This window comes from Microcaecilia unicolor, chromosome 3 (genome assembly GCF_901765095.1).
Source record: "Microcaecilia unicolor chromosome 3, aMicUni1.1, whole genome shotgun sequence".
Lineage (NCBI taxonomy): Eukaryota > Metazoa > Chordata > Amphibia > Gymnophiona > Siphonopidae > Microcaecilia > Microcaecilia unicolor.
The window spans coordinates 248,518,517-248,581,878 of record NC_044033.1 but is presented as its reverse complement, the minus strand read 5'-3'; the positions used below and the strand labels follow the sequence as shown (position 1 = coordinate 248,581,878).

General features: G+C 46.5%; 1 protein-coding gene across 1 annotated transcript; it reads right to left on the bottom strand.

Annotated features, from left to right (window-relative positions):
* Positions 1 to 9,781: 9,781 nt before the first annotated feature.
* Positions 9,782 to 34,898, bottom strand: LOC115464576 (vomeronasal type-2 receptor 26-like). Its single transcript, XM_030194940.1, has 7 exons — positions 34,881 to 34,898; positions 30,859 to 31,086; positions 27,636 to 27,762; positions 24,766 to 24,768; positions 20,816 to 21,711; positions 10,462 to 10,624; positions 9,782 to 9,981 (listed from the first exon to the last, which is right to left on the bottom strand). The coding sequence occupies exons 1-7, from the start codon at positions 34,896 to 34,898 to the stop codon at positions 9,782 to 9,784; spliced, it is 1,635 nt and encodes a 544-aa protein (XP_030050800.1).
* Between the last annotated feature and the right edge of the window lie 28,464 nt (positions 34,899 to 63,362).

Here is a 63,362-nt window from a genome sequence, read left to right as displayed (position 1 = left end):
AACCCGGTCTGTCCTATTCGTCCCATTCTGCCATCTCGGCTATCCCGATGATGTCAGATTCAGGAGGCTCATATCTTCCCTCTCGAACTCGGCCTCGGCTTCCTCGATCTCCTGGTCCCCTTCTCAGTCCCTGGCGCCTCTGGGGGCATTCATCTTTCCAGTGCCCTCTTTCCTTGCAGTAGGCACACTGGTCCCTCTCCAATCTTGGTCTGGGATTCTCCCCCCTTGGCCGGGATTGATTGAAGGAATCTCGGGGCCTGGCTGGTGGTCCGGGGTCCCATTTTGGCTTCCCATTAACTAGAGGTCGACCTCGGTTAAGGGTGGAGTTAGTAATGGCTGCTGCTAAAAGGTCGGCCTTCTTCTGCATCTTCCGGTCAGCCTCTCGGCGCACCTCCTGATCCCTATTAATGAAAACCTTGGTTGCGATCTCAATTAGCTGGGTGGTATTCATCCCTGCGAATCCCTCCTGACGCTGCAACTTCTTCCGGATATCTGGCATACTCTGGGCCACCAATGCGCTATTCACCATTCTCTGGTTTTCTAGTGCCTCAGGGTCAAATGGGGTGTATGTTCTGTAGGCTTCAATTAGTCGCTCTAAAAAGGCCCCAGGGGATTCAGTTGCCCCTTGGAGAATTTCAGAGACCTTTGCCAAATTAATGGGCCTCTTTATGCCTTTCCTCATACCTTCCAGCAAGTCCCGGCAATAGCCAGACAACAGTTCATATTGCTGCTCATTATTTGGATCCCAAGCTGGAGCTGCGCGAGGGAACCGAGCTCTAACCCATTCCTCTAAGTTCTGTGTCCCCTCGGGGGCACGCGCTCGCGTGATGGCCTCAGCATTTTGCAAAATCTTCCGCCTCTCCTCAGTTGTGAAGAGGGTCAGGAGAAGTTGTTGACAATCAGTCCAGGTTGGGTTATGGGTGGCCATAATGCTAGCCACTAGGTCCACCACTGCCTGAGGCTTTTCAGTATAAGAGGGGTAATGCGTCTTCCAATTCAGGAGATCGGTGGTTGTGAAGGGTACATACTGGTAGGCCTGTGCCTGTATAACCTGACCCTCATTATTAGGATCCGGTCGAGTGATGGTTACCTGTCGGAGTGGCAGAACTCTCGAGGAAGTGGGAATGGAACCTGAGGTAGAGCTAGGAGCTACCCTCCTATCATGCTCAAAAGTGATTGCAGCAGGTCTAACCCATTCAGTGGAGGTGTGTTGAACCCCTGAGGGATGGGGAGGGGTACTCATAGACTGAGAGGTGGTCACAGGTGATTCAGTCCATTGAAAGGGATGCCGGGCCCCTAATGAGTGGGGAGGGGTATTAGAAGGAGAGGCTGGGCTGTCGGGAGTTGAGGAGTCAGGGAGTGGAGCCCAAAGCGGGTCTACAGAGGTTAGCAGGGAAGGATGTGGCACAGAAGGGTAGAGGCCGGATGAAAAGTCCAACCTAGGATGTGGCGTGGTTTGCACAGAAGAGGAGCTATCCGGAGAAGCCTGTGCTGGAGAGGCTTGGGCTGGGTGGCGTGGATCTCTGGGGGTGGCACGGAACCCCAACAATGGGCCATAAGGTGGTGGCTCAAGATCTGAGGGGTCATCAGAGAGTATGGGTTTCTCAGACAGGGTAGGGGCGGAAGCCACCGATTGGGTGGTAGGCTTCCTGGGGCTCTTTCCCTCTTCCAGTTTAGATTTTCTAATCTTTCTTTGAGCACGGCCTAACATGAATTTTACTGGGGAACCCATATAAATTTTCAACCAAGAGGGAGGGTCAGTCACAAGGCTGTCCCAGGAATCTATATAGGGGAGTTGTTCAGAATATTCTGGTTCTCCTACAATTATGCTGTAGACCTTCCGGATTACTTCAATATCTAAGCTGCCACTAGAGGGCCACCCCACTCCCATAGATGGCCACTCAACTTCACACAAGGTTCTTAGAGTACTTGAGCTTAAAGTCTGTCCATAATCATTAATTAAAAATCCTTTTTTGAAATTCTTAAGCATACAATCTAGGGGAGTATCAATTTGTCTAGACGATTTCCCTCCCATAATGCTTACAGTTACAACACACAAAAGGGAAGGAATTTTTGAGAGTGCAGTAAGGGGTCCGCACTCTCGAGACACTAGGTAGACAGACAACAATCGCTTCCTTCGGTCACTGGCCAATTGAACTCGCGTTAATTGGAAACGCAGTTATAAGAAGTCCGCACTCATTTAACATTCACGCATCACACATTCTGCACAAAAAATCCCACCCAACAATTTCAGATTTCTCAGATACAGATAAGCTCAAGCGGTTTCGCTTCTAATCTCCACTAGACTAAAAGCTACTAAGGCCTTCGCTGAGAGTTGATCAGACTCCCCTTCCCTCAATTTTTGAGGGGCTGGTTTACAGTTTCCTAGCTAGGATTACAATACAGAATACAGAATACATACCCGGCGAATGTTCTCCAGTCAGTTGGGTGCTGGGATTAATGCAGGATTCAGGATCCCACCGCTGCCACCAAGAATTGTTGCAGGAATGGATGCATGAATTACCCCTATTGTTAGCAGAATCTGTGGTACTTCAAGAGTCAGACAGCACACATCAAAATGAGAGAGAAATCTTCTTTATTTGCCAGCAAACAAAGTAGAACATCAGCATTAAGTCTCTTCTTCTCTTTCTCAGCTCTCTGTGTCTTTGTGGCTTCTGTCTCAGCTGCTTCTCTCCTTCTGCTGTCTCTCCCTCTGTCTGTTCCTTCTGCTCTCTTTCTTTTGTCTGTTCCTTCTGACGTAAGCTGCTTCTACTCCCACTTAAATACAGTGCTATCCCCCTCCTAGCCTAGCCCCCCTTACTCTCCAGATGGTAAAGAATAGATTGGTTACCTTGCCTCAGCCAATCAGCTCTATAAAAATATCAGTTACATAGGTTCCAGACATCCTAAACTGACCTGTGACCTGGGCCCCTCACACCAGACATTTGGGCTCCAGAACTCCTGCATGTTATTATGATTAATTTCTCATATTCCTAGTACTAACTGCTAACTGAACTCTGGCATTCATTAAAGGGTCAAGGGCCAGTCTTACTTAATAGCATACAGCTATAGTTTGTTATTTCTTTCAAGATCCATTCCTACATTTACCTATAATTAATCAAGGAGAAGAGAGTTGACTAGTCCTGACCTCTTTCACCCACCAGCTCCATACATTAAACCAGCCAGAACTGCAGATAAGTCAAAACACATGTTTGACCTCTTCACTGCAGTCCTTGCTTGAAACGTCAGACAAAGAGTAATACAGAATTTAACAGACATTCTACACAGAAACAAAACTTATTAATTTACACAGAAAAACATATTCTAAAATAAGCAGAATCAGTATTCCTTATAAGCCATATCTACATATTAAGAACTTCTAAAATCTAACTCATTTATATCTAGAATTATTTAGAATCTAACTAAACAGCATTTCAGCCTAATCCTTTTAAATTGCCTGCAATATACCTTGTTCATAATAGGATACATATGTGTTTGCATTAGCAATCCATCAATCACAAGGGACAGAGTTTCATTTCTCACTGACCTTTCTAACCTTTAGTCTGGCAACGCTGGATTTCTAAATAATCTAAACCATCTGGCATTCCTTCACTGTACTTGCAGAACTGAACCAAACTTTTAAACCCCAATTAATATGGCTTCTTATATATGTATAATTATGCCCATGCTGTCTCAAAAGAGCATAAGTACATATGAATCTATGCTCCACCCATAATCCACTCATGCGAACTTCCGTAGAGATATCACAACCAGAACGCCGGCGCCTACCTAACAGTAGCATCGCCGGATCACTACCAGCGCTCCTGCACACGATGTGCAGCGTGAAGAGCAGTGAGTGGCTGGTCATCCGCGGCTGCAGGACGAGGTGAGCGAGAAAGCGCCACTCACGAGGAAGAGCAGCTGAAAGATCAAAAGCAACGAACAGCCTTGAAAGAGTACCATTACCTCCTGGAGAAAGGACAACTATATGAAAGGGAATTAATCAGACTCAGATTTAAACCCTTTCCCGTGGCACTTGTCAGACGGTACTTGCCACTTAATGCACGCGGCTGCAGGGACTATAGGTACTCGCTTTTTACTTGTTTATAATTGCTAGATGGGACATGCCTTTACCTGCACATTATCCCTTGATTGTTAATACACGTGGCTGCAGGTACTACAGGTACTCGCTTTTCACTTGTTTATAAATGCTAGATGGTTGTTATCTGTCCGCTGTACTCCAACCCCGCTCGTGAGCCCTTGAGCCCAGACCCCCCTCCCCTCCCCCAACAGTAAGGAAGTCAAGGAGAGCCCAGGGTAGACTGAACCACAGTAGCAAGAGCCCGCCTTCAGTGTACTCACCAAGGACACCAGCTTCGAGGAGAGGAACAGGCTTCCTCACAGGTAGAGGACACAGGAACCAGCCGGCGGCAACCGGTACTCCCCACGGAACAGCAGGCACAGTGAAACTGGGGCAGCTAACCAGTGGTGTGCTGGTAAATTTTTAACAACAGGTTCTCTCTCCCCGGTCCACCTCGGCGTCCCCCCGTCCACCACTGCGCCCCCCCCCCCCCCCGGTCCACCTCTGCGCCCCCCCAAAATTGCAAAGCTGGCTATAGCCGGGGGGGGGGGGGGGGCAATGCATTACTCTCTCCAGGAAAAAAATTTAAATGATCCCTGGTTCCAATCTAATTCATGTTTAATGTGGGATAAAATGCCATAAATAAGTAAATAAATATAAACTTTTAATGTTGAGCACCTGATTCTCAAAGTGAACATATTCCAAACACTATAATGAAAATAAAATGATTTTTTTCTACCTTTGTTGTCTGGTGACTGTTTTTCTGATCATGCAGCTGGCCCAGTATCCGATTCTGCTGCTATCTGTCCTCTTAACTCCGTTTCCAGGATTTCCTTTCCATTTATTTCTTTCCTCCTTTCTTCTTCATTTCTGGTCCTCAGCTTCTGCCTATTTTCTTCATCCATGTGCAATTTTTCTCCGCTCTTCCTTTTCCCTCATCTCATCTCCTTCCTCACTCTTCTCTCCCCTCCATCCATGTCCAGCATTTCTTCTCTCTCCCCTCCATGCCCTGCATGTACCCATGTCCAGCAGTGACCCTCCTCTCCCCTGCCCTGCATGCACCCATACCCAGCGACCCTCCTCTGCCCTGCTCTGCATGCACCCAGATGTCCAGCAGTGACCCTTCTCTCCCCTGCATGCACCCATGTCCAGCAGTGTACCCTCCTTTCCCCTACCCTGCATGCACCCATGTCCAGCAGTGACCCTCCTTTCCCCTGCCCTGCATGCACCCATGTCCAGCAGTGTACCCTCCTCTCCCCTGTCCTGCATGCACCCATACCCAGTGACCCTCCTCTGCCCTGCCCTGCATGCACCCAGATGTCCAGCAGTGACCCTCCTCTCCCCTGCATGCACCCATGTCCAGCAGTGACCCTCCTTTCCCCTGTCCTGCATGCACCCATGTCCAGCAGTGTACCCTCCTCTCCCCTGCCTTGCATGCACCCATACCCAGCGACTCCCTCCATCCACCCATGCCCAGCAGCGACTCCCTTTTCCCCCCTGCCACCCCCTCCCGAGTTGTTTCACGAATTCTCCTCCCTCCCGATCCGGTCCCTCACCGTCCGCTTGTTTTTTGAATTCTTCGGGGCAGGCAGCCAGTCTTGCCTGCCCGCTTCCAGCGCCGACTGTCCTCCCTTGCCGATTCACGCTTCAAAATGGCCGCCAAGACTTCAGCCGAAGTCTCGCGAGGCCACCTCTGGAAGTCTCGGCGGCCATTTTTAAAGCGCGAATCGGCAAGGGAGGACAGTCAGTGCTGGAACGAAGCGGGCAGGCAAGACTGCCTGCCCCGAAGAATTCAAAAAACAAGCGGGTGGTGAGGCGGATCCGGAGGGAGGGAGGAGGGAGGGAGGAGAGCCAGAGCTGGCTTGCTATTTTCAACAACCAGCTCGCAAGCCGGAAGAAAATTTAACAACCGGCTCTTGTGAGCTGGTGCGAGCCGGCTCCAGCACACCACTGCAGCTAACTGTCTACACCTGCACTTAGCTAACATTCAGTAAGAGTTGAGCCCTTACCTGCAGTCAGCCAGCAGGGCTTAGGGACTCCCGAACCAGCAGCAGCACTAGGAGAAGCTGAACCCCACTGAGGATCAGATCTGGGCAAGCAGTACCCAGAACTAAACCAAGAAATACAAGCTAGAGGCAAGCCACTGGCTACAGCACACAAACACACTCAGAACCAGAGACCAAAGGGTTAACACATACCAGCTACAGGAAAGGGGAGGGGCCATAGCAGGGAAGCAAAGAGAAAATACCCAGGAAGACAAACACTGCTCTGAAACCAAAAACTACACTCAGCTGCTCCCTCCTGGGGAAAACAACCAGAGAAGGGAAATGAAGAGGAACTAAACCCAACACAGACACACAGCAAGGGAACACAGAACAGAGAGAGAAAGGGCAACACAGAATACCCCTCCTTCACAGTACAAGCTCTCAAACACAGATATCTAACAGGCTAAAGGCAAGCACATAGCTCAAATGCCAAAGCACCGTACCCTGGGCTAGCAGGTAACAAATAGTCGACCCTGGATACTGACATCAGCACTGCAAACGTCAGCTACACCTCGAGCTGACCAATGGCAGGTAAGTCCCTCCCAGCTACTCTAGCAGCAGTGGCGTAGCCAGAAGTCAATTTTTGGGTGGGCCAACAGGTTGGATGGGTGGGCACTAGACAGTGGTGTGCTTGTAAATGTTTAACAACAGGCTGTCTCCCCGGTCCACCTCTGCACCCCCCCCCCCCCCCTGTCCATCTGTGCACCTCCCCTCAAAATTGCAGAGTTGGCTATAGCTGGGGAGAGAGCCGGGGGGGGGGGGGGGGGGGAGGGGAGGAGTGGCCTAGTGGCTAGGGTGGTGGACCTTGGTCCTGGGGAACTGAGGAACTGAGTTCAATTCCCAGCACAGGCAGCTCCCTGTGACTCTGGGCAAGTCACTTAACCCTCCATTGCCCCATGTAAGCCGCATTGAGCCTGCCATGAGTGGGAAAGCACAGGGTACAAATGTAACAACAACAAAAAAAATGCATTACTCTCTCCAGGAAAAAAAAAATTAAATGATCCCAGGTTCCAATCTAATTCATGTTTATTGTGGGATAAAATGCCATAAATAAGTAAATAAATATAAACTTTTAATGTTGAGCACCTGATTCTCAAAGTGGACATATTCCAAACACTAAAATGAAAATAAAGTGTTTTTTTTCTACCTTTGTTGTCTGGTGACTGTTTTTCTGATCATGCTGGCCCAGTATCCGATTCTGCTGCTATCTGTCCTCTTAACTCCGTTTCCAGGGCTTCCTTTCCATTTATTTCTTTACTTTCCGCCTTTCTTCTTCATTTCTTGCCCTACATCCGTAAGTAAAAGCTAGGTCCTCTGCAGACGACTGTCCAGTGGATCCAGCTTCTGCCTATTTTCTTCATCTATGTGCAGTTTTTCTCCTCTCTTCCTTTTCCCTCATCTCATCTATTCACCTTCCTCACTTTTCCATCTCCTCCATCCATGTCCAGCATTTCTTCTCTCTCCCTTCCCTCTCCTCCATCCATGTCCAGCAACCCTCCTCTCCCCTGCCCTTCCCTCCATCCATCCATGCCAGCAACCCTCCTCTCCCTTGCCCTTCCGTCCATCCATCCATCCATGTCCAGCAACCCTCCTCTCCCCTGCCCTCCATCCACCCATGTCCAGCAACCCTCCTCTCCCCTCCATCCATCCATACGCAACAATTCTCATCTCTGCCCTGCCCCTATCCATTCATACCCAGCATTTCTGTTCTTGCCCCTGCCCCCTTCTATCTATCCATACCCAGCAATTCTGTTCTTGCCCCTGCCCCCCTCTATCCATCCATACCCAGCAATTCTATTTTCTCTCCTGTCCCCTCCCTCCAGCCATCAGCGATTCTCCTCTCACCCCTGCAATTCCCTCCGGGCTCCATCCTTCCCTCCCATTCAATTCCACTTGCCCGCCCTCTTCTCCCCCCAAAAATTTACAGTGGGAGCAGGCTGAGCTCCTGCATCTGCCTCCCTCTCCCAGACGCTGCCTACCGCCGCCACGATCGCAGGTCTACCTCCCTCCATCTCAGCACTCATCAGCGGCAGCGCCGGTAGCGAATCATACACGCTGCCTTCTTCTAACCCGGAAGCGTCTTCTCTGCCGCGTTCTGCCCCCATTATCAGAACTTCCTGTTTCTGCTGGGGCTGGACGCGGCAGAGAAGACGCTTCCGGGTTAGAAGAAGGCAGCATGTATGATTCACTACCGGCGCTGCTGCTGATGAGTGCTGAGACAGAGGGAGGTAGATCCTGCGATCATGGCGGCGGTAGGCAGTGTCTGGGAGAGGGAGGCAGATGCAGGAACGGAGCTCAGCCTGCTCCCTCCACTCCGCTGCCTCCACTGCTGGGTGGGCCTGAACCCAAACTGGGTGGGCCTAGGCCCACCCGTGGCTACGCCCCTGTCTAGCAGAGACATTCCCACTCCTCCCCAGCCTGCTAGCAGAAACATAACAATGGTACTTGCTTTTCACTTGTTTATAAATGCTAGATGGTACACACCTCTACCTGCACATTATCCCTTGATTGTTAATACATCTTTTAATCTGCAACAAGAACTACTGCCTTAATGACAAACTCGAACCTCTCATACACACGAGAGCGTTAGACCAAAATGTAGCAGTACTCACTGTCCTGTTGATAACTCAGAATTTCTGATGTATATGAGAGCATATATCTGATAAGATTTTTTAATGGCTTTAATTGCTTTAAGAATCACTGTCTAAGCTATTTACTATAGCTTCTCTTGCATTTGATACTAAGTCATATTATTGAAAACAAGTCATTGTATAACAAGATACTGAACTGCAACGGGACTTTAATACAAATGAGGACATTGCAAATATTGCTATACGGTAGTATCACCTGTTTAATGTCTTAAACCCTGAATGCTTTCAATTGATCTCTATACATCACTTAGCATTATACTGAAACATCTTTAACTCCCCAGACCTACTCTGAATCACATCAAACAATTCTACGGACTACACACACACACACACACCGAATTATTAGATTGATAGATAATTTAATTAACCACCTCTATTCTATGTGACGGAACACCAAATATACTAACGTCAACATGAACACTAACAAAATACTCCTAATCATCTACTGGCTCTACCTAATTCACCACGCACTGACGACCCCCCTCGCAGACAGCAATTTACCCACAGCACACAGCTCAAATACAATGCACCTGACCAAAAGACTAAAAAATGGAATGGACAAACCATTACCTATGGAATCAACCAACAGAAAGGAAAAAAGGGACACAACAAACTCAAAGACCAAGATGACAGACAACTAATAAGAATCAACACATTCCACAACCCAGTTGAGCCTTACCGAACAATACAAATAGGTTATGTAAATGCCAGATCTGCAGTCAACAAAACCACAACAATAACTGACTGGATCACAACAGATAATCTCGATGTTCTACTTATAAGTGAAACATGGATCCATGACCTCAAAGATCCCATAATCCTAAAACTATGCCCACCAGGATACAAGATTGCCCACTGGACAAGGAACGGAAAAAGAGGAGGAGGCATAGCTATAATTTACAAAACCCAATTCATCGTCACAACAACAGCTGAGTCCATACTTCCCTCACTCAAAATTGCCTCAGTCAGAATTAACCACCCAACCTTACAAGACTACCTAAACCTTATCCTGTTCTACAGACCACCAGGCAACTGGCAAGATTGCAAACACACTTCACAGATTTCATATCTGCCACCATGTACTTGCCCTTGGTGCTCAGGTACGTTCGGATGAAGGAGATCCAGACACTACAGAACACCAGCATGCTGAAGGTGATGTACTTGGCTTCATTGAACCTGTCGGGGAGATTTCTTGCTAGGAAAGCTACAATGAAGCTGATACCAGCCAAAAATCCCATGTAACCCAGAACACAGTAAAATGCAACTACTGACCCTTCATTACATTCAATTATTATCATCCCAATTTCTGATATCATATTGAGATATGGGAATGGAGGAGCAGTGAACAACCAGGCAAGACACAGAACACTTTGAATAAGGGAACAGGAAAGGACTATAGAAACTGAGACCCTGGAACCCATGCATTTTCGGAGCTTGCTTCAGGTTTGGTGGCATGAAAGGCCGTAACCACAGTGATGGTTTTTCAAAGGATGGAAGAGAGAGAGAGAGATGGTGAAAGTGATCCCAAAGACTGTCTGTCGGAGAATGCAGGTCACCTTGTTTGGTTGGCCGATGAATATTAAAGAGCAGAAAAAGCAGAGCATGAGGGAGATGAGGAGAATGTAACTGAGGTCCTGGTTGTTGGCTCTCACTATGGGAGTGTCTTGGTAATTAATAAAGATACCCAGGATGACAGCAGTGACCAGAAAGAAGAAACTGCTGATGGAAGTCAACAGTATCCCCAAAGGTTCTTCATAGGACAGGAAGGTTATCACTTTTGGGATGCAGGCATCTCTTTTTTTGATTGGGCCATTGGTCTTCTGGGCACTTCCAGCAGGTGTCACCATCTAAGAATGAAGAATATTGTCTAAGTATCTCATAAATATGTCCTCTGAGAGATATGGCATTGTCGTTCACTGATACTGGTGCACACTGTTTTTAAGTCCAAAAAACAGGGGCAAACCAGTACTTCCATGCACAACATAAGAAGAACCTCAAGAGTGGAAGGAATAAAGCACCAAGATGGTCCAAATGGTGAAAAACTATTCCGTTATTAGTCGTTGTATATACTGTCCCAATATGATTCACAGACAGCGACTACTAAAGGAATAGTTTTTCTCCACTTTGGACCAGTTCGGTGCTTTATTCCTTCCACTTTTGAGGTTTTGCTTGCACAGTATTTTTAAAGAATGTGCTGTGTGTGCAAAGAAGTAGCAGAATTTCTGATAGACACAACTCGAGTAATCCCATTAATTTGGCTGCATGCCGCCAGTCTGAGGTCTCTCTTCCCCCCTTCCTTTATTTTTTCCATTGTCATGCATTTTGTTTGACTCTACCCGCTAGGGCCGTGCCAAGGGTCTCTGGTGCCCCCCTGCAGACTATCAGTTGGCGCCCCCCCCCCCCCCCCCCGTCTCCGTCTCGCTTCTTCATTAGATGTTTCTCTGTTGCTACCTGTCTTTCCTTTAGACTGAAAACTACAGGCCTAGCCAGACCTGACAAAAGAGTCTACCACACCCTTCAATGCCAATCATATACTAGAAAACTGTAAATTAGCTTACACAGGAAAGCAGTTTAAAAAAATAAACACAATTCCTGCTGTTTCTTAACACTGCTCTCCAGAGAAAGCACTGCCTTTATAAAGAGGCTTTTCAGTGGGAATTAGCCTGTTAAAAACTATTAGCATAATTAGGAATGGCCAGCCCTTGTAACTGCAGAGACCTAAGCTTTGATTATGCATGTTCCTGTCTTTGTTACGGGGGGGGGGGGGGGGGGGGGGGGGGGGGGGGGGGGTTCTCTTCATCTCATTTACACAGTCTGACCTCCCTGGCTCACTGCTATACATTGTAAAATAAGATAGCAGATGTAAATTCTCAAAGTGGACATATTCCAAACATTAAAATGAAAATAAAATGATTTTTTTCTACCTTTGTTGGCTGCACGGTTGCCAGATGGGCGGTTTTCCTGCCCAATTGGGCGGTTTTCCGCAACCCGCCGCAGGAAACTTTTGCCCGCGACAGTTTGCGGTTTTTTGGGCTCGTTTTGTGTTTTTTGTGCGGATTTTGGGGCGGTTTTTCGGCCGGCGGGGGGTGGGGCTAAGGGTGACAGAGACGGGGTTTGTGACGTTTTGGGCGGGGTTTGGTGACGTATTGGGCGGGGCGATGATGGTGGGGCGGGGCTGATGACGGCGGGGGCGGGGGTGATGACGGAAGGGGTGGGGCTGATGATGGCGGGGGTGATGACGGAAGGGGCGGGGTTGATGACGGCGGGGGTGGGGGTGATGACGGAAGGGGCGGGGTTGATGACGGCGGGGGTGGGGTGTGTGCGGTTTTTGGGCGGGTTTTGGGCTGTTTTGTGTGGGAATTTTTTTTTTATTTGGCAACCCTGGTTGGCTGGTGACTTTCTTTTTCTGATCATGCTGGCCCAGTATCTGATTCTGTTGCTGGTATCTGTCCTCTTAACTCCATTTCCAGGGCTTCCTTTCCACTGTATGTATCCCTCATTGATAAGTCTCCGACTCTAAAGTTTAGCAATTTCATTAAAGTAAAATGTATTTTCACATATCACAAACTCTTCCTGTCCAAGCAGAATGTTTTATATAAAAACAAACACACAAAAAAAGCAATCAGATTTTTACTTACCAGCTATTCTATACTATACGTCAGCTAAACTTCCTCTTTGAACCTCAGCCAATTAAGTGAAGAAAAAATTTCTCTGATTCATTTTAAGTTTACTACTTTGTAGCTTCATCGAATACCCCTAGTGTTAGTATTTTTGGAAAGAGTAAACAGATGCTTCACGTCTACCCTTTCCACTCCACTGGTCTTACTGTACTGTCCACTGGGTCTCTGAAGTAGTGTAGAAAATACAAATACTTCATGAACATATCAGAGAGTGTATTTTTTCAGTACAAGGCCCGCTTTTGTGGAATTCCCTCCCATCTCACTTGCGTCTTCAGCCGTCCTTATCTCAATTTAAAATAGACCCTGAAAACTTATTTATTTCAAGATGCATATACTGTTCTGTCCTCTGACAGCCTTACCCTGATTTATAATGTGGCCCTGGGATGAGTTTGATACCTTTGCTGTCATTCTCACTGCAGAGTCACATGAACGATGCATTGTGGGTGGTGTGGTTCTCAGGGAATGTAGCTACACTGGCCTGACTGCGTAGAACTGTTATTATTGGTTGTGCTATTGCTAGATGGCAGGCTCTGTTTTTTTTTTATTATTTGACGTTTCTAAAGCGCTACTAGGGTTACGCAGTGCTGTACAATTTAACATAGAAGAACAGTCCCTGCTCAAAGAGCTTACAATCTAATGGACAAATGTACAAACAGTCAAGTAGGGGTTACTACTATTATTTGACATTTCTAAAGCATGGGTCTCCCCCTGCTCCCTGGGCCAGTGTGTGTCCTTCTCTATCCCTCTCACATGGAGGCAGACTCCATCTTGTTAAGACAGCACCCTTTCCTGCCATACCCCCTGTTAATGTACTTGTTTTTTTTACCTTGTGTGTATCTTACTGAAGAGATATTGCACTCCAGTCACCCAGCTGTGAGCTACTGTCTTCTCAGAATTATGGAGTCTCTATGCCATGGGGCAGTGCTTCTGAATTACATCTGACTGTGAGTAATCTTTGTGTTATTCAATAAAGAAACTTCAGAAATATAGAGTCTTTAGGTGTGAATTGGGGTGCCAAGGTTAAATGTCTGGATATCTAAACTTAGAGGACAGTTTATGAGAGGCCTGAATATATATGTAGGGCATTGAACTATGCAGGGCCTGCAGGACACTGGAGTTTCCTTGTGTGTATTCCTTCCCTTGCTTTTCTATCAACATTGTAGTTCTGCCCTTTCTTCCCTTCACTGTGTTGTGTTTTTCAGGCACTTTCCCTAGTTTTGTTTTTCTTTTTAGATTGTAAACTGCCTAGATGGCATTGCTGTAGAGGGGGGTAAAAAAAAGTGTGAAATAAACTTGAAACAAGCAGACTAAGTTGGCACGTCACATTTTTCACGTTTATTTAAAGGTATAACAAACATTTTGAGATGTTACAGGTATATTTAACAGGGACTTAAGTGTTTTGCAGAAAATAAATTAAATCATGACATAAGCATAACCTAAAGGACAGACTGGTTGCATCTATACTTCATCCAATCTCAAATTGACAAGATTCTTCAACCATTGGATGCCACAGAGGTGGTTCCTGTTCTATTTGCCTTTTACAAGATAAACTATATTTTAAAAAATGCCAAAAAGGCTGTCACACACACACACACATATATATATAATGAATGTGAATGGGAACAGCAACATCACTCAATCCCACCACCCCAACTACGAATGGTTCCCCCACCAGACACCAAGGGGCCTTTTACTAAGGCACGTAGGCAAATATGAACGTCAATTTGGAACCACCGCCTGGCTACCGAGTGCACCGGGTGGTAATTCCATTTTTTATGCGCGTCCAATATTTTTTATTTTCTACCACGTGGTGCTAACTGGGCGGTAATCAGCAGTGTACGTGCGCTGGCGATTACCTCCCGATTAATGCATGAGACCTTACCGCTAAGTCAATGGGTGGCGGTAAGGTCTCAGGCCCAAAATAGACCCGCGCCAATTTTTATTTTGTCGCACGTCCATTTTCGGCCAAACAAAAAGACTTTTTGCAGGCGCGCTGAAAAATGGACCTGCGCATGTCCAAAACATGTGCCTACACCAGCGCAGGCCATTTTTCGGTACGCCCTGTAAGCAGGACCTGTGAACCCTACTATGAGAACTGCTCCCTGGTGGTTCAAGGGGTAGCCCAGGCAGCAGTGATGCCCACTGGTTCCTGTCCCTAGTGGCTACATCTATAAAATAGCTGCCATGACCTCTATTGTTAGTCTCACAGTACTATTGCTATAGGTCAGTTTTCCGTATATATATATATATAATTAACTTACACGAGTTTCGGCTGAGTATCGGCCAGGACTCACATACATTTGGGCATCTCGCACATATCCAGCGAGAGTTGGATATTCAATGCTGGTGCCCGAATGGGGCTTGGCATTGAATACCTGGGGTTCATGTAGCTGTTTTTCTGCTCTGGCGGTTTTCTTCTGACAGTGTTTTTCGCCGGCGTAAGACTAAGGCATTTACTCTTGTTACAAATTTTCAGCATGCATAATCTGATACTAAAAAGTAGGATTGCACTACTTATGTTCAGTGGCAAATCTGCATTGGTTTTACAAAGAATTCTGCAACACTCTCGTGACCCCCTGATGCAGGCGATTAGTCGCCAAAACACGGCCCATGTCAAGTCTTTTTAATAAAGATTTTCCGTTGTCCTGCTCCTGAAGGCCTATTTGTGCCTTTTGCTTTGCTCTGTTAATTTAGCTATTCAAGGTGAGCACTTAAAAAACCGCTGACTGTTACAGGCAGAATATTGACTGGCCAGATTATATTCCAAAATCTTTCATTGCATCGCCATTATCTGGAGAGAAGACGGGCATTTGAAGATTTAACGCTCTTTGCTATACAAAGGTCTTTATTTTAAGAGCATCTTCACACTAAAGAACAGCATTTGTACAAGTAGGTTGCTTTGGTGTGTAAATAGAGATTTCAGAAAGACTCTTTTTACACATGGAGTACACTGGGATGTAGAGATTTCAGAGGGGCCTAGTTTGCTTGGGCCCGATCTTGATTTGGGTAGGTCAAAATTTACACTTGTATTATCCATCTTGCCTAGAGAATATACAGAGGTAAACTAGACAGTTGTAGCGTGAAGTGAGTGGATACACCATGGACCATGACGAAGTCACCGAAACTTTGACCATTGTCAGCCGTGGAGAGTGGGAAGAGTCTGCGCATAGTCATGAGATACGTTTTTGAAGTTTTTGATATTTTGTTTTGACTTTGAAATTAAAACAACTGGGGAGGATTTTCAGCCTATGATGACAGCACAAGTACTCTTAAGAGTTGAGTTAACAGTTCTTGTGCCCAAAAGGAGTCCAACCAAGAATGAGGTCTGTTGAGGCTTTTCCTCTCTATTTTTAAATATAAAATTCTTAAAATTAAGAAATTGATGATACTTTTATTGAGAGTCTCGTCTCAGTAATATTCATGGGAAGAGGATGATTTTCTAGCTAGTATTGACATTAAGTATCCTTGAAAGCTCTTGATTTGTTTTCTAGAGAATATACATCCATGTTGAAAGCTTTCCCCATTGCGTATGGCACTAGCTAAGAGACATGCATAGATTTTATAAAGTGTTCATTTTGCCCTGGGCTTGACACAAGGGATTAAGGTAGCTAAGAGGGGCATAATCAAACGTCGATCTATTTTGGCGGCGGCGCTACAGCTGGCCGGAACCGTATTTTCGAAAAAGATGGCCGGCCATCTTTTTTTCGATAATACGGTTTAGCCCGGCCAAATGCCAGAGTTCACCGGGTTTGAGATGGCCGGTTTTGTTTTTCAGCGATAATGGAAAAAAATGCCGGCGATCTCAAACCCAGCGAAATCCAAGGCATTTGTTCGTGGGAGGAGCCAGCATTTGTAGTGCACTGGTCTCCCTGACATGCCAGGACAGCAACCAGGTACCCTAGGGGGCACTTCTAAAAATGTTTAAAAAATATACAAATACCTCCCAGGTGCATAGCTCCCTTCCCTTGGGTGCTGAGCCCCCCCAAATCCCCCCCAAAACCCACTCCCCACAACTCTACACCATTACCATAGCCCTTATGGGTGAAGGGGGGCACCTACATGTGGGTACAGTGGGTTTTGGGGTGGTTTGGAGGGCTCAATACTTAGCACCACAAGTGTAACAGGTAGGGAGGGATGGACCTGGGTGTGCCTGCCTGAAGTGCACTGCACCCATTAAAAACTGCTCCAGGGACTTGCATACTGCTTTCAGGGAGCTGGGTATGACATTTGAGGCTGGCATACAGGCTGGTAAAAAAAAGGTTTTTATTTTAATTTTTTTAGTGTGGTAGGGGGTTGGTGACCACTGGGGGAGTACGGGGAGGTCATCCCCCATTCCCTCTAGTGGTCATCTGGTCAATTGGGGCACCTTTTTGAGGCTTGGTCGTGAAAATAAAAGGACCAAGTAAACCCGGCGAAATACTGATTAACGCCGCTTATTATTTTTCCATTATCCATTAAAGCCGGCCATCTGGTAGCCTCGCCCATGCCCACCCAAGTCCCGCCTTCGCTGCGCCGCCGACACGCCCCTTTGAACTTTCTCCGGCACGGCAATGGGAAAGCAGCGACGGTGTCAAAAAAGCTGCTTTCGATTATACCGATTTCGCTGCTTTTGAGAGATCGCCGGCCAGCTCCCGATTTATGTCGGAAGATCACCGGCGATCACTTTCGAAAATAAGCCTGTAATTGTCCTTAATCCTCTGTTGCATATTTTTGACCCTAATTTTCTTTTTAAATGTAGCCTCTACTTTACTGGCAGCATCTACTCAATTTGGTGTTCTGGATAACCACAATGAGTTAGATAGATTTTATATAGATTTGAATACAGTGTATCCAAATTCTATTACTACTACTACTTATTATTTATTTATTTATGGTTCATTTATATCCCACATCTTCCCACACATGCAGGCACAATGTGGCTTACAGAAAAATAGGAGGAAGTACAAATTATGAAGATACAGATAAGCGAAAAAAGATTGAACAAGGGGGCATTGACTAACAGTGGAAAACTAAGCAGGGAGGGGAATGTAAGGGAATATTAATCAGTAAGGGAACTAGTGGAGTAAGTTGCAGCAAAGAAGTAGGTCTTCAGTAATTTCTTGAAGAGGGTGTGGTCTGTTTGCATTTTGAGGTGCCTCGGCAGAGCATTCCACAGTTTTGGGCAGCAATAGCGGAAAGACGAGGAAAAAAATCTTCTTGTATTTGATGCCCCTGCAGCTTGGAAAGTGGAGTTGAAGATAGGACCGGGCAGCAGGCACAGAATTCCTGGGTGGAAGATCAGTCAAGCACAGCATGTAGTCTGGGGCAAGCCCATAGATTATTTTATGGGTCAAAGCACAAACTTTAAAGGTGATACGTTCCTGTACAGGTAGCCAGTGAAGGTTGTAACGCAGAGGCTGCGCATGTGCGAATCGATTCTCACCCAAAATCAGTCTCGCGGCTGTGTTCTGGACAGTCTGGAACTTTTTTACGAAAGAGAGTTTGCAGCCCGCATAAATACCACTGCAGTAATCAAGGTGGGACAGTACTAGCTAGTGCACAAGGGTGCGAAACAGCTCTCTTGGAAGGAAATGTCTAATGCGCCGGAGCCTCCACATAGCATTAAACATTCTTTTGCAGACCAGTTGCACGTGGTTGTCGAACTGTAAGTGCACATCCAGATTCACACCTAAAAGCCGCAAAGTGTTGGAAATTGGTAGAACTGAGCCTTGAACTTAAAGAGTAGTTTCAGTGAGTGGACTATGGGGGGACGAGAGTATGATACATTGGGTTTTGTCCTTGTTGAGTTTGAAATGAAACACCTGAGCCCAATGTTCGATTGTGGAGAAGCTAGCTTCAATGAGACCAGCTATTTCAGATATGGAGGTATGAAAGGGGATGTAGATGGTTATGTCGTCGGCGTAGATGAACGGATTGAGGCCAAGTTCCACTAAAGCCGTGGCTAATGGTACCAGCATGATGTTAAATAATGTTGGAGAAAGGGGCGAACCCTGGGGTACCCCGCTAGAGGCAGACCATGGTGCAGAGATGGTTGAATTCACGGCGACCTGGTAGGATCTGGAGGTCAAGAAGCCCTGAAACCAGCGCAGACCCATGCCGAAAGAGTCAAGAAGATGAAGTAGTATGTCGTGGTCTACCATATCGAAGGCGCTGGACATGTCTAATTGAAGCAAAAGTATTTTCCGTCCAATGGATAGCTCTTATTTGAAGTTTGATAAGCTGGTGACTAGCACTGTCTCAGTGCTGTAATGGGTATGGAAACCTGACTGTTAATATCCTGAAAACCTGATTTACTGGGTTTGTCCTGAGGACTGCCTTGAGAATCATTGATCGAAAAGGACCTCACAAATGATAATTATAAGCCCAAATATGCAAATTATTCATTTAAGCTGAGGACTGCATGTTCAGTGGTCATACCTAAAGAGATTTCCACTGAATATCAAAATAAAGACAAACTGATAACATATCTGTCACAAAGCACCTAGCCACCCAGTTTGGGCTAACCCCGCGGCCACTTAAAGGGTCAATCCAGCATAGCTCAGGTCCGCCTGCACCTGGCCATGTGCTGTACAGTAGCACCCTTCTCCCACCAACTGGGTCCCAACTGCCTATGGGTGAGTCTCCTGCTCTCAAGGTATTCCCCAGTGATTTCTAGGTTACTGGGGCCACACTCCCAGTGGTCCCACAGTTCCTAGAAAGCACTCACAGACCCAACACACAAACCACCAGGATTCTTAGTCCAGATAAGCAGAGGCAATAAACTAAAAATGTTTATTGCCATTAAAAACTAGAACAATCAATAGAAAATGTGCAACCAGCAAACAATAACAGGTAACTGAAATAAATATGGATCAATTATAACACTATCTAAACATTTGTTTACTATGTAAATGGTACCTGGGAAATTCAGGACATGTGGAGGGGCATAATCGAACGTGAACGCCCATCTCCATGGGCGTCTATCTCTGAGAACGGGTACGTGAAAGGGCGGGACAAACCGTATTTTCGAAAAAAAATGGGCGTCCATCTTTTTTCCGATAATACGGTTTGTGCCAGCCAAATGCATCGGATTTGTGCGGATCCGAGCTGGGCGGTTTTGTTTTTCAGTGATAATGGAAACCGAAGGCGCCCAGCTCAAAATTGAACAAATCCAAGGCATTGGGTCGTGGGAGGGGCCAGGTTTCATAGTGCACTGGTCCCCCTCACATGCCAGGACACCAACCGGGCACCCTAGGGGGCACTTGTAACAATTAAAAAAAAAAGTTAACTACCTTTGAAGTCCATAGCTCCTTTCCCTTGGGTGCTGAGCCCCCCAAATCCCCCCAAAACCCACTCCCCACAACTCTATACCATTACCATAGCACTTAGGGATGAAGGGGGCACCTAGATGTGGGTACAGTGGGTTTGGGGGGCGGTCTGGAGCGCTCCCATTTACCACCACAAGTGTAACAGGTAGGGGGGGATGGGCCTGGGTCCACCTGCCTGAAGTCCACTGCACCCAGTAACAACTGCTCCAGGGACCTGCATACTGCTGTGATGGAGATGGGTATGACATTTGATGCTGGCATACAGGCTGGAAAAAAACGTTTTTAAAGTTTTTTTTTTTTGGGTGGGAGGGGGTTAGTGACTACTGGGGGAGTCAGGGGTGGTCATCCCCGATTCTCTCCGGTGGTCATCTGATCATTTAGGGTACTTTTTTGGGACTTGTTCATGAAAAAAAAGGGTCCAAAAAAGTGACCCAAATTCGCACTAAAAACACCTTTCTTTTTTCGATTATCGGCCGAGGGCGCCCATCTCTCCTCGGCCGATAACCACACCCCAGTCCCACCTTCACCACGCCTCCGACACGCCCCTGTCAATTTTGGCCGTTTTCGCGTCAGATTGCAGTTGAAGACGCCCAAAATCGGCTTTCGATTATACTGATTTGGCCACCCACAGGAGAAAGACGCCCATCTCCCGATTTGGGTCAAACTATGGGCTTCTTTCTCTTTCGAAAATAGGCTGGATAGCTGCTCACAGGTTATCTAATATAACTGTTCACAGGACCTCAGCAAAGAGATCTTTCTCTCTCTTCTCCCTAGCTAAGACCAGAGAAAAAGCCAGTACATCCTAGCTGAACTTGAACTCCTGGGCCAATCAGGGCCCAGAACAACATTTTTTTAAAAGTAGTTGGCCATATCACTGCAGGTTAACTTCTTCTCTATAACAGCCGTAAGCAAAAACATGCACCACCTGCTGGCCAAACTAGAGAAATACACTTCATGAAATATTCTTGTAATTCATATGCTGGAAAATTCACCATTTTGCCACAATATGAATTTATCTTTATTGAGTAGCATGTATTTAAATATTTCCTACAGTAGTTTTTGTTAGATATTTCCTGCTGTTCCTATCGGGTTTTAGCAGAATAATGTAGCACTTGGGGACAAAGATACAGCCCAGGAGTCCAGCACTGGAGGCCAGGATAGCAAATACCTCCACTACTACCATGTACTTGCCCTTGGTGCTCAGGTACGTTGGGATGAAGGAGATCCAGACACTGCAGAACACCAGCATGCTGAAGGTAATGTACTTGGCCTCATTGAAAGTGTCGGGGAGATTTCTTGCTAGGAAAGCTACGATGAAGCTGATACCAGCCAGAAATCCCAGGTAACCCAGAACACAGTAAAATACAATTACAGATCCTTCATTACATTCAATTAATATCATTCCAGTTTCCGATCTCATATTAAGATATGGAAATGGGGGAGCAGTGAACAACCAGGCAAGACACAGAACAGTTTGAATAAAGGTACAAGAAAGGACTATAGATACTGAAACCCTGGAACCCATCCATTTCCGGAGCTTACTTCCAGGTTTGGTGGCATGAAAGGCCGTGACCACAGTGATGGTTTTTGCCAATACTGAGGAAAGAGAAATAGAAAAATTGATCCCAAAAGCAGTCTGTCTGAGAATGCAGGTCACCTTGTTTGGACGGCCAATGAATATTAATGAGCAGAGAAAACAGACCATGAGGGAGATGAGGAGAAAATAACTGAGATCTCGGTTGTTGGCTCTCACTAAGGGAGTGTCTCGGTAATTTATATAGATTCCCAGGATGACAGCAGTGATCAGAAAGAAGAAAATGCTGATGGAAGTCAACACAATCCCCAAAGGCTCTTCGTAAGACAGGAAGGTTATCACTTTCGGAATGCAGGCATCTCTCTTTTGATTGGGCCATTGGTCTTCTGGGCACTTCCAACAGGTATCGCCATCTAAGAATGAAGAATATTGTCTAAGTATCTCATAAATAACATCATTTTTAGGACAGTGAAAGTACTTTTTCTATATTATGAATAATTTTCTGTTGTAGCAATGGGAGCGTATTCTATACAGGAATGTAACTTCTTAGTCCTGTATAGAATACGAACCTAACTGGGTATATACATTATGTTAGGTGCGATCCCCTATGATAGTCATAGAGCTGGTGCAAATGCTCACCCCGAAATGCAGGACATATGCATGCAACTTATTGTACATGTATAAAGGCATGTATGTTAAGTGTGAGTCCACGTACTCTCCACCCAGGATCTGCCCCATGCATGCCCTTTTGACCTACACACTCATATGTATGTATTCTTTTTCTTTTTTTTTATTTCTTTATTAATTTTAGTTTATAACATTCACAAAAGAACGCAATAAAAGAAATATTTAGAAATTAAGTCATTTCAAAAATTAAGAAATACAAAGAAATATTCCAGTTTTCATAGACCACAACCTGTAGGATCCAAGAGTCAGAAATTAAATTAAACACAATATCATATTAGATAAATAGATTATCTCAGAACAGAGGTTAAACCAACTATACAATCAGACAGCAGCATTATTCTGGTTAACTGCCCCAGGGGGGTTTCTCAAACTTTCTGCAATTACAAACTCTTGAAGTTTCATGGGGTCGGTAAAAAGAAAATTATTAGTTTCATAAGAAATTAAACATTTACATGGGAACTTAATAAAGAAAGATGCCCCTAGGGCTATAACTCTTGACTTAAAAGCCAAGAGTTTTTTCCTCCTTAACTGAGTTTCCCGTGATAGATCATGGAAAATATTTTTCTGCCCCCCCAAGAAATCTTCTTTCATATGTTGAAAATATAAACGTTGAACATTAATTTTATCCAGTTCAAAAGCGAAGGAAACCAATAAGGTAGCTCTTTCTGTTTCCACGGAAGATTCTAAAAGTTCTGTTACGTTTAAGGGTTCTTTAGGTAATTGTTCAATCTCTCTTTTTCCTTTTATATAATAAACTTTTGTCACTGGTGGATAGTTATCATTTGTGAAGCCCAAAATTTGTGAGAAGTATTTCTTTAACAGCTCCATTGGGGAAATAAATGCTGAAACAGGAAAATTCAAAAATCTTAAATTGTTCTTCCTGAGTTGGTTCTCAAGAGACTCAATTTTTCTAGTAGCTACATTTCTTTCCTTAATTAGTGCTGTTGTAATTTCTTTAGAGGATTCTATTTCAGTCTCAAGTTTTTTTATACCATCTTTATTTCCCTCTACTTTACTGGATAATTGCAGAAAGTTATTTTTAAGTTCCTGAGTCTCTCCTTGAAGGGACTCCGAAATTTGTATTAAAGATGAGTTGACCCCCTGTATGGCATCCCATAGCATGTCCATTGTGACTACCGCAGGTCTTACCGGGCCACAAACTCCCCTGGAGATACCTTCTCTGGGCTGTACTGGCGTTGAGGTAGATCTCAATCCCTCGATTGATGTTTCTCCAGAGAAGGATTCAGCGAGTAAGCCTCCTCTGAGCACCCTAGGAAACAAGCCCACTTCGGACGTCCTCGAGCTTTCGCTACCTGGAACAACGCTGCTTCCGGGTTGTAGCGGGGTTAGTCCTTGCAAAGGAGGACTGAGAGACACTCCCTCACTGCTGCTGTGTGCGGATGTCTGCGCAACTGAGGTAAGCGTTGGAGTGTCCGGCGCCCGAATCCTGTATGCCTCCAGAGTAGATTGGCGTGAGGTGGGGTTCCCAACCGGTCCCGAGGAGGCAGGGGTACTGGTTTTCCCCTTTCTCTTCCCCATTTCTTTGGGGATGCGCCACACTGCCGAAAATAAAACGGAGGTGCAGGAGCTCTCACGACGCACGTCTGTTCTCAAACGCCATCTTGGATCGTATGTATGTATTCTGAACATCTACCCCTGGATTCTATAAATGGATCCCAAATTTGGGCCCCCAAAATCGTGATCAATCCTGAGATCTGCACACCAATAAATTAGATAATTGTTAAGAATTATTTTTGTCAATTGGCTCTAATTTGGGTTTACGCACGGGTCTGGCTGTGTGCAATGCTATAAAGATTTGCGTCCAATTCCTCTTGTGCAACCCAAAATGGGGCGTGCTATGAGAGGGGAATGGGCGGGCCTGGGGCATTCCAAAGAATTACGCGCAGTGTTCTAGAATTTGGAGGTTGCGCATTCAAGTTGCGGAACAGAATTTACACCAGGTTTCAGTTGGTGTAAGTCCTTATACTCAAAGCTGGGCACCAGAATATGCACTAAGCAATCTTTTATAAACACTGTCCAGCCTGGAGTGACCTGTCTAGAACAGCACTGAGCATAAATTTTTCCCGGCACCTACTTTTTGGTGGAATTCACTGAATCCGACCCCTACTCATATAACATATGTGTACAAATTAGCACCTATTTCATATAACTGCCCTTTTAGTGCATGCAAATTCATGCATGTAGAGGATGATTTTATAACGTGAGTAACATAGTAGATGATGGCAGATATAGACCTGTACAGTCCATCCAGTCTGCACAATTTATGATGTGATACTTCTTATGTGTACCTGATCGTGATTTGTCCTTGCCATTTTCAGGTCAGATTTATTTATTTATTTATTAGGATTGATTAACCGCATTTTTGAAGGAATTCACTCAAGGCGGTGTACAGTAAGAATAGATCAAACATAAGCAGGAGGCAATTAGAGCAGTAAAAATATTTGAACAACAATACAAAGTATGGCTAGTATACTACTTGCAATGACAACACAAATGTACTAGAACATTATAATTGGTAGTGAAGGATAAGTCAAGTTGTAACATATAGATGAGTAAGAAAGTAGGAAGAATTAGAAAGTAAGTTGATTGATTTGAAGAAAGTTTCACGTGAGGTCAGAGAGATGGTTAAATATTATGTCAGCTAGGGTAGGAGTGGATAAGCATGTCCCGCTGCAGGATGTGCAGCCCGAGTCAATCCTTGTGTGTGTGAGTGAGACTAGCAAGTTAGTTACAGGTAGGTTAAAGAGCCAAGCTTTCACCTGCTTCCTGAAGTAGAGGTAGTCTTGTGTTAAGCGGAGCCTTTAAGGCATAGACCGTAGAAGTCTGCCCAGCATGGTCCTTGTTCTAAATTTCTGAAGCTATCAAAGCCCCTGAAAAGCTCCACTCCAGTCCATCCAAATCTATTCAGCCACAATCAGGGCACAGACTTTAGAAGTCTGCTCAGCACTTGCTTTGCTTCCCAATTAGTAGCGTTGCTACCTAATCTCCGCTAAGCTTCTTTGGATCCGATCTTTCTAATCGGGATTCCTTTGTGTTTATCCCACACATTTTTGAATTGTATTACTGTTTTCATCTCCACCACTTCCCATGGGAGGGCATTCCAGGTTATCTAACACTCTTTCAGTAAAAAAAATACTTCCCTGACTATTCCTGAGTCAGCCCCCTTTCAACCTCAATTCATGTCCTCTACCATGTTCCCGTCTCTACAAAATGTTTGTCTGAGAATTTATACCTTTCAAATATTTGAGTGCCTGTATCATATCACCCTGATTTTCCTTTTCCTCCAGGGTATACATGTTCAGGTCAGCAAATCTGTCCTTGTACATCTTGATACGTAAACCCCATACCATTTTTGTCACTTTTCTTTGAACCACTTCAAGCCTTTTTACATCCTTAGCAAGATACGGCCTCCAAAACTGAATGCAGTACTCCAAGTGGTGCCTCACCAATGACTTGAACAGGGGCATTATAAGCGGAATCTAGGTTAATAGAGTACTGGCATACGTGCATGCAAATGCCAGTTTTCTGACTCGACCCTACCAGGTTGGGTTTTCATGATTTCTCCATTGGATATGAATGAGATGTTATTTGCATACAATGAAGGCAGGGCATGCAAATAGATCTCATACATATTCGTTGTTAACCACGTAATCACTATTGTCAGTATATATGATTTCAACCTCCTTTATTAAACAATTACTTTAAAATAATCTTTTATACTTTGTTGACATTCTATAAAATTCTATAATCCAAACCTTGCCACATTCACTCTACATTCACTTTCTTTCATACTTAACCCCGTTGTACTCCGTTGTCTAACTATTATGCTCTTCCGCAATAACTCATATAACTTCAATTTACATCACCATCATAAATAGACTAATGAGATTATAACACATTTGTTCATAGCAAGCTCTTTACATTATTATTCTTTTTCCTTTACATATAAGGAACTTGCATTTTCTTCAGTTACATGAATTTTGTTGTTCCGTTTGTCATTTGTCAATACATCTGACTATACATCATCATATCTCAGTTCTCTAACGTTGAAATGAACAATCAGTCCAATTCACAACTTTTCCAACGTAATCATAACTTTTTTTTCCTTACCTGTTATTCCTTTATCTTCTAGTTTTGCTCCTCGAGTCACCTCTCCTTGCTTTAATAAAGGAGGTTGAAATCATATATACTGACAATAGTGATTATGTGGTTAATATAGAAATAATTGTAATTAGATTGAAATTAGGGAACTCAGTAAGGATTTAAAATACATATTCATTGGGGAAATCATGAAAATCCAACTGGATTGTAGCCCTAGAGGACCGAGGTAAGATAACACTCCTCTATATAATGACACCTAAATGCAATGGAATGTAGTTTGAACATCTAGGCAAATGAATTTCAGGCTTACACTTATATGCAAAGTTTTAAGCTCCTAAATTAAGATGAATTTTCAGCTGAAAACTTTTGCTCCTAACTGTTAATGCAGTTTTTTCAGTTTTCACTTGCCAATTCTGGCAACTAGCGCAAGATGAATGCAAAACCTTAGAAAATAGCTGCCACAGTAAACAAAATATCCTATATAATAAAAAGCACCTCCAACATTCTGAAGCTGACTCCGTGGCACTGTGGCAGTGTAGGGTTCGTAAGTCTGTCATTCAGCGTTTCATTGGCTCTCACTGTCCCTGCCCTCACGTCGAGGAAACGGAATGCTGCATAGTTGCCAAGCAAACAAACGCGACGTCACAGGAACGAAGAACCAATCAGACAGAACGGAACTTGGAGGAGGGAAGTGGAGTGGTTTGAATCTCTAACAAACAATCATATACAGGGAGGTACGAACATCAGTGGAGGCAAGTGCACAGAACAGAAGGGAAGACAAACATTTAATCACTTTGTCACACACATCACACACACACACACACACATGTACAATCACTCTGTGTATCTCTCACACTGTCTGAGACACATAACAGCTAAATGGTGTGAAAGTCCCCTTTGAAGAAGCATTGCGAAACAGGCACCTGTTGGGGAATACAGGCACACCTGTGAGAACGCACTAGTCCATTAAGCTAAGTGCTGCATATGTTGACATATTATAAAGAAAAAATACAAGGATTTAGGTTGGTGGAGGATAGAGTCAATGATTATATCTTGACACATACATATAGATTCACCACGGGAGTGATGAGAATAGCAGTAGTGTCTAATGATATGAGACTCCACCTCATTTAAGCTATACAAGTGTTTTGAGAGATATCCTCCTCTTTACATTTTGATATCCTAGAAATAAGCAGTGGATTTTCTCCAAGTCCATTTTAATAATGATCCATGGACTTTAGGAAGCCATCTAAACCTTTTTTAAACCCTGCTAAGCTAACGGCTTTGTACTACATTCTCTAGCAACAAATTCCACACTTTACTTACACGTTGATAACCCCCCCTCCCACCCTCCACAATACATAGGTGTTCTGGGATTATGGTGAGCATTTAGTAGTGAAAAGATATGGAAAATGGGAACAGCATTTCCTATGTCATTTAATGCTCTCTCCTGCCTAATTTGCCAGAGATAAACCATCACAAATAATCTACAACCACCTGCAGCCCAATGTTCCATGATATCACCTACCAGTTTGGTTGGAGACCTCTCTCTCTGGACACGGAATACAGTCATAGCAGCAGACAGGCTGTCCTTCCCTGGTTAATTTCCTGTAACCAGGATGGCAACTGGAGCTACATCCAGACTGTGGAGGTGTCTGAGGATTGAGAAAACAAGCTACATAAGTTTGTTTGAGACTTAGTTGTTATTTTTTTAATGACCACTAACTCATAAATCTTATTCATACACAGTGAATGGAATAAAAGGGAACCTGCGCATTTTACTTCATAACATGTTACTGTGCATCTATTTAAGTCAAATTTTTAGCAAATGTGCCGAAATGTTACAGTTAGCCCGCGGTAATTTGCATGCACTGTCATGTGTGCTGTTAGCACAGATGGACTTAGGGCTAGATTTCATAGTAACATAGTAAATGACGGCAGATAAAGACCCGAACAGTCCATCCAGTTTACCCAACAAGATAACTCATTTTACATGGTATGCAATACTTTATACCCGAGTTTGATTTGTCCTTGCCTTTCTCAGGGCACAGACCATAGAAGTCTGCCCAGCATTGTTCTTGTACTCATTTCTGAAGCTAATGTCGAAGCCCCTTAAAATTTACACTCCAGCCCATCCCTATCTATTCAGTCACGATCAGGGCGTAGACCATAGAAGTCTGTCCAGCACTGTTCTTGTACTAAAAGTTCTGAAGATTCTGGAATCCTAAAGAGTTACAAGATTCCGGAATCCCAATTAGTAGCAACATTCCATGTAGAACCCCAAAGAGTAACATAGTAAATGACGGCAGATAAAGACCTGTATGGTCCTTCCAGTCTGCCCAACAAGATAAACTCATTTTACATGGTATGTGATACTTTATACCCGAGTTTGATTTGTCCTTGCCTTTCTCAGGGCACAGACCGTAGAAGTTTGCCCAGTACTGTTCTTGTACTAAGTTCTGAAGCTAACATTGAAGCCCCTTAAATTTACACTCCAGCCCATCCCTTATCTATTCAGTCACGATCAGGGCTTAGACCATAGAAGTCTGCCCAGCTCCCGTATTGTTTCCAATTACCTGCGTCGCCACCCAATCTCCACCTAATCTCATAACGGTGCCCAAACTGGGCACTGGAATGATCTGAACTAAGCTAGTATTTGGTAAAGGGCTGTGAAGAGTGTCATTTATAGAATACTAACGGGCTCATTTTCGAAAGAGAAGGACGCCCATTTTTCGACATAAATCGGAAGATGGAAGTCCTTCTCCCAGAGATGTCCGATAATGCACAAAAAGGTGCCCGAAATGACCAGATGACCACCACAAAGAATTGGGGATGACCTCCCGTTACTCCCCCAGTGGTTTACCAACCCCCTCCCACCCTCAAAAACATCTTTCAAAATATGCCGTACCAGCCTCTATGCCAGTCTTAGATGTCATACTCAGGTCCATGACAGCAGTATGCAGGTCCCAGGAGCAGTTTTAGTGGGTACTGCAGTGCACTTCAGACAGGCAGACCCAGGCTCATACCCCCTCACCTGTTACATTTGTGAAGGTAAGAGCAAGCTCTCCAAAACCCACCACAAACCCACTGTACCCATATATAGGGGCCCCCCTTCACCCATAAGGGCTACGGTAGTGGTGTACAGTTGTGGGAACTGGGTTTGGGGGGGGGGGGGGTTGGGGGCTCAGCACACATTGTAAGGGAGCAATGTTCCTGGGAGCATTTTATGAAGTCCACTGCAGTGCCCCCTAGGGTGCCCAGTTGGTGTCCTGGCATGTCAGGGGGACCAGTGCACTACAAATGCTGGCTCCACCCATGCCCAAATGGCTTGCATTTGGACGTTTTTGACATGGACGTCTTTGGTTTCGAAAATCGCCGAAAGTCAGAAACGTCCATATCTAGAGACGTCCAAATTTAAGGACTTGGATGTCTCTGATGGTATTTTTGAAATGAAAGATGGACGTGCATCTTGTTTCGAATATACGGGTTTCCCCGCCCCTGGATTTTGCCATTTTCAAGGACGTCCAAATCGCAACTTGGACATTTCTTTCGAAAATGCCCCTCCACGTCATCTTGGAGAAAAGACGGCTGAGGGAAGATAAGATAGAGGTCTATAAAATAATGAATGGAGTGGAACGGGTAGATGTGATTTATTTGTTTACTCTTTCCAAAAATACTAGGACTAGGGGGCACGCAATGAAGCTACAAGGTAGTAAATTTAATACGAATCGGAGAAAATGTTTCTTCACTCAACGTGTAATTAAACTCTGGAATTTGTTGCCAGAGAATGTGGTAAAGGCGGTTAGCTTAGCGGGGTTTAAAAAAGGTCTGGCTGGCTTCCTAAAGGAAAAGTCCATAGACCATTATTAAATTTACTTGGGGAAGATCCATTGCTATTTCTAGGATAAGCAGCATAAAATGTATTGAACTTTTTCGGGATCTTGCCAGGTATTTGCAACCTGGATTGGCCATTTTTGGAAACAGAATGCAGGGCTTGATGGACCTTTGGTCTGTCCCAGTGTGGCAATACTTATGTACTTATGTACCATGCATTTCTCACTTGATTTGAGCATTCGGCATGCTCTATAACATTGTACTGTTAACCCCAGTTATTAATAACTAGTTCTTATTGCATAAAATGAGACCTGTACCAAAACAGCATGAGTTAGTCATAGAATAACCCGTCTTAATGGTAGCCCATGTTGATAACTTCCCTCCCTTAGTGTGAAGAGTTTCAGAGTTGAGATTGTGACATCATAATGCCTCATTCCACCAGTAAGAGCCAACTTCATCAGTGACGTCACAATGGCTTGATTATTCTACACCTATAGCAGTGATTTCCATTTGTTTACTTAAAGGGGGAAGTTATTATCATGGGCTACAGTTAAGATGTGTTATTTTTCTGTTAACCTCAGTTATTAATAACTAGGTCTCCTTGCATAAAATGGGACATGAGCTAAAACAGCACGAGTTAGTGATATAATAACATGACATAACAGTAGCCGATGTTGATAACTATGCCTCTCAGTCTATTTGGCAATGGGTAAATTTTGCTCAGACAACATGCTGACCAAGCAAAATTTAACTGAGCAGATGATGGAGAATTTGTATATGAACTAAGCGCAGGACAAATCTGGACAAATCTTTTGAATACTGACCTCATAGTATGTCAGCCAATCACATCGTAACTCTAACTCATTGTAACATGACTCAGCACATTCCATCATGCTCTAGTGTTACTTAATTCTGACCTGGGTGAAGTCACTGTCCCACACGATCACCTTCTCATCAATGGTGAAATCCTGTCCCGGTGAAGCATAAGGGTAATAACTACCAACAATTTCATTCCTCTTTATCTCATTGGGTAGATAGACAATATTGATGATATCATATCCAATGGTGAGGTCTCCATTCTCATCAAAAGAAATCTCTTCACCAAGACCGTTCTTAAAGTGAACACTATTCAGATAACGATGAAGCTAAAGAATGAAGGGTAAACGTTCAATACTTCCAGGTTACCTGTGCCATTTTAAGCATACATAAAAGCAAAACAATTTTCTTTTTTTAATTTAATCTGGAGAATAATTTTCATACTGACTGCATAGCTGCAAAGTCCGCGGACTCTTTCTACTTGCGGACATTAGCTTTAAAATTCACTAATTTACTAATTAGTTTTCATGTGGATCTGTGATCTGGACCAAAATTTGTGCAATCAAGTTTGGGTGACCTATACAGAATCTGGCGGGTAACTTACAGTATCTATAAGTTTGATGCCTAACTGTGGGACCCGCCAAAACTCTGCCCATGATTCTTTTTATTGTTGTACTTGATATTTATTTATTTATTTATTTATTTATTTATTTATTCATTCATAACATTAGCCTGAAATAGACAAAAGTTCAATGTGGCTGACAAACAAACAATAAAGGGAATAAAACAAAACAATGTACACAATATAATACAGATTGTTTTTTTTTATTTATTTATTTATTCAATTTAATCAAATTTACAAGAAACATCTTGATTGGTAAAGCATCATAAAATAAAAATGTAAAAAAAGAAATTAACAGTCAATTAGGTAAATATTGACACTCAAGTCCATAAATTAGGGATCCAAAATTTAGGAATTCAAGGGGAGCAAAAAATAATAGGAAATTAATATGGATAACACAGTCTCTACTCAGAAGAGTTAATTATTCCATTAACGCTTATCCTTTTTTCACCGAGGCTATAAGAGCTGATACCAGGGGCGTATCTGGACTCCGGCGGTAGGGGGGGCCGGGGCCAGAGCCAGAGGGAGGGGGCACATTTTAGCCCCCCCCCCCCCCCCGCCGCCGCCGCCGCCGAGCCCCCACCGCCACCAATGACTCTCTCCACCCCTTCCTGCCGCCAACCCTCCCCCGCTGCCGTTCTTACTTTTGCTGGCGGGGGACCCCAACCCCCGCCAGCCGAGGTCTGCTTCCACCTGCCGCTGCCGTAAAAACTTCTTCTTCAGCCGGCGGGGGACCCCAAACCCCCGCCAGCCGCCCCGCGGTGTTTAAAATTCATCTTCGGCCTCCGTGGCCGTGCTGCTGTGATAGGCGCTGTTGAAATCCACTTCGGAGTCTGACGTCGTTGTACGTTGTACGTGCTGCGACGTCAGACTCCGAAGTGGATTTCAACAGCGCCTATCACAGCAGCACGGCCACGGAGGCCGAAGATGAATTTTAAACACCGCGGGGCGGCTGGCGGGGGTTTGGGGTCCCCCGCCGGCTGAAGAAGAAGTTTTTAAGGCAGCGGCAGGTGGAAGCAGACCTCGGGTGGCGGGGGTTGGGGTCCCCCGCCAGCAAAAGTAAGAACGGCAGCGGGGGAGGGTTGATGGCGGTAGGGGGGGTCCAGGGCAAAATCTGCGGGGGCCCAGGCCCCTGAGGCCCCACGCAGATACGCCCCTGGCTGATACATGTGCTGGTTCTGTAAATACATATTTCTTCTCATCAAGTCTCACTCTGCACTTGCAGGGGTATCTTAAGAAAAAGGTACCCCCCCAAGTGCAATATTTCGGGCTTAAGGAGCAAGAATTGTTTCCTCCGTCTCCGTGTCTCTTTAGAGACATCAGGAAATAATAATATTTTATAACCCAAAAAGGGGTTTTCTTTATTACGGAAAAATAGGCAGAAGATCCAATTTTTATCAGGCAGTAATGCAACGGTCGCAACCAAAGTTGCGGCTGTTGCTAATTCGGAATCAGAAGTTTCAAGCAAAAGAGATATATCCAATGGACTTTCAGGCATTTGATTCAGTTCTTTTCCTGGGATATAGTAAGCCAAAGTAAACGGTGGTAGGTTCTGCTCTGGTATATTCAAAATGTCCCGCAAATAACGTTTTAACATATCAAGAGGAGCAACAGTCTTTATCCTAGGAAAATTAACAAATCTTAGATTGTGATTTTTAGTGTAATTATCAAACATTTCCATTTTTTTTCTAAGATTTGTCAAATCATTTGTCATTAAAGGTTGAATCGTTTCCAGTTTCACAATTCTTTGATCCATTTTTCAGTTTTATCATCCATAGCTTTAATCTTTTCCTCTGTTTTTTGTAAGTCATTCTCTAGTATGTTTATTTTAGGTGCAATTTCATTAACCTGTTTCAAAAAAGATTGACCCAGGGTAGAAACTAAGTCCCATAACGTGTTCAATGTAACCTCCCTTGGTTTAACTAATAATTCCTTCGGTACTTCAAACCTTTCAGAAGTCTTCACATGTTCACTGTCCCTCGGCTCCTCTCCCCTCGGTTCGTGGCGGCATCTCTCCCTTCTCTGATGGAAGCAAGACCTCATCTCGACATTCTTCCGGGACCGTAACACCTTCACAGGGAGACCCCATCGAGTCAGCAAGAAAGGAGCTTGCGCCTACCGGCTGGGGAGGTGGAGTGCGCATAGCAGGTTTCAGAGTAACATCAAGGCCAGGGGAGCCCGATTCTCCCAAATCGCCGGAGCCTCCTACTGGCTGCATTCCACTAGTTTGAAAAACTGCCTGCGGTCTCAAAAAGCGATCAAGTGGACCAGGTAAGGAGGGGGTTAGCGGCAAGGTCCTGACCGCCAATCTCCATCGACGTTTTGGCATCATATTAGCAAAAGGATCGAGACTCGCAGCGTCTCAGTAGAGTGCGGCCATCTTGGATCACAATAATTGTATTTATTTATTTATTAGGATTTATTTATCGCCTTTTTGAAGGAATTCACTCAAGGCGGTGTACAGTAAGAATAGATCAAACATGAGCAGTAGGCAATTAGAGCAGTAAAAATATTCGAACAACAATACAAAGTATGGCATGGTATACTACTTGCAATGACAACACAATATGTACTAGAACATCTTAATTGGTAGTGCAGGGTAAGGCAAAGTTGTAACATATAGATTTATTTATTTATTTGTTGCATTTGTATCCCACATTTGCCCACCAATTTAGATGAGTAAGATAGTTCAAGAAGCAAATTAATACATGTGCAGTAAGTAACCAGGGATTTAGACTATCTTCAGGAGAAACAAATAATTAAGGGTGGATAGGTAAAAGCATAATTAGGCAGGACTAGATGGGAAACGGCCTTTGCAAACGGCAAAGGTCCAGGTTAGTGTTGGTGCAGTTAGCACTTCTGCCTTGTCTTGCTTGCCTTGAATTCTATCCTGATTCCAGTCCTGTTGGCTCCCTTTCCCTCCTGTCTGAGAACCCTGTATTCCTGGTGCCGTTAGCACTTCTGCCTTGCTCTTGTCTGAGTGCCTGGTGGCACTTCTGAATCCTGTCTGCTTTTGGCTCCCTTTCCCTCCTGTCTGAGAACCCTGTATTCCTGGTGCAGTTAGCACAGCTGCCTTGCTCTTGTCTGGGTGCCTGGTGGCACTTCTGAATCCTGTCTGCTTTTGGCTTCCTTTCCCTCCTATGTGAGTACCCTGAACCCCTGTTTGCCTTGCTTTTGTCTAGGTACCTGTGGACACTTCTGAACCCTGTCTGCCCTGCTTTTGTCTAGGTGCCTGTGGGCACTTCTGAATCCTGATTCCTGGTGTTCCAGCCTGCTAGTTCCAATACCAGTTTCCCTCCAAGTCCTGCTGGCTGCCTGCACCCAGGGGCTCAACCCCTGGGGAGCGACGGCTAAGTGTAGGTGAAGCCTGGTTCTAATCCGGTGTGTTCCTGTCCAGTGTGTTCCAGTTCAGTGCGTACCAGTCTGGTGCGTTCTAGCCCAGTGTTGGTTGGTGGGTTTTGCCTGCTGCTGCCTCTCCTCGTCAGCAGCCCAAGGGCTCACGATTACTCCAGAGTCCATGCCTGCGTGTTTTGAACCTGAGAACCTAACAGATTGCAAAGGCCATGAGCCAGGCAAGATCACCCGCCCAGCTGGGGTCCAGGTCCGTCATTGTTCTTGATCCTTCCATAACTCTTCATCGGTATCGTGGTAAACCTTTGTCTCACCCTGCTTTGAAGAAGACCCCTGAAGCGGCAGCTGAGACAAAACGTGTCCGGCTGCTCGGGATCGTTGAAAATCCAGTTTCGGACATTGACCCTTGTATCACGCTCTCTGAGTATCGCCGCAACCTTGTCTTGAATCCAGCTTTGTGGGATACTCCTGAAGCTGTTGCTGAAAGGAGACGTCTCTGGAATTCCACGCTCTGGGCTCAGCTGGAGTCCAGTCCCAGCTGCGTGTCCAGTCAAGTCTCCAATTCCAGTTCAAGTGGCACTTCCACTCAAGCCTCGGAGTCCAGTCCGAGTGACGCTTCTAACCGAGTCTCCAATCCCAGTTCAAGTGGCGCTTCCACTCAAGCCTCGGAGTCCAGTCCTAGTGACACTTTTAACCGAGCCTCCGATTCCAGTCCGAGTGGGGCTTCTAACCGAGTCTCCTATTCCAGTTCAAGTGGCGCTTCGACTCAAGCCTCAGAGTCCAGTCCGAGGGACACTTCTGACCGAGCCTCCAATTCCAGTTCGAGTGGCACTGCTAGCCAAGCCTCTGCCGAGTTGCAGTTCCAGCCAAGATGCTGAGTCCGGATCGAGTTGCAGTTCCGGCCAAGATGCTGAGTCCAGGTCAAGCTGCAGTTCCGGCCAAGATGCTGAGTTCGGATCGAGTTGCAGTTCTGGCCAAGCTGCTGAGTCCAGTCCTGATTCCAGTCCGAGTTCCAGTCCGAGTTCCAGTCCTGGTGTTAGTCCGAGTCCCAGTCTGAGCTCTAGTCCTGGTGTTAGTCCAAGTCCGAGTACCAGTCCTGATGTTAGTCCAAGTTCCAGTCCTGATTCCAGTCCGAGTTCTAGTCCTGATGTTAGTCCGAGTTCCAGTCCTGATTCCAGTCCGAGTTCCAGTCCTGATGTTAGTCCGAGTCCCAGTCCGAGTTCCAGTCCTGATTCTAGTCCGAGTTCCAGTCCGAGTTCCAGTCCTGGTGTTAGTTCGAGTCCTAGTCCGAGTTCCACTCCTGGTGTTAGTCCGAGTCCCAGTCTGAGTTCTAGTCCTGGTGTTAGTCCAAGTCCCAGTCCAAGTACCAGCCCTGATTCCAGTCTGAGTTCCAGTCCTGATTCCAGTCTGAGTTCCAGTCCTGATGTTAGTCTGAGTTCCAGTCTGAGTTCCAGTCCTGATTCCTGTTCCAGTTCCTGCCCAGCTGACCATGGTCATGTGTCGAAGCTCCTCCGTAGATTTCACCATTGTTACCTATGGAGACCTGAAGTTCCTTTGGAGACCTGGAGCTCCCGTGGGAACACGGGAGCCTTGAGGGGGAGGTACCATTACGATTGTGGTCGTGACCCCTCTCAAACTTACCTTATTTCTGGTGGTCAGCTTCTTAGCTGGCTTCTGTCTGTTCTTCCTGAGTTAGCTTTGTCTCTGTCTTTGTGTGCTGGCTGCTTCCAGCGTGGCTCTAATTACTCCACTACACTGCACCTGTGTGTGTTAAGCCTCTCTGTGCTTCAGTATGCTTCCTGCCTGTGTCCAGTAGTTGTGACATCATCAGTCAGGGCATTGATAAGGAAGTGGTGTTCTTCCATTCAGGGCCTTTGCAAACGGCAAAGGTCCAGGTTAGTGTTGGTGCAGTTAGCACTTCTGCCTTGTCTTGCTTGCCTTGAATCCTATCCTGATTTCAGTCCTGTTGGCTCCCTTTCCCTCCTGTCTGAGAACCCTGTATTCCTGGTGCAGTTAGCACTTCTGCCTTGCTCTTGTCTGGGTGCCTGGTGGCACTTCTGAATCCTATCTGTTTTTTCTCCCTTTCCCTCCTGTCTGAGAACCCCGTATTCCTGGTGCAGTTAGCACTTCTGCCTTGCTCTTGTCTGGGTGCCTGGTGGCACTTCTGAATCCTGTCTGCTTTTGGCTTCCTTTCCTTCCTCTCTGAGTACCCTGAACCCCTGTTTGCCTTGCTTTTGTTTAGGTACCTGTAGGCACTTCTGAACTCTTTCTACCCTGCTTTTGTCTAGGTGCCTGTGGGCACTTCTGAATCCTGATTCCTGGTGTTCCAGCCTGCTAGTTCCAGTACCAGTTTCCCTCCAAGTCCTGCCGGCTGCCTGCACCCAGGGGCTCAACCCCTGGGGAACCTCGGCTAAGTGTATGTGAAGCCTGGTTCTAGTCCGGTGTGTTCCTGTCCAGTGTGTTCCAGTTCAGTGCGTACCAGTCCGGTGCGTTCCAGTCCAGTGTGTTCCAGTTCAGTGCGTACCAGTCCGGTGCATTCTAGCCCAGTGTTGGTTGGTGGGTTTTGCCTGCTGCTGCCTCTCCTCATCAGCAGCCCAAGGGCTCACGATTACTCCAGAGTCCGTGCCTGCGTGTTTTGAACCTGAGAACCTAACAGTTCTTTGTATTGTCAGACGGTCCCTCATCCAAGGTCTGGCCCAGGTCAGCCCCGCTTAGCTTAGCTTCCTCAGGTGCACTGCCAGCTGGATGGGTCTGCCACACTCCTTGCTTAACTCTCTCTTCAGCTCTAGTCCTTACCGAGAGAACTACTGCTCTTTCTATCTTCACGACTATCCTTTCCACAAACGCACACCAGCTGCAAGACTTCTTATAAATGGAAGTTTATTTAGTCAATCCTTATTGGTACTGCTTACAGCTTCACAGTAGAACTTCTTTCTCACCTCAGTCCTGCACACAGCTGGAGGAAGCTTTACTGTGTCTTTCCTCTCCAGACACTGTTTCCAAAACTCTCAGCAGTTAATGTGTTTCTACACCTTTACAACATCAGTATATTTCTTCACATAGTCACAGTTCATCAAACAAACAAATCTCGTTCATTTCTTCTACTCTGGTGCTTAAACACAGCAACACCTCTTTCTACTCTCTGAGGCAAATTACCTGGCACATCTTTCCCACAGGGGTTTTCCCCATTGCCTCAACCTTCTTTCTCCAGTCTTCCACAACTGGCTTAGCGTGGACGCCAGGAAACCTCTCACTGCATTCTCTTTAGTTTGAGCCAGAGCTGCAATCTCCATACCTTCCACACCCAGCTCCTCAGCTATCTCCATTTTATCATAATCCCTAGTCCCCTCCTCCCCTGGCTCTCCCACCTGTTCCTCATCACTTTCATCAGAAATCATTTCCCAGTCCCCGCCTCCCAGCTCCTGTGTGACTTCTCTAGGAAGAGAGGATTCTTGGGACTGGTAGTTCCTCCCACTCTTCAATACTCAGGCTGGTCTTTCGGCCACTAGGGGGCGAACCCTCGGTGTACTGGGAACTTGATGCTGTAACCTTCTATTTCTGTAACCTCCTACCTGCTTGAGCCCCTGTTCCCGTGTTTTTTCAGTCCAGCCTTTTCCTGCCCCCTTACAGTATTCAGAACGGCCAGACTGAAGAATTGTGTTTTTAGAAGACTTCTAAAAGTTAGGTAATCATCTGTAAACTTGATTGATTTAGGAAGAGAATTCCAAATGTTGGTGCCTTGATAGGAGAAATTAGCAGAGTGAATTGTTTTATAGATCACATTCTTACAGATAGGGAAATGTAAGCCAAGATATTCTCTATGATGAAACAGCATTACATGGGGCTTGACCAAACAGGATTTGGTGAATGAAAACACATAATTAGAATCTCTTATTGGTAACCAATGTAGCTCATATAAAAGAGGAGTGGCTTTGGTGAAGCGAGGAGATCTACATATAAGACATATCTCAATGTTGCTAATAAAAAGTCACAGTGGTTTACAAAAGAGTAAAAATCTCAGGGAAGTCAGTCAGCACAGCTCAGTCAGGTGACTTTCCACCTGCAAACTAAGCACTGTTATAGATATGTGCACAGTTAGGTAGATTACTAGCAGTTACAAGCAGATATGTGCACATATACACGATATTCTAATCATTGATGCATATGTCTGACACATACATTTTAGCACTTAAGTTATTCAATTTACCGCTTTGTGGGAGATTCTATATATGGCACCTAAAAGATCCACGTGGAAAACATTTCCACTTAAGTGCATTCTCTAATCGGCACCTAGATTTAGGTGTGGTATACGCTTAGTTGAAATCCCAGTGCCTAAAACTACACAAATCCATTTACGCCAATGAAAACACGGTGTAAATCCCAGCATGTTGATTTAGGCGTAGTGGGCCAAATTCGATAACTCCACGCGTAAGTTTTGGAACGCCTATGAAACGCCCATTTCCCCGCCCATAACTACATCCCTTTTTGCCAGTATGCATTTAAATATAGGCGCTCTGTATTACAGAATGTGCTTAGCGATTTGTGTGTGTAAATTCTAATCTTTGTTAATTACTGCTCATTATTGCTTGTTAAGTGCTGTTAACAATGCTGATTGGCTCTTTAAGCCAATTAAGTTGCGTGTGCTGTTATAGGATCCGCTTGGATTACAGCACTGAACGCTAGACACACTGTATAGAATCTGGGGGTTAATTTATCCACAGCACTGTCTTATCTTCCACCTCCTCTCCCTCACTCTAGTAATCAGGTTCTCTAACAAAGGATCCTACCTTCCAGGGCAAATAATCCAGAACTCTCCTTTCTCCGCTCCACATGGTATCATTTCCAATACCAGACGTGACCATGTCATGCAGTGCGTGTGCCAGGGCATACACGGCATTGTACACACTGTAGCTGCTTCCCAAGTATTTGGTGTAACAATGTGTTGCACGGATTTTCGTTTTATTAGTGATGCAGGATCTTCTAATGCTCTTTTGGCACTGGCTGTCACACAGGCTCGTCCACCATGATAAGGTGTAAAAATCACTTGGAAGCAGGGTATAATTCACCTCACGGACAAATTTTGCAAAACTTGGAATATTCTTCTTTGACACTGTGAATACCAAGGTGTTGTTCTTCACATTACTGCCCAATGGATAAATCGAAGTAAACTCCCGCTCATATGTGGTAATCCAGACTTTTTTATTTATAAAATTATAATCTTTTTGTTTCATAAATAGATTCCAGACATAATCCCTACTACAATAGAGAATGATCACACTAGTTGATGACATATGAATTCTTTTATAAAGTTGGGAGAAATCAGTTGACCTGACGTCACGATTGAAGATTTCTGTGAATGCAATGCAGCCTCCGTTCTGCTCAATCCCTTCTTTCAGAATCTGGACAGCTCTAAGGCTCTTGTCTTCATAACAGGCAATGACACCAACCCAGCTCCAGCCAAAATGTTTCAGTAACTTGACTATTCCAGCGCAGAGGTGTAGTTCACTTGGGACAGTCCGGTAAAAATAAGGAAACTTAACAGTGTCACTCGTAAAAAGATTCTGAGAGGTGAAACTGATCTGTTAAGAAAAAAATCATTAATGCATCACCATCTTTGTCATTTTCCACATCTTATCCTAGGCACCCGCTTATCGTCGCCTATATACCTTTATAAACAATAGGCACCTAGTCATGGGCATTTCTACATTTTCTGACATTTATACTTGTATTTTAAACAGAAAACTAGTTGCTGACTTTTCTTTATAGAATAGGTTTAAAGTTGTGCAGGCTCTAACTCTTATCCTAGGCTCACGGTTATAGTCACCTTTATACCTTTATAAACAATGGGCACCTAATTGGTGACTTGGTATAAAATTATTTCCTAACTGACTATTCTTTGGTACCTTCAGATTTTCATTTTCTATTCTATTCTATTCCCAGCATTTATATCCTGCTCATAGTAACATGAAATCAAAGCTGGTTAGTGTTACGTTTCTGCTAGCAGGCTAGGGAGGGGTGGGAACCTCTCTGCTAGAGTAGCTGGGAGGGACTTACCTGCCATTGGTCAGCTGAGTTGTAGCTGAGGTCTGCAGTTCAGACGTCAGTATCCAGGATCTATTTTTACCTGCTACTCCAGGTAAACGGTGCTTTGGCGTTTGAGCTCTGTGCTTGCCTTTAGCCTTGTAGTCTCTGTGATTGTGAAGCTTGTGCTGTGGAGGAGGGGCAGTTCTGCTTTGCCCTCTGTTTTTGTTCCCTTGCTGTGTGTCTGTATTTGTGCTGAGTTTCGTTTCCCTTCTCTCTTGGGCCCTCATGATCAAAAGCAAACTCCAGCGCTAGAGGCTGTTAACGCCATACTAGCGCCGGAGTTTGTTTCCGACCCATGATCAGAGCCCTCGAGTGCTTGAAACAACGCACTCGAGGGCTCTTAGCACAAGTAGCATGCAAATGCATGCTAAACAGGGCTTCTAGCGCAATTAGCTTGCAAATTCATGCTAATCAGCGCTTAACGCATTCAACCCCAATGATCAGCGGCCAGCGCGCCAAAGATTGGGTCGCTGGCCGCGGCAAAATCAATGCCAGCTCTGAGCTGGCGTTAGACTTTGCGAATCATTGGGGAGGAATGGTGAGCCCTGTCCAGCATACAGTTGCATGCTGGCAGGCCCCCGTTCCCCCCCCAAAGCAAACGCAAACGGGGGAGTGGAGGTCCGGTGGACCTCCGGTCCCCCCCGATGATCCGACCCCCTCCATGCCCAGGGAGGGCTGGAGATCCGGTGGGTCTCCAGCTCCCCCCCCCCAAACCCCCATAAATCATGGTGGCCACCTCTGGCCAAACGCTGTCCCACCCTCCCACTCAGTGACGGGGGGGCTGGAGGTTCGGTGGGTCTCCAGCCCCCCAAACCCCCATAAAGCGTGGTGGCCGCCTCCGGCCAAAAGCTAACACACCCTGTTATCCATCGACGGGGGGGGGCTGGAGGTCCGGTGGACCCCAACTCCTCCCCCCCACCCAGCGTTCTGCATTGAATCCCTGGTGATCCGTGGTCACCCTCCGTCCCTCCCGGCCGCCCCCCTACCTTTTGTTGGAGGAGGGACGCAGCCTGCCTAACTCCCTCCTCTTCCTGTCGATGCCACTGAAAAATGGCAGCGCCCAGCCCCGCCCATTGCATCCTGGGATGCACTGAGCGGGGCTACAGACCATGTAAGGGAATCGTTCCCTTACATGGTCTGTAGCCCCGCCCAGCGCATCCCAGGATGCAATGGGCGGGGCTCCATTTTTTAGCGGCATTGACAGGAAGAGGAGGGAGGCAGGCAGGTTGCGTCCCTCCTCCAACAAAAGGTAGGGGGGCGGCCAGGAGGGACGGAGGGTGACCACGGATCACCAGGGATTCAATGCAGAACGCTGGGGGGGGGAGGAGTTGGGGTCTACCGTACCTCCAGCCCCCCCGGTCGATGGATAACAGGGTGTGTTAGCTTTTGGCTGTAGGCGGCCACCACGATTTATGGGGGTCCGGGGGAGGGGGGGCTGGAGACCCACCGGATCTCCAGCCCTCTCTGGGCATGGAGGGGGTCGAATCGTCTGGGGGACCTCCAGCCCCCCCGTCGCTGGGTGGGAGGGTGGGAGAGGGTTTGGCCGCCGCCGGTGGCGGCCTCAACGTTTTCTGGGGGTTGTGGGGGGGCTGGAGACAACGTTCGATCCTCCAGCCCTCGTTGTTCGGGCCTGGCAGGCTGTTTGACGGGTTTGGGCTTTTGACAGCCCAGACCTGTCAAACAAGTGTGGGAGGATTGTGCTGAGCGCATGCTCAGGCGCAATTCTCCCGCACTTCAACATGATAATCAAAGATAATAGCGCTGCTTAGATTTGCATGCATTATCTTTGATCATCAATGCAGAAAAGCCCTGCGCTGTCCCGGCGCTATTTTTGGGGCGCTGTTTGGAACAGCGCAGGGCTTTTGATCATGAGGGCCTTGGTCTCCCAGGGAGGTGGTTAATTAGTTCTCCTTGCAGCTGGGTTTAGTCCTCCAGTGCCGTGTTTTGCTGTGTACTTTCTCTTCATTTCCCTGTTGTGGCTCCTCCCCTTCCCTGTAGCTTGAGTGTGTTAACCCTTTGGTTTCTGGTTCTGAGAGTGTGTGTTCTGTAGCCAGTAGCTTTCCTCTGGCTTGTATTTCTTTGTTTTGTTCTGGGTACTGTCTACCCAGATCTGATTCTCAGTGGGGTTCAGCTTCTCCTGTTACTGCTGCTGTTTCTGGAGTCCCTAAGCCCTGTTGGCTACCTGCAGGTAGGGGCTCAACTCCTACTGAATGGCGGCTAAGTGCAGTGAAGACGATTAGCTGCCCCAGTTTCGCTGTGCCTGCTGTTCCTTGGGGAGTGCCAGTCGCTCCTAGCTGATTCCTGTGTTCTCTACCTGTGAGGAAGCCTGCACCTTTTCTCGAAGCTGGCATCCTGGGTGAGTACGCTGAAGGCGGGTTCTTGCTAAGGTGGTTCAGTCTACCCTGGGCTCCCCTTGACTTCCTTACTGTTGGGGGAGGAGGAGGGGGGTCTGGGCTCAAGGGCTCAAGAGCAGGGTTGGAGTACAGCTAACAGATAACAGAACGCCAAAGCCATGAGCTCGACTGAACCCTCTGCCATGCAGTTACTCCAGCAACTGGCCCGAGGGTCATTTACATGGCCAACTGAGAGGATGACTGAGAGGACGTATTGGGAGGAGCTCCGCTGGGAATCGGTCCGGGGATCGTTTTCCAACGCTCCCCATTGCCTCACTGTCGGAGTGTAGACCCCAGGAGAACCCTGGACACGGGACCCTTCACGTTAGGAGTCCAAATCGCCGAAAACAGGATTACAACTGACCATCTCGATTTCCTACTTATTAGCGAAACTTGGATTCATGACTCCAAAGATCCAATAATCTTAGAGCTCTGTCCTCCAGGATACAAAATTACCCACTAGACAAGAGAAGGAAAAAGAGGAGGAGGCATAGCAATAATCTATAAATCTCAATTCACAGTCACAACAGCAGAATCTATTCTTCCCCAACTTGAAATAGCCTCAGTCAGAATCAACCACCCCAACCTACGTGATCACCTAAACCTAATCCTATTTTACAGACCCCCAGGCAATTGGCAAGATGCACAAACGCACTTTCTGACTTCATATCGAATACTTGCATTTCCACCCAGAACCTTCTCAAAGCAGGAGACATCAATCTTCTCCTTGAAGATACTAACTCAAGCAACGTACGCGAATGCAAGGACTTCCTCCAACTATGGGAACTCCACTGGCCAAACATGCAACCCACCCATAACAAAGGACACACACTAGATGCAGTGGCGTACCAAGGGGGGGGCGGTGGGGGCGGTCCGCCCCGGGTGTCGGTGGGTGGGGGGGTGATCCGCTTCACTCCCGCTGCTCCCACTTTACCTTTAAAAATTTTTTTTGAAGCGTCGTTGCAGGCAGCGCCTTGCGTCTGTCCTGCTTGTTGTAAAAGAAGTAAATCTCTTCGCTTCGTCGTCGTCGGGCCTCACTATGTCCCGCCCTCCTCTGAGGTAATTTCCACGAGGGCGGGACATAGTGAGGCCCGACGACGACGAAGCGAAGAGATTTACTTCTTTTACAACAAGCAGGGCAGACGCAAGGCGCTGCCTGCAACGACGCTTCAAAAAAAATTTTTAAAGGTAGGGTGGGAGCAGGAGAGTCGGGTCGGGGTGGGCTCCTCAGATGGGAGAGGGGTATTGTGGGGGTTCTCACATGGGGAGGGGAGGGGGTTTTCATATGGGAGAAGGGGACTGAGTGGGGAGGGGGTTCTCAGATGGGAGAGGGGTGTTGTGGAGGTTATCACGAGGGGAGGGGGTTTTCATATGGGAGAAGGGGACTAGAGTGGGGAGGGGGCTCTCAGATGGGAGAGGGGTGTTGTGGGGGTTCTCAGATGGGGAGGGGGTTTTCATATGGGAGAAGGGGGTGGGGAGGGGGCTCTCAGATGGGAGGGGTGTTGTGGGGGTTCTCACATGGGGGGAAGGGGTTTTTATATGGGAAAAGGGGTGGGGTGGGGAGGGGGTTCTCAGATGGGAGAGGGGTGTTGTGGGGGTTATCACATGGGGAGGGGAGGGGGTTTTCATATGGGAGAAGGGGACTAGAGTGGGGAGAGGGCTCTCAGATGGGAGAGGGGTGTTGTGGGGGTTCTCAGATGGGGAGGGGGTTTTCATATGGGAGAAGGGGACTGGGGTGGAGAGGGGTGTTGTGGGGGTTCTCACATGAGAGGAAGGGGTTTTTATATGGGAAAAGGGGACTGGGGTGGGGAGGGGGTTCTCAGATGGGAGAGGGGTGTTGTGGGGGTTCTCACATGGGGGGAAGGGGTTTTTATATGGGAAAAGGGGACTGGAGTGGGGAGGGGTTTCCAGATGGGAGAAGGGGACTGGGGTGGGGAGGGGGGTTCTGGGGATTCTCAGATGGGAGGACTGGGGTGGGGTGGGGGTTCTCAGATGGGAGAAGGGGACTGGGGTGGGGTGGGGTGGGGTGGGGTGTGGAGGGGTTTCCAGATGGGAGAAGGGGACTGGGGTGGGGAGGGGGGTTCTGGGGATTCTCAGATGGGAGAAGGACTGGGGTGGGGTGGGGGTTCTCAGATGGGAGAAGGGGTGGGGTGGGGGTTCTCAAATGGGAGAAGGGGGCTAGAACTGGGGTCTGAGAAGGGGTCATGATGGAAAATGGGGCATGCCTGGGTCAGGTGGGAGAATGGGTCAGGCTGAAAAGGGGGGCAAGGCATGTGGATGAAAGGGGCTGAAACTGGGGGCTGAAAGGAGGGTAGGTGGGATAAGGGGGCTAGTACTGGGACTGGGGGCGGAAAGGCGGCAGGGGCTGAAATTGTGGGGACTGGGGGCTGAAAAGGAGACAGGGAGAAGTGGCTGGGGCTGAAGCTCAGGACTGGTGAGAGAAAAGGGCTGGGGTTGAAACTGGGGGCTAAAAAGGGGACAGGGAGAAGTGGCTGGGGGCTAAAGCTCGGGACTGGTGGGAGAAAAGGACTGGGGCTGAAACTGGGGACTGGTGGGATAGTGGGGCTTGAACTGGGGGCTGAAAAAAAGGGGCAGAGAGAGGGGACCGATCCTGGATGGAAGGGGGAGGAGAGGGAGGGCAGACCCTGGATGGATGGGAGAGGGAGGGCAAATGATGGATTGAAAGGGCAGACAGTGGATGGAAGGGATAGAAAGGGCAGACAGTGAATGGAAGGGGGAGAGAGAGAGGGCAGACATGGGCAGAGATAGAGGGCAGATGTAGATGGAAGGGGCAGGGAGAGAGGGCAGACATTGGATGGAGGGGACAGCAGAGAGGGCAGACACTGGATGGCAGAGAGAGAACAAAGACAGATGCTGGATGGAAGGAAGACAGTGAAAAGAAGATGAGGAAAGCAGAAACCAGAGACAACAAACTGTAAATAAAATATATATTTTATTTTTATTTTTTTTTGCTTTAGGATAAAGTAGTATTGTAGCTGTGTTAATGTTTATAATAGAACATGTAAACAATGTAATCTTTTTATTGGACTAATTTTAATACATTTTGGCTAACTTTCGGAGAACAAAACCCCCTTCCTCAGGTCCGGATAGGATATTGTAACAGCACTATACTGTATTGACCTGAGGAAGGATATTTTGGCCTCTGAAAGCTAAATGTATTAGTCCAATAAAATGGTATTATTTTATTTTCTATATTTGTTTTATTTCTATTTGTTAATTTGTAAAGTGGTGATTGGTACTTGTTAGTTTTTTCAAATTTACATCTGCTGTCTTTATATTTTGCACAGTACTAGGGGACATTTTCTGTTTCTGTGGTGTTGCATTGTATGCAGAGTCTGGCATCTTGGGGGTTCAGTTTAATTTTTGTCTAAATAGAAAGATTGTTATTGCTTATTCTATAGTGGATTAGGGTGTATCTGTGTTTGTGAAAAAGACATGGCTTTCAGTTGGCATTGACTGTGCAAGATGGACGATCTGTGTTATTCTGCCTGGTTTTGTTTTACAGTAGGTGAATTGATGTTCTAGTGCTCACTGTAGTGTTTAAGATGCTTTCCTTTTCCTTGTGTGACTTGTAGAAATTACTGCTTATGGTATGCTAGAATTGCTCTATAGGTCCTGAGTGTTTTGTATTCTCGGCATGCCTAGTACTAGATTTTGGAGGGGGGTGTTAAAAAATGACCGGCCCCGGGTGTCAACTACCCTAGGTACGCCACTGACTAGATGTCATCACCTACAAATTCTCATCAGAACCAAATCTCACACTAACAGATACAAAATGGACAGCCACACCCTGGTCCGATCACTACAGTGCAAACCTTTCCCTCCATTGGAGAACAAAAAAGGCACAACAAAAACAAAAGCAACAAACCTACAATACGAGAGGCAAAATAGACCCACTAATATTCTGGCAACAATTCTACACCGACGAATGGACAACACCTATAGACTCACCCCAATTTCTCCAAGAATGGGACAACAGATGCAGAACAGTACTAGACAACATAGCACCACTTCAAACCAGAACCTCACACAGAAAAAAAATTATACCATGGTTTAATGAAGAATTGAAAGAACTAAAAACACAGGTCAGAAGATTAGAAAGAGCATGGAGCAAGAAAAAAATACGAACACACACTCAAAGACTGGAAACAACTACAAAGAAAATACAAATACACTATCAGACAAACTAAAAGGACGTATTATAAAACCAAAATAGGACCAAACTACAAGGACACAAACTCTTCTCACTCGTAAACAAACTCCTAAATACTACACCGGTTTCCTCTAATAACATAGACACCCCATCCGCAACCAATCTTCCGAATTACTTCAATGAAAAAATCATAAAGCTCCGACTCACGATACCTACCAACATAACTGAGTACACAGACATCCTTGAATGTCTAGACCCAAATCCCGGGGAATGCCCAGCAGACCGATCATGGACCAACTTTGACACGCTCTCGTCAGATGAAATCTCACAATGGCTCAGAAAATACGCCAAATCGCAATGCAAATTAGACATTTGCCCTACCAGTCTAATAAGATCTGCACCCAAACAATTCAAAACAGACCTCACGAATCACATAAACCACAGACTTCAAAGTGGTCTCTTTCCCACGGATAAAGGAAACATCTTACTTACTCTGCTACCAAAAGATGCTAAGAAAAGCACAATGAATCTAACCAACTATCGCCCAGTAGCATCTATCCCGCTCATAACCAAACTCATGGAGGGCATAGTGACGAAACAACTCACTGAATACCTAAATAAACACTCAATTCTGCACGAGTCTCAATCAGGATTTCGGTCAAATCACAGCACCGAAACTGTTCTAGTGTCCGCAATGAACTCATTCAAACAAGCAATTGCAACTGGTAATAACATACTCCTCCTACAATTTGACATGTCCAGTGCCTTTGACATGGTTAACCATGGAATACTATTACACATATTAGAATACTTCAGAATAGGAGGCACAGTTCTCAAATGGTTCAAAGGATTCCTGACCACAAGATCATACCAAGTGATAACGAACGCGGACAGATCATCCCCATGGATACCTGAATGTGGAGTCCCCCAAGGATCCCCCCTCTCACTAACCCTATTTAACCTAATGATGATACCTTTAGCCAAACTTCTAGCCAATCAAAAACTCAACCCCTACATATATGCAGACGATGTCACGATTTACATCCCATTCAAACATGACTTAAATGAAATCACCAACGAGATCAACCAAAGCCTACAAATCATGCACTCCTGGGTGGATGCATTTCAGCTAAAACTTAACTCAGAAAAAACACAATGTCTTGTACTCACCTCACTTGGATATAACAAAAGAGAGGGAACGAAGTACAAACTAAAGTCCAAACAAAAAAACAGCACCACGGACCTTTAAAAATGGAACACAGTTCTTTAATGAATGAGCCTTGACAAAAAGACCCGACACAGGCCGTGTTTCGGTGACTACCACCTGCGTCAGGGGTCACAGTGATGACGTGGAAAACTTGGGGAAAACTTCTGTATTCATTTGGATACAGAAAGTGAAAGTGCCTTGTTGCTTTGTAGCTTTTACTATATGAGACGTGGGGTAAGGAATAATTGTAGAGGAATATATTCAAGTTATTCCTCAAGTTTTCCACATCATCACCGTGACCCCTGACGCAGGTGCTAGTCACCGAAACACAGCCCGTGTCGGGTCTTTTTGTCAAGGCTCATTCATTAAAGAACTGTGTTCCATTTTTGAAGGCCCGTGGTGCTGTATTTTTGTTTGTACTCACCTCACAACATAACACAAGCAACTTCTCCACTGTATCCACACCATACTGCTCTCTCCCCATCTCACAAAACTTGAAAATTCTTGGAGTGACTATTGATCGAAACCTCACTCTCGATGCCCACGTGAAGAATATGACGAAAAAGATGTTCCACTCCATGTGGAAACTCAAAAGAGTAAAACCTTTCTTCCCGAAACACATCTTCCATACTCTGGTTCAGTCAATGGTAATAAGTCATCTGGGCTACTGCAACGCACTGTACGCTGGCTGCAAAGAACAGACTATCAAAAAACTCCAAACAGCCCAGAATGCTGCCGCAAGACTCATATTTGGAAAAACTAAATATGAAAGTGCAAAACCCCTAAGAGAGAAACTTCACTGGCTCCCACTTAAGGAACTTATTGAGTTCAAGATCTGCACGATTGTGCACAAAATCATTCACGCAGACGCCCCAATCTACATGCTAAACCTCGTGGACCTACCTCCCAGAAACGCCATAAGATCATCCCGCAAATTCCTCAATCTTCACTTCCCCAGCTGTAAAGGACTAAAATACAAACTGATGCATGCCACTACCTTCTCTTACATAAGCACACAGTTGTGGAACGCACTACCTACGGCCCTGAAAACTATTGACAAAACAACTAACTTTCGCAAATCTCTGAAGACATATCTCTTCAACAAGGCCTACAAAGAGAACCCATAGCCTTACTAAACTACCTCGCCAACCCACCCAGTTATGAAAGTCGACCTTCTATACTTACCCGCCTATCACTTTCCATTTTCTTCCCATACTTAATCTCTGTTCATTACTAATTGTATCTGATATCCTGGAATGACAATGTCATAACAAAACTCTGTAAGCCACATTGAGCCTGCAAATAGGTGGGAAAATGTGTGATACAAGTGCAATAAATAAATAAAAATAAACAAATTCGGCAGTCTAAGTCGCCAGCGGGGGCTGCATTTCTTTTCATAGAAAAGAAGGATGGGGGCTTGTGGCCATGCATCGATTATAGGGGTCTCAACTCGATGACTCGGAAGGACAAATACCCTTTATCCCTGATCTCTGAGATGTTCAATCGCCTGCAAGGAGCCCAGATATTCACCAAACTGGACCTCAGAGGGGCTTACAATCTGGTGCGGATCTGTGAGGGTGACGAGTGGAAGACCGCATTCAATACTCATGATGGACACTACGAATATCTGGTGATGCCCTTCGGCCTTGCTAATGCTTCAACAGTGTTCCAGTCATTCATGAATGACATCTTTAGAGACCTTCTGTATAAGATCGTGATGGTATATCTGGATGACATCCTTATATTTTCCAGGTCGGAGAAAGACCATCCCGAACATGTGAAGATCGTGTTACAATGTCTGAGAGAGAATCAGCTATATGTAAAGCTGGAGAAGTGTGTATTCCATCAGTCTGAACTACCCTTTCTGGGGTATATCATTTCCAGACAAGGACTGCGGATGGATCCCAGTAAAGTAACCGCAATCTAGTGGTGGCAACAGCCTTCGAGCGAAAGGCGCTGCAGCGTTTTTTGGGATTTGCAAATTATTACAAGCAGTTCATTCTAAATTACTCATCTCTGACTGCTCCTCTCAAGGCCTTGACCAAGAAAGATGCCGATGCTCGTAACTGGTCACCGGAAGCGGGCAGAGCATTCGAGAACCTGAAGCAGGCCTTTGTCAGGGCACCGGTGTTATAACACCCTGATCCGACTAGAAAACTCTTTGTGGGGGTGGATGCTACATCGGTGGGCACCGGGGCTGTGTTGCCACAAGTCTACTCTGGAGGGAAACTTCTTCCCTGTGCCTTCTTCTCGAAGAAATACACCCCAGCTGAGAAGAACTATGCTATTGGGGACCAGAAGTTGTTGGCCATTAAGCTTGCGCTGGAAGAGTGGCGGCATCTCCTGGAAGGGGCGCAAGAACCCTTCATGGTTTTTACTGACCACAAGAATCTGGTTTATTTGTGGGAGGCGAGGAGACTGAATCCCCGACAGGCTCGCTGGGCATTATTCTTCTCCCGCTTCAATTTCACCTTGACCTATCATCCAGCCACGAAAAATACTAAGGCAGATGTGCTCTCCAGGTCAATGGAGTCTGATCTGGAGGAGGAACCCCTGCAACACGTAATCGAGCCTGCTGTTATCTTGTCTGCCTTGACGTGCACCAACCACCGAGTTTGACCTTGGTATCTTCCCAGTGGAGGGAAAAGATACTTCAGTGGGGCCATGCTTCTCGTCTGGCTGGACATCCAGGGGTATTAGGAACTAAGCGCTTTATTGCGCAGAAGTATTGGTGGCCTACGCTGGACCATGACATGCAGGAATTTGTGGCAGCCTGTCCGGAATGTGCCCAATATAAAGCGAATCAGCAGAAACCCCAGGGTCTCCTCATGCCATTACCGATTCCCGAGAAGCCGTGGATTCATATAGCCATGGATTTCATCACTGATCTCCCTGAGTCAGAGGGACATACCACCATTTGGGTGGTGGTAGATCGCGTTTCCAAGATGGCTCACTTTGTGACCTTGCCTGGACTCCCCTCAGCTGTGAAACTGGCTCAGTATTTTATCCAGTGCATTTTTCGGCTGCACGGCTTACCTGAGTCCATCACGTCCGATCGGGGAGTACAATTTGTGGCCAAAGTTTGGCGGTCGCTGAATTTGGCTCTAGGGGTAAAATTGAATTTTTCATCTGGTTACCATCCTCAATCCAACGGTCAGACTGAGCGCATCAATCAATGTTTGAAGCAATTCCTGAGAGACTGTATGTTTCTGACCATCAGGATGACTGGAGTCAATTACTTCCCTGGGCAGAATTTGCTCATAACTACAAGGAGAGTTCTGCCACTGGGACATCTCCATTCTATGTAGTTTACGGACAGACCCCTCGTATACCTCTGCCGTTGAAGATTAACACCGATGTTCCCGCTGCTAACGCGGCAGTTGCTTCCTTCCAGACTATTTGAGCGAATGTCCGGAGAATACTTCAGGTGACCTCAACGTGCATGAAACATCAAGCGGACAAACATCGAAGAGTTGGACCCCAGTTCCAGCCAGGCGATCTGGTTTGGTTGTCCACTCGCAATCTGCGTTTGAGAACCCCTTCATCCCGATTTGCGCCTCATTTTATGGGTCCTTACCCTATCCTTAGGCAAATTAATCTAGTGTGCTACCAGCTGAAACTACCATCCACTCTTCAGGTGCATAACTCATTTCATGTTTCCCTGCTGAAGCCGGTGGTTCTTCGGATAGGATCTTTGCCCACTATACACCTTCCCCTGCGATCTCCCTTTCTCAGGAGAAATATGAGGTCCGTAAGATTCTGGAGGCAAGGCGCGTCAGGGGCCGCCTCCAGTACCTGATTGCTTGGAAGGGCTTCAGTTCTGTAGAGAATTCCTGGGAAGATGCTGGTCACGTACATACCCCGGTGCTGGTAAATCGGTTCCATCGTTCCTATCTTCATAAGCCTAGACCCCGAGGGAGGGGGAGACCCTTGAGGGGGAGGTGATGTTACATTTCTGCTAGCAGGCTGGGGAGGGGTGGGAACCTCTCTGCTAGAGTAGCTGGGAGGGACTTACCTGCTATTGGTCAGTCGAGTTGTAGCTGACGTCTGCAGCTCAGACGTCAGTATCCAGGATCTATTTTTACCTGCTACTCCAGGTAAACGGTGCTTTGGCGTTTTAGCTCTGTGCTTGCCTTTAGCCTTGTAGTCTCTGTGATTGTAAAGCTTGTGCTGTGGAGGAGGGGCAGTTCTGCTTTGCCTTTTCTCTCTGTTTTGTGTTCCCTTGCTGTATGTCTGTATTTGTGCTGAGTTTTGTTTCCCTTCTCTCTTGGTCTCCTGGGGCGCAGTAGCATAGCTAGGTGGGGCGCAGGGGGAGTGGTCGCTCCCCCAAACAGATTTTCAAAGAAAATGGCGCCTATGTGCCATTGTTTAAGTGCCTTTCTAGTCCCTGAAGGAACCGCGAGCTTGCTTTCCCATCCCTGACCTGCCCTTCACTAATTGGTTTGTGCCGCTTACTGCCTGTCTGCCTCCCCGATCCTGACTTGGCTGCGAAGTCATTTAAACTAAAAAAAGAAAGTCACGCGCGGGGTCATGGCTCTGTTGCAACACTGCCGGTTTCCTCCCCTTCCCTGACCTGCCCCTTGCTTATTGGTTGGCGTCGCGACTGCCTCCCTGACTACTTGGCTGCAAAGTAAAAGTAACAAATGAAAGAAAGCTGCACATGGGGTCATAGCAGCAGCTCTATGTGCGTCCGGCGCACATAGAGCTGCTGTTATGACCCCGCGCTTGGCTTTTTTTCATTTGTTATTTTTACTTCGCAGCCAAGTAGTCAGGGAGGCAGTCGCGACGCCAACCAATAAGCAAGGGGCAGGTCAGGGAAGGGGAGGAAACCGGCAGTGTTGCAACAGAGCCATGACCCCTCGCGTGACTTTCTTTTTTTACTTTTAATGACTTCGCAGCCAAGTCAGGATCGGGGAAGGGGAGGCAGACAGGCAGTAAGTGGCGTGAACCAATAAGTGGAGGGCAGGTCAGAGAACGGGAGGAAACTGGAAGAGGCGCAATGACCCCGCGTGTGGCTTTGTGTTTCTTCGCAGCCAGTTGGGGTCAAGGAAAGCAGTAAGCGGTGAACTGAAAACCATTAAGTGAGTGCCAGGAAAAGGTCAGGAAAGGGAAGCTAAACTCGTGGTTGTTCCAGGACTCTGAGGACTGAGGAGGAAATGTCAGTGAGTGATCAGGAGGGATGGAAAAAAGAAAAGAAAGAGAGAGGGCCCATGGAGGGGTGAGGGGAACAGAGATGGGATGATTCATGATGAACAGGGAAAAAAAAGAGCAGTACTGGGGGAAGGACAGGCAAAGGGGAGGAGGAGAGAAAGAGGATAAACTGGATGCTGGGGGATGAGAGACAGAAGGGCAATGTGAATGGAAAGAAAGAGAGGTGATGGTGAAGGGGTGAGACAGTGAATTGATGTTGGATGTTTGGGGGGGAGAGGGAGGGGGGAATCCTGCATGGCAGATGGAGTGAGAGAGAGAGAGGGTCCTGGATGGGGCCGGAGCCAGGGCCAATGGGATGAGGAGAAGAGAGATGGGATGATGTTGCATGATAAACAGGAAATAAAAAGAGAGACAGGAGTACTGGAGGAGAAACAGGCAAAGCTGGATAGAGAGGAGTTGGAGAAAAAGACAGAGTAAAGCTGGATGCTGGGAGATGAGACAGAAGAGCAATGTAATGGGGAAGAGAGAGAAGTGATGTTGGATGGTGAGAGGGTGAAAGAGACAATGGAGTGATGTTGGAGGGGGATGTGAGAGAGAGAGAGAGAGAGAGAGAGAGAGAGAGAGAGAGAGAGAGAGAGAGAGAGTCACAGAAGAGATCCTGGATGGCTGAGAGAGGGGGGTCCTGCATGGCAGATGGGGCAGTAGAGAAAAAAAAAAGAGAGGGAGGAGTCCTGCATGGCAGATGGAGAGAGAGAGAGGAGATAAACTAAAAACATGTAACTCTGAAACCTTGTGGCCATTTGGCAACCTACTAAAAACATTGATAGCCAGATCATTTTATAGTTATGTGTATGCGGGGATGGGTCTCTAAAGGGTTAAGTGAGGGTGGAAATGGGGTTAATAAAGACAGTGAAAGAGAAACAGTAGGACATAGGGTATAGAGTAACAGATGAAAGCGGGTGTGTGTGTGTGTGTGTTTGTGTGTGTGTGTGTTTGTGTGTAACTCTGGGCAAGTCACTTAACCCTCCATTGCCCCAGGTACAAATAAGTACCTGTATACAATATGTAAGCCACATTGAGCCTGCCATGAGTGGGAAAGCACGGAGTACAAATGTAACAAAAAAAAATGGAAAGATCAACCTGGAAAACAATTCTGGCTCATGGAAAAGAGATGGAAACCAGCTTAATTAGAAAATTAAAAATCCCAGACTACAAAGGTAGAAAAAATGGTTTTTATTTAATACTTTTAAGGACTGAGATGTGCCTGTTTTGTTAAATGTATTTTATAAAGTACAGGAGAAAATTCATTTCTGCTTCTCTCTTACCAATATTGCCCTGCTTAAAGAGTCTGACTTTCTTGAGGGTATCCATTTCAGGTTTTGTCTGCATGTTTTTTGTGGTCCCCTATTTTGTACCAGGTGAGAGAGGCTGTCCATATTCTGAGATGAAGGATTCTGCTAGCACAGGAGTGAACAGCCTCAGTCCTCAAGGGCCACAACCCAGTCAGATTTTCAGGATTTCTCCAATGAAAATGCATGAGATCTATTTGTATACAATGGAGTCAGTGCATGCAAACAGATCTCATGCATATTCATTGGGGAAATCCTGACAATTTGACTGGCTTGCTGCCCTCGAGGACTGAGGCTGCCCACCCCTGTGCTAGCATATAGTGTCTGTGTAGGAAAGGTCTAGCTTGTTCCAGTTTCCCAGTAGCCGGTGTATTGGTGCTCTAAGGCCCAGTATAATATTTATGTCACTCTCTTTTCATAGGTGGGTTAGGGCTGTTATGGTGTGCTAGTTTTCAGTATAGGTTTTGAGTGTCATCTTGCAGGATTTTGTGTTATTTCACAAAGTATCTGGCCCTATTTGAAAGTAGGCTTTGGGGCAAGGGCTGGCTTTGGTGGCCCTTGTCACCCAAAGTAAAATGCTCAGGATTAGTGGTCTGCACATCCTGTAGAGTCACCATATAAACAAAAGCCCATCTGATTTAAAAAAAAGTGTCTAGTAGTGGAAGGAGTGTGTGTGCTATCCCTGAGGTGATGGTCACAATTTGAAATATTTTTACTTCTAGTTAAGAAGACAGGCTGCCTGCTCCCACCAGTCCTGGGACATCTGCTGTTTCTGGCCTCCTGATGTAACCAGTGTTGCCAGGTGGAAAATTTTTTTCCCACCCAAACGAGCCCAAATCCAGCCCAAAACCCGCCCAAAGTCAAACCCCGCCCCTGACACCCCCACCCCCGCGTCATCACCCCCGCCCCCGCCATCATCAACCCCGCCCCCGCCATCATCAACCCCGCCCCTGCCGTCATCAGCCCCGCCTCCCCCGTCACCGGCCCCGCCCAAAACATCACTAACCCCGCCCAAAACGTCACTAACCCCGCCCCCGCGGCCGAAAAAACCCGCTTAAAAAACCGCCCAAAAGACCCAAAACAAGCCCAAAAAACCGCAACCCGCCGCGGGCAAAAATTTCCCGCGGCGAGTCGCGGAAAACCGCCCAATTGGGCGGTAAAACCGCCCACCTGGCAACACTGGATGTAACTTCCTGTTTTCCTCATAGGCTGGACACAGCAGAAGCAGTCTGTGTTAAATCATTGCTGGTCACAGCCATGGCACCAAAGCGACAACATCGGCACTGTTGCATAGTCGACACCAAACAGCGCCTATTTTACAAAAGTCTGCTCCCCCTGACCTCAAAACCTGGCTACGCCTCTGCCGGGAAGGTGGTTAATTAGTTCTCCTTGCAGCTGGGTTTAGTCCTCCAGTGCCAGAGCAGTGTTTTGCTGTGTACTTGGTTTCCCTGTTGTGGCTCCTCCCCTTCCCTGTAGCTTGAGTGTGTTAACCCTTTGGTCTCTGGTTCTGAGTGTGTGTGTTCTGTAGCCAGTAGCTTTCCTCTGGCTTGTATTTCTTCTCCGAGGACAAGCAGGCTGCTTGTTCTCACTTATGGGTGACGTCCACGGCAGCCCCTCCAATCGGAATCTTCACTAGCAAAAGCCTTTGCTAGCCCTCGCGCGCCGATGTGCACCGCGCATGCGCGGCCGTCTTCCCGCCCGAAACCGGCTCGTGCCGGCCAGTCTTCTTTTGTCCGCGCTCGGTACGGTCGTGTTTCACCGTTCGTGCCCCGGAAAGTTGACCTCGCGCGTCGTTTTCGACTCGTTTCTTCTGAGAAAGTGAGAAAGTGTTTCGGGAAGGCCTTTTTCCGTTTTTTCCTTTCCCGTATTTCGAGCTTTTCGCCCCGGTAAGTTTTCTTTCGTCGTCGGGGTAGGCCTTAGTTAGGCCTCGGTCGAAATTTTCTTTGTCCACCGGGAGCTCAGTCTTACAGCTTCCAGCACAAGCAGGTACTTGCAGAGGAACTCTCCGCCCTTCTCAGCGCCAATGCGGTCGAGCCCGTGCCATCCGGGCAAGAAGGGCTGGGATTCTATTCCAGGTAGCCCACCTCTTCAATGCTGCGTTCGGCACCTAACCCTTACCGTTCAGTGAATCCAGAATGCCCCAATTTGACTGCCCCTATCGGACCGACCGTTCACTTGTCTATTAGATTGTAAGCTCTTTGAGCAGGGACTGTCTCTCTTTGTTAAATTGTACAGCGCTGCGTAACCCTAGTAGCGCTCTAGAAATGTTAAGTAGTAGTAGTAGTAGTAGTAGTAGGTACTTCCTTGTGGAAAAGAAAACAGGGGGGATGCGTCCCATCCTAGACCTAAGGGCCCTGAACAAACATCTGGTCAAAGAAAAGTTCAGGATGCTTTCCCTGGGCACCCTTCTTCCCATGATTCAGGAAAACGATTGGCTATGCTCTCTGGACTTGAAGGACACCTACACTCACATCCCGATACTGCCAGCTCACAGACAGTATCTGCGATTTCAGCTGGGCACACGTCACTTCCAGTACTGTGTGCTACCCTTTGGGCTCGCCTCTGCGCCCAGGGTGTTCACGAAGTGCTTGGCTGTAGTAGCAGCGGCACTTCGAAGGCTGGGGGTGCACGTGTTCCCATATCTCGACGATTGGCTGGTGAAGAACACATCCGAGGCAGGAGCCCTGCAGTCCATGCAGATGACTATTCGCCTCCTGGAGCTACTGGGGTTTGTGATAAATTATCCAAAGTCCCATCTTCTCCCAGTGCAGAAACTCGAATTCATAGGAGCTCTGCTGGATTCTCAGATGGCTCGCACCTATCTCCCAGAGACGAGAGCCAACAACTTGTTGTCCCTCGTCTCGCGGGTGCGAGCGTCACAGCAGATCACAGCTCGGCAGATGTTGAGATTGCTGGGCCACATGGCCTCCACAGTCCATGTGACTCCCATGGCCCGCCTTCACATGAGATCTGCTCAATGGACCCTAGCTTCCCAGTGGTTTCAGGCTGCTGGGGATCTAGAAGACGTGATCCACCTGGCCACGAGTTTTCTCAAATCCCTGTATTGGTGGACGATTTGGTCCAATTTGACTCTGGGACGTCCTTTCCAAATTCCTCAGCCACAAAAAGTGCTGACCACGGATGCGTCTCTCCTGGGATGGGGAGCTCATGTCGATGGGCTTCACACCCAAGGAAGCTGGTCCCTCCAGGAACGCGATCTGCAGATCAATCTTCTGGAGTTGCGAGCGATCTGGAACGCTCTGAAGGCTTTCAGAGATCGGCTGTCCCACCAAATTATCCAAATTCAGACAGACAACCAGGTTGCCATGTACTACGTCAACAAGCAGGGGGGCACCGGATCTCGCCCCCTGTGTCAGGAAGCCGTCAGCATGTGGCTCTGGGCTCGCCGTCACGGCATGGTGCTCCAAGCCACATATCTGGCAGGCGTAAACAACAGGCTGGCCGACAGGTTGAGCAGGATTATGCAACCTCACGAGTGGTCGCTCAATTCCTGTGTAGTGCGACAGATCTTCCAGGTGTGGGGCACCCCCTTGGTAGACCTCTTCGCATCTCGAGCCAACCACAAAGTCCCTCAGTTCTGTTCCAGGCTTCAGGCCCACGGCAGACTGGCATCGGATGCCTTCCTCCTGGATTGGGGGGAGGGTCTGCTGTATGCTTATCCTCCCATACCTCTGGTGGAGAAGACTTTGTTGAAACTCAAGCAAGACCGAGGCACCATGATTCTGATTGCTCCTTTTTGGCCGCGTCAGATCTGGTTCCCTCTTCTTCTGGAGTTGTCCTCCGAAGAACCGTGGAGATTGGAGTGTTCTCCGACCCTCATCACGCAGGACGAAGGGGCGCTTCTGCATCCCAACCTCCGGTCCCTGGCTCTCACGGCCTGGATGTTCAGAGCGTAGACTTTGCCTCTTTGGGTCTGTCAGAGGGTGTCTCCCGCATCTTGCTTGCTTCCAGGAAAGATTCCACTAAGAGGAGTTACTTCTTTCTGTGGAGGAGGTTTGCCGTCTGGTGTGACAGCAAGGCCCTAGATCCTCGCTCTTGTCCTACACAGACCCTGCTTGAATACCTTCTGCACTTGTCTGAGTCTGGTCTCAAGACCAACTCTGTAAGGGTTCACCTTAGTGCAATCAGTGCATACCATTACCGTGTGGAAGGTAAGCCGATCTCAGGACAGCCTTTAGTTGTTCGCTTCATGAGAGGTTTGCTTTTGTCAAAGCCCCCTGTCAAGCCTCCTACAGTGTCATGGGATCTCAATGTCGTTCTCATCCAGCTGATGAAACCTCCTTTTGAGCCTCTGAATTCCTGCCATCTGAAGTACTTGACCTGGAAGGTCATTTTCTTGGTGGCAGTTACTTCAGCTCGTAGAGTCAGTGAGCTTCAGGCCCTGGTAGCCCAGGCCCCTTACACCAAATTTCATCATAACAGAGTAGTCCTCCGCACTCACCCTAAGTTTCTGCCAAAGGTTGTGTCGGAGTTCCATCTGAACTAGTCAATTGTCTTGCCAACATTTTTTCCCCATCCTCATTCCTGCCCTGCTGAACGTCAGCTGCACACATTGGACTGCAAGAGAGCATTGGCCTTCTATCTGGAGCGGACACAGCCCAACAGACAGTCCGCCCAATTGTTTGTTTCTTTTGATCCCAACAGGAGGGGAGTGGCTGTAGGAAAACGCACCATATCCAATTGGCTAGCAGATTGCATTTCCTTCACTTACGCCCAGGCTGGGCTGGCTTTTGAGGGTCATGTCACGGCTCATAATGTTAGAGCCATGGCAGCGTCGGTAGCCCACTTGAAGTCAGCCACTATTGAAGAGATTTGCAAAGCTGCGACGTGGTCATCTGTCCACACATTCACATCTCATTACTGCCTGCAGCAGGACACCCGACGCGACAGTCGGTTCGGGCAGTCAGTGCTTCAGAATCTGTTCGGGGTTTAGAATCCAACTCCACCCCCCTAGGCCCATGTTTGTTCTGTTCCAGGCTGCACTCTCAGTTAGTTGGTAAATTTTTTAGGTCAATCTCAGTTATGTCCTCGCCGTTGCGAGGCCCAATTGACCATGGTTGTTGTTTTGAGTGAGCCTGGGGGCTAGGGATACCCCATCAGTGAGAACAAGCAGCCTGCTTGTCCTCGGAGAAAGCGAATGCTACATACCTGTAGAAGGTATTCTCCGAGGACAGCAGGCTGATTGTTCTCACAAACCCACCCACCTCCCCTTTGGAGTTGTGTCTTCCCTAGTCTTTGTCTTGCTACATATGAGACTGGCCGGCACGAGCCGGTTTCGGGCGGGAAGACGGCCGCGCAACTAGCAAAGGCTTTTGCTAGTGAAGATTCCGATTGGAGGGGCTGCCGTGGACGTCACCCATCAGTGAGAACAATCAGCCTGCTGTCCTCGGAGAATACCTTCTACAGGTATGTAGCATTCGCTTTTGTTTTGTTCTGGGTACTGTCTGCCCAGATCTGATCCTCAGTGGGGTTCAGCTTCTCCTGTTACTGCTGCTCTTTCTGGAGTCCCTAAGCCCTGCCGGCTGCCTGCAGATAGGGGCTCAACTCCTGCTGAATGGCGGCTAAGTGCAGGTGAAAACGGTTAGCTGCCCCAGTTTCACTGTGCCTGCTGTTCCTTGGGGAGTGCCGGTCGCTGCCGGCTGATTCCTGTGTTCTCTACCTGTGAGGAAGCCTGCACCTCTCCTCAAAGCTGGTGTCCTAGGTGAGTACGCTGAGGGTGGGTTCTTGTTACGGTGGTTCAGTCTACTCTGGGCTCCCCTTGACTTCCTTACTGTTGGGGGAGAAGGAGGGGGTCTGGGCTCAAGGGCTCACGAGCGGGGTTGGAATACAGCTAACAGATAACACATACATCCTAGTTTGTAATGTTATTAGTCCAGTAACCTAGTTAGTTGGTGCCCAGGCAGCTGCCTAGGCATGGCATTGTATTTCTATATATTACATTATTTTAGCTAATATTAGTAAACCACATTCTGAGCTAAGTCAGAGTAAAAGCCAGATTCCTCAAATTCCTTCCCATCTGATAAGGAAAGAGACCTCAGCCAGAAAACAGTTTTTCCCTACGTGGTCAAGGATTTCCCTATTGGTCGATAGCCAGTCTGGGGTGGTCAGGGCTGAGGTATATTTTTCCTCTCTACCTTTTTAACTTGACTCTTTGCCTTTTCATCTCTTTTGTTTGGGGTTGTTGGCCTTTTTCATGCAAAGCAAGCTCTACTGCTAGGCAGAGCTCTGAAGACAGACAAGAAGGATTTGGGATGCTGTTTCTATATGTTCCTGGCTACTGACCTGTATGCTGTGTTCCAGATTCCTGACAATTGTGCTCACCTGAATCCTATGAGATACATTGATCTACAGTATGCAAATTAAAGCTAAGTTATTTTACCTATATTAAATGTCTGAGTGTTATCTGTACATATCTCTAGGAAACTTAAATAGCTATGGAGAGACAGTATAGACTGCAAGCAGTAAAGAGCTTACAGCGGGCTGCCTCATGACCCAGATTGGGCAGGCAGGATAGGCTGTAGCTGAGAGGTTGTAGTAGAGGCTGTCTAGCTGGCAGGCCATAGAGGCTGTGGGTTAGTGTATATTATTTAGGGTGTATCAATCCCTCCCAGCCATGTGGTCCAGCCACAAGTAGCTAGGAAAGAATAGCACACCCAAGGCTGCTTCAATTTATTTTCCTCGTTTATCTAAACTCCCTAAATCCCAGAGCAGTGCACTTATTCTGAATAATCAAGGAGACAATAATAATCTTAATAAATCAATGGATTATGAGAAATCAGCTCTGAAATTTATTAAAGGTTATCCATACTCACCAAAGCAATATCAATCAGATCATTTGTAATAGCAATCAAAGCATGTTTCTCACAGGGAGCTTCAGACAGTGAATCAAACAGGTGACACACAGATTCTGAAAATCTCCAGAGACTATTTTCAGCTGTCAGTTTTTATACTCTATTTATGCCTTATCCTTTACATTGACATCTATTAATCATAATTAGCCAATATTATCAGTTTCAACCACAATGACATGACTGTCTTCAAGTTTCGTCCAGCCCTTCTGCACCTGGCTAACTGCTCATCCATGTATTGCAAGATATCTCTGACCGCAAGTTCTCATTCTGGCCCTGTCCAGATGGTGTTTTTACATCAGCTCAGTTATTTTTGCCCCTTTGCCAGTTTTCGCTTGCACCACAGCCTGTCATAATTCTGTGTTGCTACAGCTCAGTGAAATTAGCTTGGTCAGAGCTGCTTTATGATTTTTAGAGGCCTAGTTGACAGCTTTCAAGCCTTTTGGCCTGTGTTTCAATGAAGCCATTTTCTACATTAGTTGCATGCAAAGCTCACAGTATAGGCGGTAGCATAGGGGTTCGCAACACATGTCTAAAAGTAGGAAAGCCCAGGTGCAATACAGATCCAAAATGTGAAGAAAGCCAAGCAGTTAGAATAGTCTATATCTGAACATGAGCATGGTGACACCAGCCATTAATTATTTTAAACACTAAACATGCCACCTTAAACTCAAACTGATAGCTAAGGCAGATCCCTAAACAATGAAGTCGGTCCATACATAATAATTTGGCTTCATTTTGAAAAAGGATCAAGTTCCGTAGGGTTGGGTTATGCAGTAGGGTATAAAATAATATCGACAATCCCCCTCACCTGCGGGTAGTGGTATATACTGAATATATTGGACATCTGAATTGATTCCTCCGCTGGAAGACCTTCAGTGATTGCAGCCAATGCACCAGATGTTTCACAGCTGTAATTAGGGATCCAGGTATCCATTCCCGAAAATATTTTCATGGCAGCCTGAAGTGTTAGTCTGGGATTGGTGTAAGACTCATGTACAATGAACCCCAGAGTGAGGTTGGGTAAGAGCTTAGAGCTATGGTTAATTTCCTCAATGGCGTAAATGAAGGCCAGGAAGTTGAAATAGTTCTCTGGAAGAAAACTGATGTGTTTAAACTTGTACAGCGCTGCGTAACCCTGGCAGCGCTATAGAAATGCTAAGTAGTAGTAAGTAGTACATTAAATGTCAGACAATATAAAAAAAGACAATTATACATTACATAGAGCCATTTAGGAGGAGCTTAGAGTTATGCAGGCTCAGTGATATTACTTGCTGGCCTGTATAGCTAAGCAGGCATGTATGACCGACTGCCAAAAGGCAAGCCTAACACTGCGAGTATGAGACCTGAGTATTCAGGTTAATTTAGCTGACAATAGTCAGTGTTTAAAGAGCCAACCTAACCA

Coding starts and splice junctions, on each gene's coding strand:
- LOC115464576 (XM_030194940.1), bottom strand. Junction 27,763..30,858: donor GGGACAGTGACTTCACCCAG/GTCAGAATTAAG, acceptor CTCAATCCTCAG/ACACCTCCACAGTCTGGATG. Junction 10,625..20,815: donor AATATCTAACAAAAACTACT/GTAGGAAATATT, acceptor CTTCATTCTTAG/ATGGTGACACCTGCTGGAAG.